The sequence below is a fragment of the Hyaena hyaena genome, unplaced genomic scaffold, assembly GCF_003009895.1.
Source record: "Hyaena hyaena isolate Hyena2069 unplaced genomic scaffold, ASM300989v1 scaffold_50, whole genome shotgun sequence".
NCBI lineage: Eukaryota > Metazoa > Chordata > Mammalia > Carnivora > Hyaenidae > Hyaena > Hyaena hyaena.
The window spans coordinates 601,403-666,395 of NW_024080682.1; the positions used below are offsets into that span (position 1 = coordinate 601,403).

The window sequence follows — 64,993 nt, forward strand, 5'->3', positions numbered from 1 at the left end:
GAGAGAGAGAGAGTGTAAACAGGGGAGGGTCAGAGAGAGAGGGAGTCACAGACTGAAACAGGCTCCAGGCTCCGAGCTGGCAGTCAGCACAGAGCCCGACGCGGGGCTCGAACCCACGAACCGCGAGATCATGACCTAAGCGAAAGTTGGACGCTTAACCGACTAAGCCACCCAGGCGCCCCTATATTTATTTATTTTTAAGAGAGAGACAGAATGTGAACAAGGGAGGGGCAGAGAGAGAGAGAGAGAGAGAGAGAGGAGACACAGAATCAGAAGCAGGCTCCAGGCTCTGAGCTGTCAGCACAGAGCCCGACGCAGGGCTCGAACTCACAAACCATGAGATCATGACCTGAGCTGAAGTTGGACACAACCGAGTGAGCCCCCCAGGTGCCCCTAAAAAGTCAATTTTTATTAGAAATGCCCCTTTTAATGAGGTGAATGAGGCTGTTTGTATTTTCCAATCTGCTGGAATAAGACATTGCTAATAAAATACACTTTTCATGTTTCCACTGCTGGGAACGGAGCTTGGGCTCTGTGGCGAAGAACACTGGTGTGAGGGTCGCCAACGCGGAGATGCTGATTAAAGCCTGGATGAAAGCCTCTGAGCAATGTCCCCTGAGGGCACGAATTCGGTTACATTGTCTACAGGTGAGAGCACACTACAATGACATTTTCAAGCGGGTAAAACTTGACTTGCTCCTTCCTCCTTCATCTAGGTGGTCGTCAATCACCGTAAATTATGTTAGTGTTTGCAACCATTTCTTTCTCACCGTTAACTGCCTTTAGCCAGGTGTGTACCTCTTTCTACCTGAAGCAGGCTTCATGCTCCGTGGCCGAGCCCACCTTGGGGCTTGATCGCATGCCCCTGGGATCATGACCTAAGCTGAGACCAAGAGTCAGATGTTCAACCGACTGAGCCCCCTCCCCCCCGCCCCGACACCCCACTACTCTGCTCTTTCCAATGGCTGCTATTGTGTTCTATGGTAGGAACATGCTCTCATTTATTTCTCCTTGCCTTCTACTGAGGAACATTTGGTTTAGTTTTAACTTTTCCTTATTAGAGTTACACTGTATCCAAAATTGTGCAAAGTCAGCCATATATGGCTTGCAAACAACAAAACACACACAGAAACAATGAAGCAATAAAAACAATGAGTAAGCATCAGTAGTTAAGAATGTAAACACTGGGGGGCGCCTGGGTGGCTCAGTCCCTTAAGCGTCTGTCTGACTTTGGCTCAGGTCATGGTCTCACGGTTCGTGGGTTCGAGCCCTGCATCGGGCTCTGTGCTGACAGCTCAGAGCCTGGAGCCTGTTTCAGATTCTGTGTCTCCCTCTCTCTCTGACCCTCCCCTGCTCATGCTGCCTCTCTCTCTCTCTCTCTCAGAAATTAATAAAACATTAAAAAAAATTGTTTTTTTAGAAAAGAATGTAAACTCTGGAAGCAGACTTCTTGGGTTCAAACCCTCATCTGCCACTTACTAGCTGTGTGATCTTGGGCAAGTTCCTTATCGTCTCAGACTCACTTTCTTCATATAGAAGATGGAGATTATAACGGTGTTGATCTCATCAGGTTCTAATGTGGATTAAATGAGCTAACGCATGAAAGATGTTTACAATAGTTCTTGGCACATAGTGAGTCCTTAATAAATGTTAACTATTAATCTATTATTATTATCATTAAGATATATGTAGTAGGGGGCACCTTGCTGGTTCAGTTGGTAGAGCATGCAACTCTCGATCTTGGGGCTGTTAAGTTCAAGCCCCAAGTTGGGTGTAGAGATTACTTACAAACAAAATCTTAGAGAGAGAGAGAGAGAGAGAGAGAGATACAGAGTAGAAGAGACATAGGAAAACTTATTAAATATAGGTGCAATTCACAAACAGTTTGCCATTATTTTTAAGTTATTTTGGATAAAAGAAGGGGAGGGGATTCATCTATATTATTCCATTTGCAGCTCAAGAGACAATGCACAGTCTGGCAGAGACCACAGTAGACCCTGTTCCCTTTACTCATTTTATTCTTATTTGATTTTTCTTTTTTAGCTTACGCAATGCAAACTTATTCACAGAAAACAGTAATTTGAGGAGTCCCGTTCACAGAGACAATGGCAACCTCCCTTCCTGCAGGTTCGAGGGGATGTGGGTGACATTCTCAATCTGCCCAATCTTTATTCCTGAGCGGGCTAGGATTCACCTCTCACCCCATGTCCAAGGTCTTGGCCCAAATCCCGCTGTGGCCACATCCTGGGCAACTAACATGGCGGCATACGGAGAGGACTCATCTCCGTCAGCCTTCACCTTCATCCCACCAGTCTCCTGGCAGATGGTCTCCTTGCCAGAAGGATTGGCGACACGAACAAAAGCATCACTGAAGGATGAAAAGATGTGGTGGACACCAAATACGTTTTCTCGTTCGGCCCCCTGAGGTCCAAGGCTGATGACCTGTTCTTCCTTTCCTTCCCCTTGGCAGGTGCTGTTTCCACCCATCTTCTCCAGACTCTGCCCCTGGAAAAAGCCCCTGTTTCCTTTTCTTTTTGACTTAGCTTTGGCACCAGGCAATGGTATGATGACAAATAACCTGAACAGTCCCTCTGAATCGTGAGATTTGTGATGTAACAAAACTTAAAGGCATCTTTGTGGATGTGCTTTAATGGACCCAGAGACGTAGAGCTAAGCCTGTCTAGTGGTCTGGGTCTCCCTGGTAACAGTGCCGATTAGGCCAGGCGTGCACCCACCGATTCCGGGGAAGCGTGCTCTTCCCCACGAGGCTGAAGTGGTTAGCCAGTAGAACAACCTGGAAAAGCAGGAACAGACTCTGTCGCTAAAGGGGCAGTAAATCCATCAGCTCTTGGGGCCACTGCACAGTCCTCTAGTCCAGCTTCTATAAGGTCCACGAGACCAGTGGTGATGATGAGGGAAACAAAGGCAAGAAATGTGGTTTAAACTAATTTCCCTTCGCCTCCAGCCCGCTACTCTATGCCAGAGACTTGCAGTGTATAATTTTCCGCAAGAAGTTTATGGCTGCCTAATGCCTTAATTTCCTTAGAAATTAAAAGCAACCTCTTCTTGACGATAGCTAAATCTTCGGGGTCCTGTGAGACCCTGCTTTCAGCATCCAGAAGTTCTTTGCAGACCCATATTATCTATACCTCCCCTCCCTCCACAAACTCAAAATATACAAGAAGTCCCTCCCACATCTGCAGCTGCAGCTCTTTTGCCCACGGGTCATGTCCTGGTGCTTTAATAAAACCACCTTTTTACACCAACCTCCCCGGCCCCCCAAAAAGTCTCCAGAATTCCTTCTTAGCCGTTTGCTCACAAACCCCACTTCAGATTCCATCTGTGTCATCAGAACAGTGTGAGGCTGAAGCTTCCATTGTTCCTATTCTCATATGAAACATGACAATAAATCCTCATATTTGAGATTCCCGTGTGAGTCTCATCCTTGGCCCCAAAGGGTCTAACTCAGACATAAACAAACTGTTTTATAAGAAATGTATGTAAATAGGGGTGCCTGGGTGGCTCAGTCAGTTGGGCATCTGACTTCCACCCAGGTCATGATCTCCAGGCTCATGTGTTCGATTGAGCCCCACATTGGGCTCTGAGCTCACAGCTCAGAGCCTGGAGCCTGCTTCAGATTGTGTCTCCCTCTCTGCCCCTTCCCTGCTCACTCTCTACCTCTCAAATGTAAATAAGCATTAAAAAAATATATATGTAAATGACCATTAAGCAAACATGGGAAGGCATTCACCCCACTGGCATGAAACATAATGAACATCATAAGAACTACAAAATATCTTTCTCCCTCCTCCTCATCTCTCCTCTTTCCCCTCTTCTTTTCCCTTGAAAACGGCAAATTAAAGCAAGTATAATATCTAATTCTGTTGAAAAGGTAAAGAGCTAAGTTTATCAGTAACTCTAGGAAGTCTAGGATTTGTACCTTTGACGGGAGTAATCTATGGGAGTATCACTGAACAAAACAAAACAGAATTACTAACAACCACAACAGAACACCCTAAATATAGAAAAAGCTTTCCATCAGAGATGACCTTCACCGTTACAAATAATGAATAATTAGAAACAACCTTGCGACTAGTCTTCCGAGTCAGTATCTACTTCTTCTTTCTCTCTGCTTGTGACGGAATCCTTCCCTGAGTACATGGTGCCTGGCTATCCAGATTGAGTTCTACATTTCCCAGTCTCCTTCACAGCAGTACAACCATGAGAACAAGTGCTGGCCAATGGAGATGTAAGGCGGAGAGCACATGACTTCTGAATGACACCCGCTTCACCTTTTCCCTTCTCTCTGCCTAGAATGTGAACATAGTAATGAGCGACCAGGTGCTCTGCAGAGGTGAGCAAGACCCTGCAGATGACAGAGATGGAAAAAGCCTGTGTCGCTGTACCATGAAGCCACCATATCAGCTCTGGGCTGTTAGACAAGCAAACAAAATTTCAATCTCCCCCGAGTCTGCTGGCGAAAGGCAAGTCTGTATCCTAACACAAATGCAAATGACCAACAATAGGCGATGGTGGGCTGATCTATTGTATTTCTACTTGGTGAGATATTAGGTAGCTGTTGAAATTATATTTATGAAGGTATGAAATAATAACTAAAACTCTTGAGATATATTAATTTTTTAGATTACGATTAAACATTGCATACCTGGGATTTTTTTTTGTATATTGAGGAAAAGCTCTTATTAAGTGAAAGATGCTGAGAGCGCCTGGGTGGCTCATTCTGTTAAACATCAGACTTCATTCAGCTCAGGTCATGATCTCACGGTTCATGGTTTGAGCCCCGCATCAGGCTCTGTGCTGACAGCTCAGACCCTGGAACCTGCTTTGGATTCTGTGTCTCCCTCTCTCTCTCTACCCTTCCCCTGCTCATGCTCTCTCTCTCTCTCTCTCTCTCTCTCTCTCTCTCAAAAATAAATAAGCATTAAAAAAAAGACACTGGTAATTTTTACATCGAAATGTCAATAATGGTTACAGTTTAGGTAATGAAACATCGGGAGATTTATACCTATTCTTCTCTCATTTTGTTATTTAAAAATTTTTAATGAGAAAAATAAAAAAATTTTTGTTACATAGTATTCCTAAACTATTCAGCAAATCTTTTCTCTTGGGAATGGCTGCTTTCCAGACTTGGCTTTTGTGCAGGTAATATAGACATCAAGAGATGGAGCAGGGAACAAGGGGAGGGGCTCCTCTCTCCTGACTCCCCCTCCCAGGCTCCTTTGCAAGATTATCCCTGATTACAGCCATTCCATTACTAACATCTCTTGGCTATTAAGCTCTACGGCTGCTATTCAGTCCTTCTTTGGGGTACCACACTGAGTATCTGATGCATCAGGATGAATCGCTTAGGCTGATGCAGCTTCGTAATTAGTGCTCGCGAGGAGGTGGGCATGGGTGGAGGTGTGGAGGTAGGAGGGCGAAGGAGGGGCGAGTAGGGAACAGCAAGAGGTAGGTATCATCAACCCAGAGCTTTGCCTAAATGAGTTGTTGAGCCAGACACTGCTGACTGTCTCTTCAACATCCACTCTCCTCTTTTTCCTCATAGATTACCATTTTTTTAATTTGAGGGGTGAGCAATGGTTTCCCAAGATGCCTTGCAAGTAGTGGCTAGAAGCCTAAGGACTGTTTTTTAAAAAAGATTTTTTTAATGTTTATTTTTCTTTTGGGGGGGCAGGGGAAAGGGGAGAAAGAGAGGGAGACACAGGATTTGAAGCAGGCTCCAGGCTCTGAGCTGCACAGAGCCCGACGCGGGGCTCCATCCCACAAACCATGAGATTGTGACCTGAGCCAAAGTCAGCCACTTAACCGACGACTGAGGTACCCAGGTGCCCCAAGTCTAATGACTTCCTAGTGACACTGTCTCCCTTCAAGTCAGAAACTGAAGGGGTGGGGCTTCTGGAAAAGCTATTGTTTTCCTAATTAAAAAAGACTTAGTTGGCACATGCTTTTCCTTCCTTGCCCCACCCCCTCTTCTTGTCTGGACCACAGACCCAATGTCTGGAGGCGCAGCGGCCATCTTTGTCCAGGGCATAACAAGTGGTAGAAGGTAAGTTTCCGGATAAGAGTAAAATCACGATCCACACACACAGACATAAAAATGAATTTGTGTTAAAGACTTTGTTGGACTCATGAGGGAACAAGGCAGATGTTAAACCAGCTCAAAGGAGGAGCCAAGAAGCACACACTCCTATGAAATAAAAGAAGGTGAAAGTGAATGGAAAATGGAGGCGAAACTGTCTGTCCACAGGGTGGGAGGAGAGACAGTTCTCCTTCCACCTGAAAGGGTAGAATTTGCTTAATTACAGACAAGAAGTTCGCAATGCTATTCGTTACCTTTGAAGAGCCAAAAAGTAAGTCCTCCATTAAGAGCAACCTCGGGCTGCACGTATCCCCAGTCCCAGTTCCAAGAAAAGCCTCAGAATGTTAAAGGCTAAAGCCATCCTCGGACCGCCCTCAGGTCAGCTAATCAAAAAGAAAAAAGAAACACTCCTATGGTCTGAATCAAGGCTGGGAACTGCAGATACAAACTAGCCAATTTCTCACCACTTGCCTGAACCCCACGTGGGCCCTTTGAACTCACTTCACAATCGGTCATTTTCAAAGGATTCTCAAAAGTCATGATTGGGTCCCACCGAAAGTAATGAACACCTCACAGATACTGAATGGTCAAAGCTGTTATCAGGGGTGCTGTACAATTGTAATTGGTGCTTATGTGATGATGCTACGTGTACTGTAACACCCCCATCCCTTACTCCTTAAAATCCCTGTTTGCTATTGTTCTTGGCTTCACCTTGCTGCCACGACACTGGTAGGCTGGTGAGCCCCTGCTCGAGCTTGTAATAAAAACCCTTTTGTATTTGCATCGGTGCCGGCTCCTTGGAGGTCTCTGGGACTCACGATTTGGGCACAACACCTTCAGTTACAGCTGGGAAGGAGCTGCATAGAATGAGTCTTGTTGGGTGGAAGGCTGTGCTATGGGTAGCGCAGTCTTCCATCAGAGCGCCTGTGTTTTTCCTCGAGTGGCATCAGCTCTGGACTACAGACCTCTGGACTTTTTTTTTTTTTTTTTTAGTGTCTATTTATTTTTGAGAGAGGGAGAGACAGAGCACAAGCAGGGGAGAGGCAGAGAGAGAGGGAGACACGAGAATCTGAAGCAGGCTCCAGGTTCTGAGCTGTCAGCACAGAGTCCGATGCTGGGCTTGAACCCGAGAACTGCCAGACCATGACCTGAGCTAAAGTCTGATGCTCAACCAACTGAGCCACCCAGGCGCCCCTGGACTCCTTCTAAGGGAGAAAAACAAATCCCTATTTGCTTAAGTGACAGTTGGTTTCTGCTCAATGCACCTGGCCATGGTCCTGACAGATTCAGCTGAATTGAACACAAATGCAATTACTAGTAAAATGTCAAGAAGTCTAAGCTGGGGGGGTGGGGGGGGGGAAAGGAAGTCTAAGCCCTGGGAAGCTACAGGGGATATGAAATAATTGCAGCAAGGTAGAGGGATGACAAAGACGGTCTTTTTGGATGCAACAGTATTTCTGAGGGCTTTCTCGGAGGTGAATAACAACAATACTTAGTTTTGCCTTCCTTTCTTATTTCACCAGGAGTCCATCAACAGCTGGAATGCCTGCTCTCGGGTGTGATGGAGCGACTTGCAGCAGATCAAGGTTTCCACCACCAACAACTAGGAAAGCCAGATGGAAATGACAGACCAGATTGTCATCAGATCATCAGCTGACTTCAGAAACAAGCCAGAAGATAATGGAAGGGCATCTTTTTTTTAATGTTTTTTAAAATTTATTTCTAGGAGAGAGAGAGAGAGAGAGACAGCGTGAGCAGGGGAGGGTCAGAGAGAGAGGGAGTCACAGACTGAAACAGGCTCCAGGCTCCGAGCTGGCAGTCAGCACAGAGCCCGACGCGGGGCTCGAACCCACGAACCGCGAGATCATGACCCAAGCGAAAGTCGGACGCTTAACCGACTAAGCCACCCAGGCGCCCCTGGAAGGGCATCTTTAATGTGCTGAAAGAAAATACACCTGTTGGATTAAAAATTCCCCAAAGTTTTAGACAACAGGCTTTATTTAGGAAACAGGATGGTAGAGAGTTCCGATTTTACCTTTTTAACTGCCACACATACTACCGATTTGCAATTATTTTCTGGAATCAAGTAAAAAAAATCACTTAGCATTCCATAGAAGTTTCTCAAACCATAAGCCTACAGCAATGACTACCTACTCCCCTGTCATCATATGCACTTTTAGTTTTCATTCACCCTTGGGCTTAAAATCACAAAACTAATACTGTATATCAAATTCTTTTTAATATTAAAAGTAGGTTAAACGATAAAACACAGATCATTCTGAACTCAGTTCAACAGTATTACTACCATGGTCTGATTTACGTCATCATCTCTGCCTTTCCTTCTTTATCGTTTCAGAGTTGGAACATCATCTACCCACCTCTTGGGATGATCAGAGGTACTTGGGTTAAACAACTGGGAGCAGAACATGCCAGAAGCTTGAAACCAGGATGCAAAACTTGAGGACTACATGCTTTCAGAGTGATTCTCCCTGAGTCGGGCGAGCAGCCAACCCCTTTCTGACAGTGCCTGAGCTCCAGCCTCCACATTTCCTGGGGAATCAGAGTAACTCTCCGATCTGATATTTTCAAAACTTCTTTCATTTTCTATCATCTTTCAGGGGGATTGAAATTACGTATTCCCAATCAGCTGGGAACAAATCTCCCTCACCACCTACTTGGTTTGTCTTTCCATGTTTTTCTCATCCAGCTAGGATGCTAAATAAAATGACCACATCTCCAAATAAGGTTATCAGCAATTGAAAAGCTGCCAGACCGAAAGCGTGAGTCATCATTCAAATCCCCTGAAAATTCCTGTTTATAACCACTTCCCTCAAATTCTCATTTATAAATAGAAAGATCAAGAGTGAAGTGGTTTTCTTTTTAAATCCACTTCCTCATCTATAAAAAATTAGTTTGCTGCACAACTTAACATACGTATGTATATTGTTCTGATTGGAGCAATTCTAAATAAAGATGAACCGCTGAATCTTCCTGTTACTTTTTACTTTTCTAGCGAAAGTTGATAACACTCAGCATGAAATTTCATGGTCATATTAAGGGTGTTTGAGGGCTTTCTGATTCCACTACAGCAGAAGTAAAATCATTTACGCAGAAGTTGCTTGATTCCTTGTTACTATGAAACCCGTAGCAACAAAAACACAAACACAAATTAGGAAGAATTCTTCGTCCCACGACATTGCAGTTGAAGCCACTAAATGTCAGCGTTAGGAATAACAGAAAGGAGGTAGGTTAATAAAATACAACAAGAATGATGAAGTTGAATTATTGGGTAAAAGAGAATATGCATTTTGATTTTGATAGATTCTGCCACACTGCCCTTGAACGCCGTCCGAAGGGGCCTATTCCCACACAGCCTCGCCATCAACTGCGATCACGGTGTTTTCCAGTCTGATAGGCACAAGGTGGTTTCTTGGTGTAGTTTTAATTTGTATTCATCTCATCGTGAGTGAGGTTAAGGAATTTGTCATACGGTTATGAGCCATTTGTATTTCCTCTTCAGGAAACCATATTGTCAGAGCCTTTGCCCAGTTTTCTATTTTGGTCCTTTTCCTGTTGAATTGTAAGAGCTCTTTATATATCAAAGAGATTTGTCTTTGTAAGCTCTCAAGCCCCACTCGATCCCAGTGCCAGAGCAAGTCCTAGGATAGTTTTGGGGTTCGGACAGGAAGGGTCAGCAGCCTCGTCCCCGAGCAAACTTTCCGCGGTCTGAGATGGGCTCCTTCTACCTTCCATTTCCCGGTTCTCCTACCAAAGGCTCATCCACCCATCACTCAGCGCTCCGTCGGAACCTGTGCACATCCACCTGGGTTCTGCCCATGTTCCCCGGGCATTTCACAAGTTGCCGTCAATTTTTATGCACACTTGTCTTATTTTCTCACCTAGACATGCGGACGGAACCCAGACCATAGAATTATTTGTATTTACGACATTGCTGAGAAGAGAGCGGCTCTCCATCGACCCCCGCGGTTGCTAGTGCGAGGGGTACCTGGTGAGCAGGGCGTCAGGGGGAAGCCCCAGGGCAACGGGAAGTTCAGGTGAAGCAACCGAATTTCACCCTGGGGGGGAGGCCCGAGGGAGACCGGGAGGAAGGGAAACCTGCTTAGGCTGGCCTCGACCGAGGGGGTAAAGGGTTCTCGCCGCAAGGTCCGCTGGCCTTTTTCAAGGCTTTTGGTGAAAGGAAGCCAGGCGCAATTTCCCCGAGCAAACGGGGCCGAGCCTGCGGTCCCGCCGGGGACACCGGCTCCAACGACACTAACACCAACCCGGGACTCCAAGGGCTGAAACGTCCTACAGGCCCGGCCTCGCGACCTACTATAGGCCCCGCCCCCGCCCCGCCCCTCAGCCCCGCCCTCCCCTCAGCCCCGCCCCGTCCTCGCCCTGCCCCACCCACCCGGCCCGCACCCCACCCGCATTAGCCCCTCCCACAGGCAATACCAGCCCCGCCCCCAAGCTAGCTCCGCCCACAAGCCTACCCGACCGTCCCGGTAACCCCGCCCACACCCCCCCTCCTTCCGGGCCTCGAGAGGGTGGCGCGGCGGCCGCGGCGGCGGGGGCGGGGCCCGCCTCACCCGGAATGAAAACAAACGGCGGCCGCCGCCGCATCCGGGCACTTGGCGGGTCGCGGCGGGCGCGGTGGTGGCGCAGGTGAGGAGGCGGCGGCCGAGCGTCCGGTCCCCGACCCGGGTCTCAGCGGCGCTGTCCCGCGGCGCCGGTTCCCGGCAGCACCCCGACGCACCCCCAGGTCGGCGGGGGCGCGGCCACAGCGGCGGGCGGCGGGCGCCCTGCGCGGAGGGCGGCCGGGGCTTCGGGACCCGACGGTTCGCGCGGCCCTAGGTCTGCGCTGGGCTGGGCCGGGATGGGGGGGGTGTTTAAAAATATGTGGAGTATTGGTGGGGGGGCAGAGAAAGAAATGTATACATTAAAAATAATCTAATTAGCCAGGCGACAAGCTTGAGTCATAACACTGTTAGTCCAAATACGCCGTTTGGGCTGGGTTTGCAGTCAAAGCTAGATTTTCTTTGCTCTTTAATGAGAAAACATGGTTGAATCTGCATTTCTCTGACGACCTGGTTCTGCGTTTCTCACCTCCTTCCCTTACTCTTATTTTTTAATACAAGAATCTTTCACTGTTCCATCTAAGAGCAAATGTATTTTGAAGATGCGTGTGCCTATGCGTATTTGAAAAGCTCTGGGAAAAGGTAGCGCAGATTGGTTCCTGGCAAAAGTGAAAGTGAAAATGTTAAAGGTGTGGTGTAAAACGTTTCACTTTCAGTTTGGAGCAGTGATAATGAATTTCTTGGCTTCCCTCCCCCGTTTTATTGGGAAATAATTGAATTACACCATTGCTTTTTTTTTTTTTTTGGATATAATGTGAAACACTGTATGGCACGCGTGAAACTTTCAGTTCTCCAGTTAAAACTGAAACTGGTTTATTAAACTTTTTTTCCCTTTGCTTTGATTTAAAGTACATATCTTTGATCCTGTTGTCTATAACTGGAATTTATGTAAATTTCAAAACAGCAGATTATTTTTTTTTAATTTTTAACATGTATTTATTTTTGAGAGACACAGAGAGAGTGCTAGCAGGGTAGGGGGAGACACACACACACACACACACACACACACACACAGAATCCAAAGCAGTCTCCAGGCTCTGAGCTGTCATTACAGAGGCTGACACAGGGCTCAAACCCATGAACTTTGAGATCATGACCTGAGCTGAAATCAGCCGCTCAACCTACCAAGCCACCCAGGAGCCCCTAGATTATTTTTTTTAACATTAAGTCTTGTGCCTGTAGATCTCCATCTGTCGATTTGCTCAGTGGGTAGAGTGTGGGACACACACTACATTTGTGAAACCTTTTGGGCCTTTAGTCAGGCAGAGGCTAGGATGGGCCACGGAGGGCTGTGCACTTGGCCTTACAAACAGCTTGCCTCTCCATAAGCAGCCCATGAAATGATCACTCCCCACCCCCCATCCATTGATATTTTATTCAGAATGCCTGAAGATTTGAGTAGGGAACTAGATATAGTGGTTGTGTGAGTAATTTCTGCTTGAAAAGCTAATGCTCATAAGTACTCATGCTTTTCTGTGTGAGAAGTGGTTAATGCATAAAAATGCATAAAAATCCAGGTTTCTCCCGTGGGTCACCTGAATGCACAAGCCCTTCCTTGATGTGTTTATTCTTTACTCCCTTTCCTTTTCCGTATCCTGATTACCCTCTTTCTTCCCCCTTGCTGATATAAAATAGATTTGCACTTTAAGCTATTTATTTATGGAATACACTTAAGTTAACACAGTTGATTTAAGAATTAGGTGAATTGAGTTTTAGGGGTGTGTGGAATACCGGCCGTATATATAAAAAAGAGAAAGTTACTTATCAAGATTATATTAACCCTTATATATGAATTTTTTACTCTATGGAACTTGTCTTCATCATTCAGAAGCTAATTACCTTTTTACTTTTCTTACTCCTTGTCTAATTTGTGTGGTTGACATCTCTAGCAGACTTATCCACCCCTTCAAATTGCTGTGCTAATGAAAGATGAGTGGACCGCTCCATTGCTGGCAGGTGCTTCTTCGGGGGAGACTAGTTACATACACAGGACAGATAAGCAGCGAAGGACTGCGTGCCAAAATGCAGAGTCCAATGTCGTAGGCAGAAATCCCAGTGCTAGCCATGGTGCTCCCTAACTTTATGACCTTAGCCAAGTCACTGTACAGACTTGGGGCCTGGGTGTTTTCGGCTGTAAAAGGATGACCTAGCCGGTATTAGATTTGAATAGCGTACACAGATCTGTTGTTGTGTGCTTGTCATAAAATAGGTACAATTTTTCTAGTGAAACTTTTTTATTTAAAACATTCAGATACAGGGCATCACAGTTCAGGCTAGCTTTTATGTTTGCCCTTCCCAGGTGGTTGGTCTCTGTGTGAAACTCACCAAAATACAAATACAAGAGAATGTATAAGCTCTATGTTGAATCGTTTATGAACGTTAACAGCCTTAGGGATTCGCCTTTGCCTCATTTTATCTTTTCGCTTAGATCAGAGAATAATATATTAAGAAATAGGGAAGTATCAGAAAGCTTGCTACGTCTTAGCAACTTAGAAATGCATACTTTATGTAACAGTAACTTGCGATTGTATATACATTGTGTACTTTAGCATAGGTATAAAATATACATATTAGAGAAGTCTAGAGCTAGTTGAAGCCTAGTCTAAAAGTAGCTTAGGTTAAACAGGAAGGGAGAGGAGTGGAGGGGAGCTCTTCTTTCCACAGAGGTAAGTTATCAAATGCCTTGAATATGGTACGGAGTTTCCTTCATATACTGTTTTGCTTTCAAGAATGGCGCAAAAGAAATATCTCCAAGCAAAATTGACCCAGTTTTTAAGGGAAGACCGAATTCAGCTTTGGAAACCTCCATACACAGATGAAAATAAAGAAGTTGGCTTGGCACTGAAGGTATTTTCTGTTAAGACCTAAGTAAATAGTGGTGTTGTAAGTCTCCTTGGTGAATAAGATTCTGAAGCCACCAGAAATTGCCAGGAATCACCATGTAACTTCTGGCCTAACCAGAAGCTTTAGCAATAGGCAGGTGCCCACTTTTTACTAGGAGTTGACAAGCTCATTTTTGTTTACTAAGATTTTACTCATAGGAAAATGTTTTCTAAATTTCCCAGGCACACACACTATTTTTAATACCTTCACAGTGTTACGTAACAGTGGTAATTGGGGAATTATTTTGACCTGCCCACGAGACGGTACTGATGCCTGTATTGTGTGTTCAGAGGGAGCTGCTGGCTTTGTTCTCAGTTCTCCTTGCTCACGTGGTTCACTATAAGACAGTGACTCCCTTCCGCCAGCTTCTCTTAGGCCATGGCTGTCTGTTCATTTGTCCAAAATATACCTTTCTAAGAATTACATCTCAGGTTTTATGGCATTGCTTTACATGAGGTTCCTAGACATTAAAAACAAAACATTAATCGTTTACTTTGTATTTCTTTAAAGTGGATGTATTTATTAGAGAAGGACAGTGCCGGTGGGGGAGGGGCAGAGAGAGAGAGAGAGGGAGAGAGAGAATCCCAAGCAGGCTGCGTCCAGAACCCAGTGCGGGGCTCAACCCCATGAAGCCATGAGGTGATGACCTGCGCCGAAATGGAGAGTTGGACACTTAACCAGCTGAGCCACCCAGGCGCCCCCGTCAATCATTTTTTTTTTATATGGAAATGTGTCATATTGCAGTATAGCGTGTCCTGCTTTGCTTTCTCAGTCTGAGTATCCTGAGACAAATAGCGTAAATGTTTCTTGGGGACCCAGGACTGTCACAAGGGCATCCTGTTGTCCCGTGTGTGACCCAGGGATGTGCTTGGGAGGAAAGAGTTTTCCTGTTTTTCCTGTTCCTGACAGACCCCACTTTTTTTTTACAACCCATCTTCTGACCTTTTTTCTGGATTCGCTTGTTACAGTCTCTTGGCTCAGAAGCTAGGGATGGCAGAATACGAAAGCTGCCTGGTCTTTGCCCGCAGGACGTGACGCAGAGTTCCTAAAACCCCCGGAGTGTCCCCAGTGGTCAGGGCGCTAGGAGCATCATTTGTCCCAGTGAGGCAGGTGTTCGGCAGGTATTGCTAATACCTTCAGGAGGGGGCTGCGGCCCAAAAGACCAAACTCGGATTAGAAGCTTCGATTCTCAGCCCAGTTTCCAACCTCAGAGAGGGGAGAGGGCTGGAGAGTGAGTTCATTACCAAAGGCCAATGATGCACTCAGCCAGGCCTTCCTAAGGGACCCCCATAAAGCTTCCAGATGGGCTGACCTGTCCCTGTGCTATGAGGGGGCCATGCCCCACCTCCTCAGGGACAGAGGTGCCTGCACTGGGGACCCCTCCACACTCGGCCTTCTGTGCCCCTTCACCTAAATACTCATTCGTAGCCCTTATACTCAACCATGACCACGAGCACAGTGTTCTTCTGAGTTCTGTTGAGTCATTCTAGCAAATTATGATTTGACAACCAGTACCAGTGACTCAGAATTTTCTGTTAAGTAAGTTATTTTAGTTTAACCTGACTTGTTCTCACAAGTCAGAAAAATGGGAATGTTTTCTATGTGTGTGTGTGTGTGTGTGTACGCACGCGTGCGCTTCTTTCTGTCCCCTCCAATGGAACTGACCACTTCACCGTTCCTTAAAGTAACTTATAATGTATTACAGGCAATGTAAGTCGTGGCCCCCCTTTCTTTTAGCCCAGGATAATCCCCGCTATTTTCACTTCTTCTGTTTGGTCCGTTTTCCTATCCTTTGTTTTGTTTTATTTTGTTTTTTTAACTGTTATTTTAATGTTTTTTCATTTTTGAGAGAGAGTGAGTAGGGGAGGGGCAAAGAGAGAGGGAGAACAGAATCCAAAGCAGGCTCCAGGCTCTGAGCTGTCCGCACAGAGCCCGACGTGGGGCTCAAAGTCACAAATCGCAAGATCATGACCTGAGCCTAAGTCGGACGCTCAACTGACTGAGCCGCCCAGGTGCCCCATCCTATTCTTTGTTTTTATTGCACTTTATTTTTGCCTCCACCCTTCCTAGCCTCTCTCCCTCTCATGATGCTGAGCCCGTCTGGGTTTCTCTCTGGTGGGCTGACCGCCACTCAGCAGAGCCCTACACGCGCCCTCCTGTACTGTGACCCTTCTCTGGAGTGGGCACTACATTGACCTGCTTGCTGATCTGGCTTCACAGGACCTTGCCAAGAAGTACTCTGACAAGCTAGAATGTTGTGAAAATGAAGTGGAAAAGATAATAGAAGAAATACGTTGCAAAGCAATTGAGCGTGGCACGGGAAATGAAAATTATAAAACAACAGGAATTGCTACAATCGAGATATTTTTACCTCCCCGACTAAGAAAAGTGAGTAATTTCCCCAAACGAGCACATAGGTACCGTTGCTTTGTTAACTCAGTGATAAATTGTGATTTTTAATTTTTTTTAATGTTTTATTTATTTCTGAGAGAGAGAGAGAGAGGCAGCGTGAGCAGGGGAGGGTGAGAGAGAGAGGGAGACACAGAATCTGAAGCAGGCTCCAGGCTCCGAGCTGGCAGTCAGCACAGAGCCCGACGCAGGGCCCGAACCCACGAACCGTGAGATTGTGACCTGAGCCGAAGTTGGATGCTTAACCGACTGAGCCACCTGGGCGCCCCAAATTGTGATTTAAAAAAAAAAAATGTTTATTTATTTATTTTGAGAGAGCGAGCGAGCAGGGGAGGAACAGTGAGAGAGGGAGAGAGAATCCCAAGCAGGCTCCACACTGTCAGCATGAGCCCGATAAGGGGCTCGAACTCCCAAACCGTGAGATCATGCAGCGCTGGAGGCGCCGGGCTGGGCCCTTGTGTCACATGGGCAGCTCCCTTGAGTAGAGACACGTTACCAACCTCTCTGAACGTCTGCCTTCCCAGCAGAGGCTGAGCACTCGTGGGGCGTCCGCCACCACCCCTTGGAGGGCGGCTCGGTCTCGGGGTCAGCATGTCCCGTAGCGTCTCCGCCAGGCAGGCATCCTTTCAGGCCTGAGCGCCGTCTCATACCAGCCTTCCTGATTTTGTAGACAGAGTCATAGCACCAAACAGTGTCACATTGAAGTACATTTTCCTTTATTTGCCTTTTCTAAAATAGGAGCGGAAGAACCTGCTGGAGACCCGACTGCACATCAGTGGCCAAGAACTGAGGTCAAAGTAAGTGTGTGTCTGCCCGGTGCCCCGGCCGCGCTCCACCCTGTGACGCTGGCTCGTCTGATCCTTCGTGACGAGTCCAGGAGAGAGACAGGCCACGTGTTCCTTCTCACCTAGCGGAAGGGAAAGCCGAGAACTCGAGCAGGCTCACACTGACAGTTCAGGGCAAAGCAGGAACGCAGGACGGGCACCCCTGGCCTTCATTTCCTGGTCGAACTCGAGGTCCCGGGGTCACTGTGCCTGCCACCTGACGGGTGCTTGCTACCCTGTTCTAATCTATGAACGGGTGGCGCAAATAACCTGATATTCACCAGATCGCTAGCTCTGACTTTTATTTCTTCGCGCGCTAACGACTTGCTGTGACGTTCTGTGAGGTGTGCCAGCCCATTCCAGGCTGGTGGCCTCTCTATAAGAAGAAAAAATACCCACCACAGGCCAGTGAAATTTACCTTTTGAGACCTGGTTGGTGGGGTCGTCCGCGTCCCGATTTTTAAGTGGTGTCTTGACCACCTGCAGAGAGCTGGCCAGTCCCTGTTTGTGGAGCTGAGTTTTCTCATTGTCTTTGGTCTGTGTCACGGCTGGTAGGGATGGATTCAGGAAGCATCATTCATGCAACACACATGAGCAGCAGATTGCTGGGAACACCCCTCTGTGATGGGCTCCTCCAAGGAGACCACGGGAGGTGCGGAGAACGGATTTGGTCCTGACATACAGCCAGCCTCCCCCCTCCCCCCCAGCTTCAGTGGGTCTTCCGCCTGAGTGCTCTCCCCATCGTGGGGAAAGAGATAGTTTAAAAAAGGACACTGTCTCTTACACAGTCTCAGGTAACCACCTAGGAAGCTGGCTCTGCCATGGAGTGACGTTTGTGAGTCCATAAATCGAAACGCCCAAGCTTCTGAGTGAGACATATGACGCAGCTGTCATGATTACACTCTGCTTAGCAGCTGATGACAAGTTGTTGACCTGTTCGTGTACTGGTTTATTTTACAGAATAGCCGAGACCTTTGGATTCCAAGAAAATTATATCAAAATCGTCATCAACAAGAAACAGCTTCAACTAGGTATGGCGTGGCCCAATTTGGGGCCGAATTTCAAATCGAGTTAATGTAACAACTCTCCGTCATTTTTTCTCTCTCTTTTTCAACTCACAAATTTCTAGTGGCTTTCTCGCATGTAGAGTCTAAGAGAGATCAGTGCAGTGGTTATTAAAATAAAAACGTAAAGCAGAAAGCACCTTTTCTAGTCAACAGTGACTGTCTGTTTTGTGCTGACCAGAAGGCAGACACTCACCCTGGGTCTGAGGAAATGTTACAGAATGGGGATGTAGGTGTATGAAGAGTCAAGTGGGAGTTCTGGTAAGTTCTCCCCATGGCAGAAGTGCTAAGGCTAAATGGGGACACTTAGAGGTGTTCCCGACTGAGAGCCTCCCATTGGAGCCTCCAACGTGAATTTGAGCCATTGAGAAAAGTCCAGTATGGCTGAGGCTAGGAAGTGCGGGGAGGGAGTGCTTTTTTTTTTTATAAAATTTTTTTTAATGTTTTATTTATTTCTGAGAGAGAGAGAAGAGAGCGTGAGCAGGGGAAGGTCAGAGAGGGAGGGAAACACAGAATCTGAAGCAGGCTCCAGGCTCTGAGCTGCCAGCACAGAGCCCGATGCAGGGTTCGAACCCACGAACTGTGAGATCATGACCTGAGTCGAAGTCGGAGGCTTAACCGACTGAGCCGCCCAGGCGCCCCAGGGAGGGAGTGCCTTTTAAGGATGGAGGGCCAGGCAGAGGCCACAGTGAGAAGGCGACAGCAGTGGTTCTCAAGCGCAGGGGTGACTTTGCCACCCAGAGGAAAATCCACAGTGCCTGTTCTGGTTGCCGTGACTTGGTTGTGGGGTGCGGGTGGGGGCGTGTGCTCCTGTCACGTGGGGAGTAGCAGCCAGGGACGCTGCTGGACCCGACACAGGGCACGGGACAGCTCCCGCAACAGACTCACGTGGCCCGCGATGTCGGGCGTGCTGCTGGGGGACCCTGGGCCCTGTGAGCTTGTGCGTGTTGGGGTGTCCTTCCTAACAGGCAGGAAGCCATGGATACTGGGGGGCACGACACACTGGGGTTCAGAGGTCCCTTTGGCTGCCCTCGGGGGTGGGCCCGAAGGAGGCGTGAGTGGACCCGAAGGAGGCGTGGGTGGACTCGGGGGGCCGGTTCGCCGCTGCAGCAGTTGGGGCGGGCACTGCGGTCTGCTCCCCGGACATCCTCGGGGCTTAGAGTCAGGTTCACATCCTCGCTCCATGGAACGCAGCCACCTACATGCAGCCCTGGCCCTCCTTTCCGGCGCCCTCGAGAGCCACTTCCCCTGGTCTCTTCCGGCTGTCATAGGCAGCTTTGCGCCCTCACCTCTGTGACAGCACCGCTGCTGGTGGTCGTCATGGGGCAGAAACCCTGGATTTTGTTCTCAGACCCATCAACTTTCACCTTAGCATTTGTGTTTCACTAGGTTATTTCCCCGCCCCAGGGCCACGCAGTTCCCTATGTTTTCTTGTAGTGGCTTCATCTGCACGAGGTCGGTAACTGTCCCAAGTCTCTCTTTATATTTAAAGGCTAAAGCTGGAGCTTACCTTGCCCTTGCCGCTCTGCTCTTTGGCGCCCCCTTTAACTGACTGAGCCACCCAGGCGCCCCCTGGCGCCCCCTTTATGAGAGCTCTGTTTCTGCACTTCCTGTTCTTCCATTTACCTGTAGGTTTTCTTCCAGACCAGAACCACGGAGGTTTTTTGTTGGGGTGTAACTGACATGTAACATTATGTGAGTCCCAACTGTACAATGAAGGATTCAGTGTTTGTGTATATTGTGGAACGAGCACAATCACCTGTCACCTCACATAATTAATTTTGTGTGTGTGTGTGTGAGGAGGACTTTTAAGATCTATTCTCTGAGTCACATTGAAATATAAAACACGGTGTTATTCATTGTGGTCAGCAGGCGCACATTACAGCCCAGGACGGACTTACTTTGTAACTGAAGTTTCTACCTTTTGACCGCCTTCACCCGTAGACTTCTCTTACCGTGGCTTTGTTGTAGTTTTAAAATCTAGTTAGTAAAAGGAGTCCCCTTCTTGGCTCTTTTGTTTGTTTTACATTTACTTATTATTGACCAGGGGAGGGGCAGAGAGAGAGGGACAGAGGATCTAAAGCAGGCTCTGTGCTGACAGCCTGATGTGGGGCTCAAACCCACAGATCGTGAGATCATCACCTGAGCCGAAGTCAGATGCTTAGCCGACTGAGCCACCCAGGCGCCCCTTGGCTCTTCTTTATCAAGGTGACTTGACCATTGGCATATCTTTATTTTCCTACATTTCAATGGTTGCCAAGTTTCTTGAGGAAAAAATCCAACTGGAGTTTTCTAAAAAAAAGTATTCAAAAGTTTAGGTTTATAGCTCATAATATTTCGTTATTTTAAAATCTCTACGTATGTGTGTTTATTCTTCTTCATTTTTGTGGTGATTTATTTTCATCTTTGACTTAGTTTTTCTGAGGTTTGTATATTTGATTACTTTTTAATGGAACCAGGTTTGGTTTGGTTAATAAGCTCCTTCATCCCGGTTCATTGATTTCTGCCACTTTTTTTTTTTAAACGTTTATTTATTTATTTTGAAAGAGAGAGAGAGAGAGAGAGCGCAAGCAGGGGAGGGGCAGGGAGGGAGACTGAGTATCCCAAGCAGGCCCTGTACTGCCAGTGTGGAGCCGGACGTGGGGTTTGAACTCACCAGATCATTGACCTGAGCTGAAACCGAGAGTCAGACACTTAAGCGACTGAGCCACCCAGGCGCCCTCTGCTGGTATCTTTATTTCCATCTTACGTATGTGGAAACTGGGTCCTAGGAAATAAACACTTTTCTCCGGGCCACGGAGCTAAAAAGGGGTAGAACCCAAGAGGCTTGCTGTTAACCGCCTCGGTAGAGCGCCTCTCACCATGCCCCCTGGCACCGGGGCTTCTCGCCTGCTCCTGCGAACCGGGGTTATGGTTTCTCCGGCCAGAGGGGAGGAAAATTCACCGGTTGCTCTTACCACCTCCCCTCCCCCACCTCGCCTAGCAGTAGCTGAAGCCCGTGTGTTGTCGCCCAGGACGCGGCGGCTCGCGGGTACTCGTGCAGGGTTAGGAGCTCACGTAGGGGCGCCTGGGTGGCTCCGTCAGCTAAGCGTCTGATTTCAGCTCAGGTCATGATCTCGTGGTTCCCAGGTTCGGGCCCCCCGTTGGGCTCTGTGCTGACAGCTCAGAGCCTGGAGCTGCTTTGGATTCTGTGTCTCCCTCTCTCTCTGACCCTCCCCTGCTCACTCTCTGTCTTTCTCTCTCAGAAATAAATAAAACATTAAAAAAAAAGCTCACGTAGAGTCATGGAGAACGGACTGCTCTGCAGCACCTCCGGCGGCTCGTCTCGTAATGAGCGTCTCCCGTTTGTGCAGGGAAAACTCTCGAAGAACAAGGAGTGACGCACAACGTGAAAGCGATGGTGCTCGAACTGAAACAGTCCGAGGAGGACGTGAGGAAAAACTTCCAGGTGGAAGAAGAAGAGCAAAATGAAGCCGAGCTAAAAGAAAAGAGAATTCAGAGGACCAAGAGAGGCCTGGAGATCTTGGCGGAGAGAGGTGCGCGGGGCCCTGGGCTCTTTTTCTCACTAGGGGTCTCTTACAGGCGGCGGCAGATGGGACCGGGGCGGCGGGTGGGGGGCCCTTGTCCCCCGCGATCTCGCAGTTCGGGGTCCCCATCGCTGCGTTTCAGCGAACTTCCGCCCGGTTCCATTGCAGCGGAGATGGTGGTGGACCCGGAAAGCACGCCGTACTTGGACATAGCGAACCAGACGGGCAGGTCCATCCGAATCCCCCCGTCGGAGAGAAAAGTAAGGACCGGAGAAGTGTCTGGCTCGCGCTTTGATTTGCTGTCCAGAGTGGAAGCGGTTTTCTAGGTCTTCTATCTTGGACTGTTAGAAAGGACTAGAAATGGCTCTCTGGGTGAGCAGGGGATGTCCCTGTATGGGGGGCCCCTGCGTTCGGCGGACTCAGCCGGTGAGTCTGGGCGCAGCGGAACGGAGCGGCACGACCGCGCCGTCCCGCAGCAGGGACTCGGAGCGTTCCGGAGCGAGCCATGTGACGCACCGCCTTCAGAATAAGTGGCTTCCCGTGGCAATGGTAGTTTTGATGTGGTTTTTTTCCCTAGAGGGCCCCGCCCCCTCGGGGATGGATCAGAGTAGGGACCGGGGTGGGGGCAGGGTGGGGAGGCTGTGCCACTTGGGAAGAGTCTGACAGGCGATTCCGCCATCTCAGCCCGGGCTCCCCACTCCCGCATCCCTTTTCGCTGGCTTGGAAGAGGCAGGAGATGGTGTCACCGTGGGACACATCCGGGGGCATCTTTGTGCCTCCTCCTTTAGCGGCGCCCCGAGATGAGGGGGCGGCGGGAGTCCAGGGAGCCGTCGAGACTGTGGGCCAAGTCCGTTTTAATTGTCTTTATTATTTTAAATGTTCATTTTTGGGAGGAAGCCAAGCAAGGGAGGGACAGAGAAAGGAAGACAGAGCGAGGGAGATAGGATCAGGCAGCGCCCAGACTGAGGCGGGCTCCATCTCCCCAACCCTGAGATCGTGACCTGGGCCAAGGTCGGAGCTTAACCAACTGAGCCACCCAGGTGCCCCTAATTTTTCTGTCTTTAAAAGACAAATTTGAGTAGGTCTCGCGATACGAATTACTCCCTTTAAGATGAAGGACTGAAGTTAAGTTTTTGAGAAAATAACTTTGTAGCCATCAGCAGATTGATTGATGTTTGTTTTTAAATGTTGGTAATTATTTATTTGCCCACAGCTCTCTCACATTAAAAGAGGATATCTAGATCTTTCTTGGAAAACATTTACAAGACTGATTCATACAAGTACAAATCTAAATATCAATGAGCTTAAAAAATTTTTTGGATTACCTTTTTTTTTTTTTTTTTTTTTTTTAAAGTAAGCACTTTGCCCAAGCATGGGGTTTGAACTCCTGGCTCCAAGATCAAGAGTCACCTGCTCTGCCACCTGAACCAGGCAGGTGCCCCTTGATTGCCTTTTTAAAAAATCGTTTTAGAGGGGCATTTGGGTGGCTCAGTCATTTGAGTGTCTGACTTTAGCTCAGGTCAAAATCTTGTGATTCGTGACCTTGAGCCCCACGTTGAGCTCTCTGCTATCAGCCTATCGGGGAGAGCCTACTTCAGATCCTCTGTCGCCCTCTCTCTGTCCCTCCCCTGCTTGCACTCCCCCAAAAATAAATAAATATTTTTTAAAAATAAGTAAATAAAAATTATTTTAGAAATAAAGAGTTGACAGCTTAGAAAACACTTCGTTAAGACAACAAAGTGAAATGAATATATTTTTTAAAAAGGATACAAGCAAGTGTCGCTGGCTACTTTTTTTACGTGTTCAGTCTTCTCAAGTACTAGAAGTAGATCTAAATCATTGAGATACTAAAATAAACTGATGGAAACCCAGGGGCAGGTACTGGCTAGAACCGTATCAGCCGCATTAAACTGAGTGCTTGATCTCACCATTTCAGTGAAATGAAAGCGTTGCTTATATTTTTCTTAATTTTGGCTTTTAGATTTCGTTGTGATCTTGTTTTTTTAAATCTCTATTTGATTTCTTTAGATTTAATATGCTTTTTAATATAATTTGTTTTATTATGGTTTAAAGTGATGCTTTTTTAAAATCCATATTTTTTTCTAGGCCCTTATGTTAGCTATGGGATATCACGAGAAGGGCAGAGCTTTCCTGAAAAGAAAAGAATATGGAATAGCCTTGCCATGTCTGTTGGATGCCGACAAATATTTCTGGTAGGCACTCTTGTATTTGGTGGATACCAGTTTTAAGGAAGATCTCCCAGTTCAGGAAGATCTTCTGGTTTTAAGGAAGGTCTTCCGCGTGAAAGATTTTATAAACATGCGCACTTACTGTTCTTACAGCAAGCACGTGGGACATAGGTCTGGTTTTTGGGATACGTCGGCAGCCTGCCCCATCCGTCTTGAATAATGGCCAGAACTTTTCCCAGTTTGATGAAAACCTGTAAGCCCCCGGGTAAAAGGACCTTAATGAATCCCAAGTAAAAGAAATATGGAAAAAACTAGACTGGGGCATACCATAATCTAGTTCCTTAACACCAGTGATTTAAAAAGACTTCTTAGGGGCGCCTGGGTGGCTCAGTCGGTTAAGCGTCTGACTTCGGCTCAGGTCATGATCTCACGGTTTGTGAGTTCGAGCCCCGCGTCGGTCTCTGTGCTGACAGCTGGGAGCCTGGAGCTGCTTCAGATTCTGTGTCTCCCTCTCTCTCTGCCCTTCCCCTGCTTGTGCTCTGTCTCTCACTGTCTGTCAATAATAAGTAAATGTTAAAAAAAATTTTTTTAAAGACTTTTGAGCCAGCCTTCCCTGAAAGAAAACAGGTATGTAGGCTTAGCTTATGTTTCTTGAAACTAATAGCTTTATTTTATATGAAAATTTTGAGCTCCTAAGGCAAATAGAGTAAGTTTCTGTTAAGTCACTGACTTCAGCCCAAATGGGATTTAATTTTTCTAAAGGTAGGCTCAGTAGGCCTTATTTAAATAAATGTTGCTCATTTATTTACTTTAATGTTTTTAACATGAAAACTTTTTGACTGTTGATTGTGAAAGCCACTCAAACCATAAGCCAAAGCAGCGTTTATAAAAATATATTCTATGGTGCAATTTGATACCAGGCTTTGAAATTTTTTTCTTTTCCCCTGAGTGACCTGATCAAGTTCAAATAAGGGCTCTAAGAGTTTCAAAATTACTACATATAAGTGATGATGATCTTGTGGTCTCCCTTACAGGCCTCTCTGTGAATAGAAAGTGTCCTTTTTGAAACTAAAAGAACGAAATGTATTTCTCAGCTGTGAGATGGGTGTTTGTTTTCATGTTGCACAGGCTCCGTTGGGGCTTGAACTTGGATGCTGGATTTTATGTTTACCCGAAATGAGGCAGTTCCTGCCCTTGCTCTTCGTGCTTATTAAACACAAATGAGCCTGTGCACACATGTAAGACATTGAAAGTGATGGCAGAATGTCCCCTGCTTTCTTACGAACAGCACGATAGTCTGTCACAGAGACAGAAGGAGTCTAGAATGTAGGATCACCTTGAACGTAAGGCCCTTCCTCTTCCTCAAAGGCGAGTTCTCAGGCTGAGCAGGCAATTCCGAGAACGTGCAGCTGCCCAGCCAGGTGCCTGCGCGTGGGCGTCTGTGCAAGCGTGAGTGTGTGTGTTGCAGTGCCCTCACAAAGAGGTGTGTGTGTCTCCTGAATGCCAGTAGGTTGTCCCCTGCGCACCCCTGAGGCCTGACATTCCACTCAGGAGACTCCTTCTCTACAGTGTAAAAGACGCGGTCACATTTCTTTGCTTTTTCTTTTTTCCTTCCAGGCAGCTGGTGGTAGGCAAGGTGGGGGCCAGAGGGTGTGTGGATTCTGTAGTTTGATACAAGAGCAGCCTTATTTTTAATAGAATACCCATGAAAACAAACAGGCAAGACCTTTCTCTTTTTAAAAAAATTATTTTCAATGTTTATTTTTGAGAGAGAGAGAGAGAGAGACCGTGTGAGCAGGGAGGGGCAGAGAGAGGGAGACGCAGAATCCCAAGCAGGCTCCAGGCTCCGAGCTGTCAGCACAGAGCCCGACGCGGGGCTCGAACTCACAAACTGTGGGATCATGACCTGAGCCGAAGTCGGACGCCCAGCCAACCGAGCCCCCCAGGCGCCCTTCAGTTTTGTCCAGGTGTCACACACGATTCCAAATATTTTCCTTCTTTGTTGATGAGGAGATTCAGATTTCAGGTCTGGATTTGCACTATGATTTTCTAAAAATCACATTTTAAAATAAAAATGATCTTGATGTCTCTCTTTGTCAACATATCATCATCTTGTCTTCTCCTTTCTCTGGACTTCGGTTTAGCCCTGCTGCCGCAGCTACAGAGTAGCATTTAGCCTGTACCTGGGCCCCCCTATCCTAGGATTTAGAGCCTGGCATTTTCTGGATCGTTTTTCCTCCCCAGCTTGCCTATGATTGCACATGAATACCTTGTTTTCACCAGTTGGGGTATTCCCAGTAAGTAGGGAATTTTTTTTTTTTTTTTTTTTGGTGTGTTTTTAAAGCATTGGTTCTTAGCTTTGACTGTATGTTAGAATCACCCAGGGAGATTTTCCACCGACAGCCTCCAGGTCCTGTCTCCAGATATTTCTTTACAACTTGATGTAGATGGCATCTCGGCATCAGTGTTCACCAAAATAAAAAAAAAGAAATCCCTCACTTCCAGGTGATTCTGATTTGAAGTCAGGGTTGGAAATCTTGGCTTGAACTCATGGTCTCCTCCTGTTTGCTTGGGGGTATTGACACGGTGACCCCGATTTCCACTTCCTGCTGCACCTCTTTCCTGGCATAGCAAGAATGTGTGTGTGTGCGTGCATGGGTACGTGCGCGTGCCCTGGGTGGATGGTACTAGACCATTCTTCCTGGGCCGTGACTGCTTTTTCCCCATTGGGAGGATCCAGCTTATAAATACAGCTCCCTTCGCAAACACGGGTCCATGCTGTAGACCAGCCAGTCTTCGGAAGCACAGCGAGACCCGGAGAAGACTGGCAGAAATGCACAAGAAGGCGGTTAATGCTCCTGCTGTGTCCCCCCCCCCCCCCCCCCCCCCCCCTCAGTGAGTGTTGCAGGGAGCTGCTGGACACGGTGGATAACTACGCGGTGCTCCAGCTGGACATAGTGTGGTGTTACTTCCGCCTGGAGCAGCTGGAATGCCTTGACGATGCAGAAAAAAAGCTCAACTTGGCTCAGAAATGCTTCAAAAATTGTTACGGAGAAAACCACCAGAGGCTGGTCCACATAAAAGTATGTTACCGTACTCTGCTTTGTGTCTCATTGAGCCCATTTCTAGCACTCGAGCTCATTCCTGTTAAAATGTAGGCGGCTGCCGAACAGTGATCGGATGGTTGCCTGCCTGGTGCTCTTACTTTAGGCCCCTTTTCAGCTGGGTCGTTAAACGTTTTACAGGCTGGGCCGTTCCTGTGGGCTGCCCAGCGTGTAGCCAGAGGGGACACATTTCCCAGCCACACGACCCTGACCGAGAGAGCCGGTGACTGAGTTCCGTAGAGTCTTGTGGGAGATTTAAGTGCGGGAAAAATAGACAATTTGAATGGTAACAGTTCACGTGAGTGAGTCCCAGCTCGAGAGCTATGATTTGAGTAAGGATTCTTCTAAGGCGATTTCCACAGGCCATCAGAGTTCTGCTCGGAAGCCTCAGGCAGCACAGATCAGCCCTGGCGTGGGTTTTGTGCACCTCCTTGCAGCCCGGAAGGAATCAACATCTTAGTTATGCTCTTTTGCCCCGTGGAGATGAAGGGAATTATGGGTGTAAACGTTACACATCTGCAATTAGAAATAAGATCATTTTATCCTTTTTTCTTCCCAATAACTTTAGGGGAACTGTGGGAAAGAGAAGGTACTATTTTTAAGACTTTACTTGCTTCAAGGTATCCGAAATTACCACAGTGGAAATGGTGAAGAGGCTCGTGAGTATCTCAACAAGGTAAGAAAGTGGATGCCCCAAAGGGTAACCATTTTCACCTTTTTTTTTTTTTTCCATCCTGAAAAGTTGTCTTTCGTGAACTCAGCCGTTTGTGACTGTGAGGGACATGCATCTGTCTCCCGTGCTCTCTGCCCCATGTGTACCGTAAACGGCATACTTGTATCTGCTAGGGAATAGGTGAGATGCTGTAAGAAGGAAACCTCAGGACAGTGGCTGTGATTGGCTAGAAGTTTCCATGCCTGTATTCTGGCAGCAGAGAGCTGAGCAGGCCAGGTCAGCAGAGCAGTTCCCCCAGCCTGTGTGCAGCAGGCAAGGACACGCCTGTCAGTCCCCTTCCAGCCAGCAGAGGGGGCGAGAGAGAGCGAGCGAGCAAGCAAGAGCGAGAGCACAGGCGCACCCAGGGCGGGCTGGGAAGGACCCAAAGTTGAGGCTGTCATGCCTGCTACCTGCCGCTGGCCTACACTTAACCACCTTGCTACACCCAGTTGCAGGAGAGGGTGAGAAATGCCGTGTGCACAGCTCAGATTCAGGGGATTTGATAAAAAAACGGGGGAGATGGTGGCTACCAGCCCCTCCCATCCTACTCCAAGGCCCGTTTCCTTCTGTTACCTCCGGTACATGACATGCGTAGAGTGAGATCTGTGTTCCACTCGAGCCAGGTGATAACAGGTGGAGTTCAGACACCCTCGTTCGCGTACGGTACGAGCATGTTTTCTTCAGGCTCCAGCTTTGTGTTCAGTTTCAGCGTTACGTTTAATGATTCGTGTGTTTTTTCCCTTGTCTGTAGGCACGTCAGCTCTTTAAAGAGCTGTATATCGATCCATCAAAAGTTCACAATCTGTTGCAGTTGGGATTTACCGCCCAGGAGGCCCGGCTCGGCCTGAGGGCGTGTGAGGGGAACGTGGACCACGCCGCTGCCCACATCACCAACCGCAGAGAGGTACCTTAACGCGGGCTCGGCGACACCGGGTCTTGGCTGTGGCACAGGCGTGAAACTTGAGGCGACAGTAAGCCTGCTTCCAAAACGCTGTCGCTCTTGGATTTGAAAGAAGGAAAAAAGATTGTTCCACAGTAGTCGTTAATACCAGGGGCTCTTTAGACTTCAGACAGAAAAGAAACAGGAGACACTTGTCCTATTTACTTGAATTAGTTTTCAGGCAGTGTGGGTTCCTCAGTTTCACTTTCTGCTGCTGTGGCTCATAAGTACATTGCCCAGGTAGCCTGTCTGTGCATGCGCGAGCATGAATGCACTCCCTCTCTCTCCTTTCCCATGGTAGATTTCTGGAAACCAGTTTAAAGGGGGCCTCTGTTTTCCCACAGAGCCGTTGCTGTAGTTGGGGATGGCGTTCTTAGCTAGAAACGTGAGTCAGGTTATAGGAGCAGTGAACATTATGAAAGCAAAGGTACAAAACTATAATCCTTTGAAACGACTCCAAGTCAATAGATCTCAAGATCAGTAGATGTTGGCATTGGAGGGCATGTTACTGTGTCTAATATGCTAGTTTAATAGTAAAAGAGCTGAGGTCCAGAGAGAGTTAATGATGAGATACTGAGAAGTAGGACCACTGTTTTTCTCTAAAATAAGAAGTCGGTACCGATTTTCTCACAGGTCCTTTCTAGCTGTAAACTCCAACCCTGGAAGTCTTTAGAAATCTTCTCATGTATGTAGTCTCTTTTCTTCTCTCTTTGCTGACCCACCAGAGTGGTCCTGAGGCGGGAAAGCCGCTTGAAAGGGTGTGTGGACGAGGTCAGGCAAGCTCTGTGTGGTCCCTGGCTGCCTGGTGCCAGAGCCAGAGCGCATCCGTGGGCCGCACGCAGCAGCCGGTCCGAAGGGCCGTTCGGGCTTCGGCGTTTAAGGCCCCAGTCGTTGGCTACCTTTCTGTCTGCCTGTCGGCCTGACGGCTCTCCTAATCGCAGGCCACTGGGTCTTGCCGTAGAAGTCAGTGAGTAGGTAAAGGCAGCGACTTGGAAAAGTGTTGTGTGTTTGCACTTTACGTAGTCTTAGTACTGGGGTGCAGCCCTTCCTGGGGCTCCTTGGGGCTGCTCCTGGGTACAGGCTGGTTTCCTGTGGGGCCGAAGAAGCAGAAGCCGAGGTGGCCGCGGTGTTGAGGGGCTGGGAGAGGCGGACATCCCCGGTCCCTGGGGCCCGCTCCCCCTTCAGGCTGGCCGGGACAGCCACCAGAGGAAGCAGTGCTCAGTGCTCGCTGTCCTGTGGTCGGTCCCCTTTACCTCTCCCGTTTCTAGTATAGAGAGAAACGTCAGGAAAAATGCTTTCCCTCTTGTGTGTCAACATGAATAGAAGCTGGTATAGACATTTCTAATTAAAGAAATGGAAGTCTTTGGGGCTCCCACTTTGTGTCAGATCCGGGTGCCACGAGCCCTGTGTCTGCCACTGGTAGCATCTTGCTCTGGGTTTCAATGTCATACACGTTTCATTTTTTTTATTTTTTTAATTTTTTAATTTTTTTAATGTTTTATTTATTTTTAGGAGAGAGAGAGGAAGAGAGACAGCGTGAGCAGGGGAGGGTCAGAGAGAGAGGGAGTCACAGACTGAAACAGGCTCCAGGCTCTGAGCTGGCAGTCAGCACAGAGCCCGACGCGGGGCTCGAACCCATGAACCGCGAGATCATGACCTAAGCGAAAGTCGGACACTTAACCAACTAAGCCACCCAGGCGCCCCACGTTTCATTTTTTTAAGCATTTATTTTTTAGACAGAGACAGTGTGAGCAGAGGAGGGGCAGAGAGAGACACAGAATCAGAAGCAGGTTGCAGGCTCTGAGCTGTCAGCACAGAGCCCAACGCGGGGCTTGAACTCATGACCTGTGAGATCACGACCTGAGCTAAAGTTGGACGCCCAACCGACTGAGCCACCCAGGTGCCCCTGCACATTTCTTAGCCCTTTGAAACACGAGTAGAAGTAGTGGAAATCGGAGGCGGAGGAGGGGGCAGGGTAAAGGCAGTTAGGTGGCAGGCAGGTGCAAACAGAGGCCGAAGCATGAGTGCTGCGGAGCCCCTTTGCCAGCTTGTGTGCTTGTATGGATGGGGGGGGGTTGCAGCTTGGAGACGCAGGGCTGGGGTGCGGAGGAAGGGGCACCTGGTCGGGTGAGGTTCAGAGGAGGGGTGAGTGAAAAGGCCCAGCCTCTGCCTGTGCAGGGACTGAGGGGCAGTGCTGGGGAGGGTTTGGTTCTGGATGAACAGAAGTTGGGGGGGGTGGCCCTGCCGCGCAGGATGCTCACCAGCGTGTGGGGTTTGAAGCAGGAATTTAGCCTAAGGATGCCTTCTTCGCTGGGCGTGTCCCAGGCAGTCCCTCCCCAGATTCAGACCCCTTTCTTCCTGAGATGAGGTCACGCCCCCCCCCACCCCCCACCATGTGCAAGAAGATGGGGGGTGCTTGTTGCTTGGGGTGAGCCACAGAGGTAGGAACAGACCCAACAGAGGAGGAAAAGCCGTTTTCTCTGCTGTTCTCTCTGCGTCGGGTGAGAACCGACCACGTCCAGGACCGTGCAGAAGCAGCCCCATCCCAGCTGTGAGGTCAGCCGTGACCCTGGCCCGCAGGCCGCTTAACTCTCTTTATAGGTTTTCTGTCTTCTCATTGGCAAAATGATGAGGTTGGATTAGATTAGTGCTTTTCAAAGTTGTTTTGGCTTGTTTGGTTTTCTGTCAGCAAAATCCCTTTTTTAAAAATTACATTTGTTTTTAAAACAAATTCTGAACTCTTGAGATCGGGGCTGGGATGGGAGAGACGAGGCTACACCTCCCCACAGCCCTTCTCAGACTCTTGCAGCGACAGGAGGCACTTCTGAGACTCAGGGTCAGGAACTGTGGGATTAGCTGACCTTTGTCACCTGACACTGAACATTCTGGAGGTTCTGAAGAGGCTACTAGGCCCCAGGAGGCAGCTGAGTCCCTGCTGCCGGGAGTGGGGAGCGCAGGTCTGCAGTTTGCGGTCACCCGGGACCCTGCCCCCAGCCCCCATTCAGAGTCCACCGTTTTAACAAGATCCCCAGGGATCAATCGGGCCAGGACCGCATCCCCCCCACCCCCGGGGGTCTGCCCGCTTCTCTGGCCTAGCGGCCAGCTGCTCCCTGGCCCTGAGTGGCCTCTTTTAGTCAGGGTGCTGGTGACTGAGAGCGTTACCTTCTGGCCCAGTCGGAGGTGTCCTGCCCCCACGGGCCCTGCCCCGGGGCACCGCGTGGCCTCTGACCTGAGGCCCTCATGCTCTTGATGGGGTGGGGATTGCAGAGAGCGGTTCCCTCCCCTTCGCTGCACACTCGCCTCCACCCCAGGAAGAGCGTCCTGAGCGGTCTCCCTGCAGACCCCAGCCCCCAACTTGGTGACTTTGCTGTTTTCCTAAAGGAACTGGCCCAAATCAGGAAAGAGGAAAAAGAGAAGAAAAGACGCCGGCTGGAGAACATAAACTCGTTGAAAGGAATGGGCTACTCCACTCACGCGGCCAAGCAGGCCCTGCACCAGGCCAGCGGGAACCTGGACGAAGCCCTGAAGGTGGGTGACCCTGGGCCTCTCGGCCTGCCCCGCCCTCCCCTGACCTCCTCTCAGCATCCTCCCCCAGTGCCCCGTCCTCCCCGACCTCCCCTCCCCCGTCCTCCCCTCCCCCGTCCTCCCGCATGGAGCCCTCCTCCCAGTCCTGAGAGGTGTGGTGCTCAGGGTCCGTTCTCATTCTCACCGGGCCAGAATGACAGACCCCACCACAGTGTCTGTCACTGTTCGGCAGAGCCCCCGGGCGGGACTCCGCATAAGGTTTCTGTTTGCGGCACCGTGAGTTGGCACTGACGGGCAGGAAGGGGCCTGTGATGAAAGCCTCAGTGTGGTTTTGTTTTCATTAAAACCTTTTATCTGAATATCGTCTTATTTCTTGGTTTAGTCAGTGCACACTGACCTCCGGGAGTCACGGCGTACTGGGAGACGGAACACAGTAGAGTCCAGGCCCCGGGTGCCAGCACAGCCATGGGGGGCAGGGCTGCAGCCGCCTCGCGGGGGATCACGCCCACGGGGGCACCTCTCCGGCAGATGAGGGGCGCCTTGAGGGGAGCAGGAGCCCCGGGGAGCTGCCGGGGTTGCGCTCACTGGAGGCGGGGGCGGTGGGGCCAGGCGTCACCTTGTTGGCCCTGCGGAGGAGTTCGTGCTGGGCGGAGCGGGCGGGGGGTGGCCGCCTGCCCTTGCCTTCCGCTCTCAAGACCTGTCCGTCCCGCAGCAGGCTGCACGAGTAGATGTTTACGTGTAGAAATCTCTAAATGAACGTGAGCATCCAGTTTGGCTTCCTGTGTCGGAGAGAGAGAAGAGGGGACTTTCCCGAGGTGCACAGGACTGATGGGCCACAGTGCGGCGAATGCCCCACCCTGCACGGGCATGTGCCGCCAGCCCGGAACATTCCCAGGGGGGTTTAAGGTTAAGAGTGAGCACTGACATGAAAACCAGGGGTCAAAACTGTGCTATTCTCCTTGACGTTGGAAATCTAGCTCATGACAGTTTCCAAAGAGAAATGACGCCGGTCAGCCGCGAACTGCCTGAGGAGCGCTGGTGTGCGGAGCCCAGCACAGCGGCTGTGTCTTCCCACCCGCTCTCCCGTCCCTTCCCGCCTCCTCATCAGGGACCTCCTGCCCGGCTAGTCCTGCTCATCTTTCCCGATGTTCCTTCAGCAGGAAGCCTTTGATCCCCAGCAGCCCCGCCCCGCGTCCGGGCCCCCTTTCCCTGCTTCCTCGGCAGCTTGGCGGGGTCCCACCGCTGGTCCCACGGCAGTGCCCCGGCCTCGTGTGCTGGCGTGTCCTCTGGCCGTGTCTGCCCAGCGCACAACAGGGGCTTAGTCTGCCTACGCGAGCAGGCGTCAGTGACGAATACGGGGTGTCCCTGTGCTTTCAGATTCTTCTCAGCAATCCTCACATGTGGTGGTTGAACGATTTAGATCCTGAAACCAACAACCATCGGGAAAGTCCTTCCCAGGAACACATCGACCAAGTGAGTGAGAACGTAGCTGCGCCCCTCCGGCTGCACAGCCCTGCAGGGGGCTCCTTGGGGGCACGGGGCTCGAGGTGCGACGCAGGCCCACCCCGGGAGGCCGGCCAGGCGGCGGCAGTTGCAGTGGGTGGAGTTGGGAGCAGAGGGCATTTCCTCCGAGGGTAGGCTTTTCTCCCCGCGCGCGAGTATGGTACTTCACACACCGACTACGCCGCCTTCAGCCCGTTTCTCTGCCTGTGACCTGAACAGATGGTCCCGCCTTTCTGAGGCGCCTGCGCACTGGTGCGTTTGCCCCAGGTCTTCCTCGGTCCCTTCCAGCCGGCCTCGTGTGCACACTGGTGCTGAGGAGGGGCGCGCACAGTAGGGCCAGTGCCGTGCGCGCTGTGGGTTTAGACCGGTGTTCCCTCTCAGGCTGTCCTAGCTGGGCGGGGGGCCAGGCAGGAGCATCGGGCGGGTGTCGGCTCCGTGAGGCCCAGACCGGCGGCCACCACCTCCCCCGCGCTCTCCCTTAGCTTGTCTACATGGGCTTTGATGCGGTGGCAGCCGACACAGCGCTGAGGGTGTTCAGGGGGAACGTCCAGCTGGCGGCTCAGACCCTTGCCCACAACGGAGGAAGCCTCCCTCCCGACCTGCAGCTCGCGGCCGAAGACTCCTCGCCGACACCGTCCACGTCCCCTTCGGATTCCGCAGGTAGGTCTGAGGTCTCCCATGACCACTTGGGTGCGGCCTGCTAACCGGAACCTGATGGGGGAGGGGTGTGCGGGGGCTGATGTGACCCCCACAGCCCCCCTCCCAGGGCACAGGCCCTGGTCCCTCTGTGGGCTGCCTGGAGGGCACGGCCAGGCTTGGTGGAGGTTGCCGTGGGTCCCATCCAGCCTTCTGTGGCATTTTCTTCTCTTTCTGTTCTCTCCCTCACCTCGCTTCACCTCACCCATCCCTGCACCCCTCCGCTGCCCCTCACCTCGCCCATCCCTGTACCCCTCCATCACCCCTCACCTCACCCATCCCTGCACCCCTCTCCTTGCCCATCCCCTCTCCCTCCCCCGCCCCTCACCCCGCCCATCCCCGCTCCCTCCACTGCAGGTGCCTCTAGTGCCTCAACAGATGAAGATATGGAGACAGAGGCTGTCAATGAGATACTGGAAGATATTCCAGAACACGAAGAAGATTATCTTGACTCAACTCTGGAAGATGAAGAAATTATTATTGCAGAGTACTTATCCTATGTAGAAAATATAAAGTCGGCAACAAAAGCGGAATAATGGGCAGAAACAAGCACTGAGTTTCTGCTTATAAATTCTATCATTATGAAAAGTCGAATGCAGGCCTTCTTTTTTTTCCTTATTTTCATCTGATTTTGCTCCAAGAGTGCTTCCTACTTGGGCAGAGGAGGGGCGGGGGCCGGGAAGGGCCAGCCGTGAAGGTGAGAGGACACTGGGGGGTGGGGAGGGGGCGGGGCGCTGGTCCCCAGGGCTGATCTCGGGGAAGGAGCAGCCTCTGGCCCAAGCTTGTGCTTCCCGCTGCCCTCACATTCTGCAGCCCTGACACTGTCTTGCCTGCTCGGTTTCTTTTTACCCGGAGGTGGGAAGGGCACTTAGTTCCGGAGAACAGGGTGGCCCCTGGGAAGGTCTCCAGGAAGAGCTAACGGGAGGGAAAGCGTCCAGAGCCATCTCCATTTTGCCCGGCCCTCCTGCCCTCCTCAGCTCCCCGCTGATCCGTCTCCCCGTCCGTCCGTCTCCCCGTCGGGCGGCTCTGCTTTCCAGCTTCAGCCTCAGCGCCCCTTCCCCAAAACGTCCTTCAAATCTTCATTCCCAGCGCCCTGGGGGCCTAGAGAGGAGGCCGCAACACAGTAGCAGCCGCAACACAGTAGCAGCCACACCGGATTGTGGCAGATGGAAATCCGCACTCTGCTCTTAGTTTAGTAAAATGCGCACTTGCAGTTCAAGGTTGAAGTTGAGAATTTATAGATGGACACAATTCTTCTTTATAAAAATAAAATCTTTTATTAAACGGGAAAGTCTTTAAATGCTGACCAAAGCAACTTGTTTGTAATTAGCATTTTCAGATGCTGTGCGTCACGTTAACCTCGCTGCTGGCTGAGATGCCTGTCAGAGACTGTTAGGGTCTCTTTTCTCCAGGGTGGTGGGTTTCGTTGGTAGATCTGCGACACAGGACTGTTTCTGAAGATGCGTAGTTGGCGTCTCACTGCGCCGCGCATTCGCCGGTAGTCGTGGAGGAGAGGAAAAGCTGGTCCAGCACCAGGATGCAGCCGGCAGCAGCCATGCGCCGACTCACATGCCACGTGTGCTCCTACCCCTCTCCTGCCCCTCCGGAAGTCTCTGGAAACGCCTGTGACCGTGGACAGACGGGTCACCTCACCGCCATCGACGGGCTGGTGGAACTGCTGCTTCTTCACCAATCACATTCGCAAAGCTCGGACAGCCGTCCAGGTTGGGTGGGTGGGAATCTTTTGTGTCATTCTTTTCAAACGGATGGTACACATGGAAATAAAAGGTGAAAACGTATTCAAAACTTGTCGGCCTAACTTTGCAATAAGTTGCTCAAACTCCCCCCTAAACTGCCCTACGTGCTGCAGACGTCTGGGCGGCTGGAGCTTCCCTGAGATTCGAGGTGTTTGCCGCCACTTAGGTCTGAAGAAATCAAAAGCAACATCGATGTCTTCTAAAAGATGGACCTGTCCAGAGCAGGGCTGGGGCTGGCGGTGGGGAAGACGAAGCAGGAGGGAGGGGGGCTTGTGCTGTCTGCGTCGAGTGGCCGACAGCCGAGATGGGGGGGGTCTCTCGCCCTCGATTGTGACCATGTCTTACCCGGATTTTGGGTCTGAATTGTGGCTTTTGGCCAACTGGTTACCGTCCTGGCCTTGGCCACACATGGCTTCTAGCTTCCCAGATGCTCTTTCAATGGTCAGAAACAGGCCAGGGAAGCAGAGCCACGCTGACAGGGCTGGGACCTGGCTTCACTTTCTCACGAAGAGATGCAGAAAAGCCAGTTCTCGAGTGAGGGGCCGTCCTGGGTACACACCACGTAAGGAGGGTGGCCCATCTGGAACTGGGGGGCAGGGTCTGGTCCTGGCTCTGCCTCCAGCTGGTATGTGAAACTAGACCGACAGTGCCTGAGTGCCACTCCCTGCTCTGGAGCGCAAGAGAAGCAGCCAAGGGCATCTGTGATAAAAATTTGTCCCCAAGTCGCCAGGAGTGTGGTGAGGCTGGCAGAGCCACAGAAGAGGTGGGCTTTGGAGGGGCTCTCCTGGGAGAGTCAGAGAAGGGAGAACATTCTAGACCTGGGATGAGTGAGGAGGTAGCACAGGCCAAGTGTGCCATATTCATGAGGTCACAGCCATTCTAGACCCACCAGAGGGTGGACTGGTAGCAGAGAACGAGGTTGGAAGCGCCCTGAACGGCAGGCAGGGGGCCGAGATTTGAGGGGTCGGATACCCAGGCCATTAGAGGTTCGAGGACTCCGGGCAGGAGCGGGTTGCAGGCGCACGTAAGGTAAACGCACTGCGCTCACCACATCCCGCTCATCCTTCTGTGAAATTCCACCTGCCCTTGGCTTTGGTGATCCCTCCGTGTCCTGTCCCTGTGTCCTGCCCCTGTGTCCCTGAGTACTTCCGTCCTTCCTCCCCTATCCAACATTATTTATCAAAGGCAGAGAATACCTGGTTATCTGGTCTTTACATCCTCAACATCTAGCCAAACTGTGATGGAGAAACACAAATTCCTCAAGTATATTCCACGACGTAAATCCAAGCCGGCCGCGTTCCACTCCCTGCTCTGTCCCGGAGAGGCGGGCGGGAGAACAAAACCGCAGCCGCTCCTGTTTTCCAGTCTGCACCCAGGGGCAGTTTCTCTGCGGATATCACAGCTTGTGTGCTTCAGTCTCTGTTACAGATGGACAGGACGGGGGAGCGTGGGATGGGACCCGAGACGACGCAGGAGCGAAAGCTGTAGACACGGGAACACAGCACCGGCTGTGTGCATCGCGGGTGACTCGAGCCGCCTCTCCGTCAGCAGCGTAGGGACACTGGCACAGGCGCCGGAGGTGGTTCCCCTGCCCTCCCTGAAATGCACCTCAGCTCCCTGGGAGGCTCCCGTGGCGGGCATGCCCCGCAGCCACAGCTGTGGGCACCAGAGGACTGCTACGGAGTGAGGGCCAGACTCAGAGGGCGGCAGGCGCAGAGCCCACGCTCCTACTGTGGGCTCTGAGTCCCACCCACAGAACACCCAACGCTGCTGCATGTTCTCAAGGGCAAGGCTGTTTTCCTGCGGAGCCGCCTGGGCTCCCAGGGCTTGGGGGTGTGGCCTAGAGCATAATCATAAAGGTAGGGGCCCTTCCTCCTGCACACCCACGCACGGGACCCGGACCTGGACGCCCTGGGGAGCATGCATCCTGTGTCCTGCAGCACATCTTGCTGATAATACACCTCTTGCATTAACACGACGGAGTGCCCGCACCTCTGCGTGGAGGGATGCCGCTGCATGAAGGCGGCTTCTGTCCCCCGGCGAGAGGTTGAGCTCTCAACCACAGACACCGCCAGGCAGCATGTGCTGCACCAGGGACCCGCCAGGGCCCGGAACAGCGAGCACTGTGGACGCGGAGAGCAGGCACCAGCCACAGGCTGGCACAGCGGCCCCTTCAGGTGATGAGAAGGGCGGCTGGGGGCAGCGCCCCTCAGAGCCTGGGCCGCCACTCTTCCCCTTACACCCCTCCAGCCCTCACCATGCAGAGCAGTGAGCGGCTCCCACCTCAGGCTTTCTACTCCAGACCGGAGGGAAGAGGCCCTCCTCCATTCAGGCAGAGTTGGGAGCTCCAAAGCAGGGGTGACGCAGCCCCGTTGCCACCTGCACAGGCCAAAGGGCCGGGTCCTTGCTCCCTGGCCTCTCCCCTCACAAGTGACCCCGTAGGGGCCATCAGGCCGCAGCCCCTCACTTCGCCCCGAGGAGGGGCAGGCCCAGGCCGGCTGAGCCCCCCTGGCTCTGGGAACCCCCTCCTCCCTCTGAGAGGCAGCTGAGAGCCTGGAGAACAAAAGACACATTCCCGGGCACTTTGAAAGACATATATTTCGGTTTTTCACTAGTGCCAAGACTAATTTGCCAAACTAATGACAACTGCGGCTCAATGGCTTTTTGAAGAAATCCCCGTCTCCTCCCAGGAAAGGCTTGGCTTCTAGGGACCTCTGCGGGGCCGCAAACCCTGGGTCGGGAGGGTCCCCCGGGCCAGAGGCGCAGACCTGAGTGCGGGGGGCCACTCGGCCGCGGGGGGCGCGGTGAGGGTCAGGCCGGAGGGGGTGGGGACGGAGCCTCTGTGCCCGAGGACGAGCACGGTCCCCCTCCACGGGACGGGGCTTCACAAATCCACGGACACAGAGGACGGGCAGCGCCCACTGCCCGGGTCGCGGGCGGGGGTCCGTTGGTCCGCCGGCGGGGGGGCCTCAGGCCGGCTGCAGGGGAGCGGCGGCGCAGCCCACTTTGTTGCTGAAGAGGCGGGAGCGGCCGCGCGCGGGGGCGGCGGCGCGCGGCGGCGGCGGCGCGCACGGGAGGCCGCGCACGTCCCAGAGGCGCAGCGCGCCGTCGTGCGAGGCCGTGTAGAGCACCTGGCCGTGCACCTGCGGGCGCGGGGCGGCGCGTGGGAGGCGCTGCGGGGGGCGCCGGGCCCGCCCTCCCGCCGCGGCCCCAAACGGCACCGACCTCGCCAGGGGAGCCCGGCCCTCGGGGCGCCAGGGTCGGGGTGTGGAGGGGAAGGGGCGGCCTCCCCTCCCCACCGAGCCAGCCAGCCGGGCACGCCCTGGCTCAAAGCCCGGGAGGGAGCCTGGCGGCAGCGCCTACCTGGATGCAGTTGATGACGAAGGCGTGACCGCGGAACACCCTCTGCAGCGCTCCGGACTCGGCATCGAAGGCGCGCGCGCGGGCGTCCCCGCTGCCCGTGAACACTGCGAACACAGGGCCACGCTGCCTCCAACCCCGCCGGGCGCCGCCGGGAGGGGCGGGGCCAGCGACGCCCATCCGCCCGCCTTTCAGGGATGCCCTAGGTTCAAATAGGAACTAGCAGAAACCCCTCGAAAGGAGGGCACCTTCATTACCCTACTGCGTGCCTGGGAATTCAGGGTGGCCACGAGCACCACACCCCCTCCTCGCTTCGGAGCCAGATCCGCAGGACCGCGGCTGCTGAACCTTCCTTGGGCTTCAGGGCCTGCCTGCGCCGCCGTCTCAGGGGCTCCTACTCCGCCTGAGTACCTAACACCTCTCAGGCCATTTGGTGGAAGCCTTTTAAGTCTTCAGTGAGGCTTGGCTTCCCAGCTCTAAGCCCCTGCCTCGGGGTGGGGGCGGTCATCCACCCTGAGCAGCCTCCCCTTCCTCAGTGATGTCTCTTTGTCCTGTCTCTCTCTCCAAAATAACCCTGATTAATCCTGGAAGCAATATCCCAAATAAGAAATTTTATTATTCAGTCCTTCCTGCAGCTGTGGTCAAGGAGGTATAGGCAGAGACTTTGGGTAGGGCTTCCAAGAGAGATCTTTTCTTTTAATGTTTATTTTTGAGAGAGAGAGGGAGACACAGAATCGGAAGCAGGCTCCAGGTTCTAAGCTGTCAGCACGAAGCCCAATGCGGGGCTCGAACTCACAAACTCCTATATCATGACCTGAGCTGAAGTTGGCTGCTTAACCACCCAGGTGGCCCTAAGAAAGATCTTTAAAGCGACCTACTCAGCTGGAGCACCTGGGTGGCTCAGTCGGTTAAGCATCTGACTCTTGACTTTTGGCTCAGGTCATGATCTCACGTTTCGTGGGTTTGAGCCCCTTGTTGGGCTCACACTGACAATGAGGAGTCTGCTTGGGATTCTCTCTTCCTCTGTCTCTCTGCCCCTCCCCTGCTCATGCACGCACACTCTCTGTCTCTCTCAAAATAAATAAACTTTAAAAAAGAAAAAAGGACCTACTCAGCTAAGAGATGCATCCTTCTGCCCTTCCCCCTTCTTCCTGTCTGCCTAAAACATAACATGATGGCTGGAGCTCCAGCAGCTATCTTAAACCATGAGGCCCCCTAAAGGATAGAAGATACATGCTAAGGGTGATGTGCAAAGTGATGAAAGGAAACTGGGTGCCTGATTAACTTTGTGGAACTGTCAATCCCCCTCTACACTGCCAGCCTCTGAAATTGTACCTGAGAAAAATAAACCACTATTTCATTTAAAGCACTGTTATCTGGGCTCTTGTCTGTAGTCAAAGGTGACCTAATGCCAGGTGACCCCAAATGCACGTGGCCCTCACGTCTGGCTGAAGTAAGGAGTGTCTGTCTCATTTCGGGAATTAGAATGTGTCCATGAGGCAGTGCTCTTAACCCCGGGACTTCCGAACATTCCGGCTGCTGCACCTTCTTGTGGGGGGCAGGTGGGGAGGGATCCCCATGCCCTGGTTTGGACCTCCTTTGAAAATAACACCGTTGGCAGTGTACATGGAGGCGGGGCTGCTGGACTGGCCGCTGAGGCTCAAGAGAACAGTTGAGTAAGAAGTAGAGAAGCAGAGAGGCCCTGAGTGAGGATTTGGTAGGGGCGAGGAGTGGAGGGCACAGGCGGGTTGCGGCCGCGTGGGGACAGCCGGGACAAGAGTCACTTACAGGTGCCTGCGTGGTATTTGAGGGCGCTCACGCTGTGTCCGTGGGCTGCAAACGTGCGCACACGCTCCCCCGTGTCTGCCAGCCAGCACTTGACCGTCCTGTCCGCGCTGCCCGAGTACACGTGCCGGTTCACGAGCTGGGGTTGGGGAGGAAGGGAGGGCGACTCAGCGGCCCCCTCCGAATCGCTCTGGGTAACGGGGGAGGGGTATGTGCGGGCCTCACCGGAAACAGGATGGGCAGGAAGTGGCCCAGCCTGTGGGACCCACCCCACCGCCCACTCCAGCGCCCAAGAATCTTGTCACTTTGCCCTGGGCCAAGTCACTGGCTCGCACCAGGACCACGAACTGTTCGCAACGTTGTTATTCCGGCTACAGCCGTTCCCTACGGAGGAGCAGGTAAGGGCCTGGGAAGGTCAGCGTGAATCCACCTGCAGCCCCAGGTGTTCCCGGCCCGGAACGGGCTCCGGGGGCAGGGCTCTCACTCTGCACATTTGCACGCAGAAATGCAAAAAGAGAAAGGTCTAGAAGTAACTTGACTGGCCACAGTGTGTCCGAGGTAGATCTTTGCTAGGACCAGAGCTGGACACCCAGGGGCCGTCACTGGGTCCTGACTTCCTGCCCCTGGGGCCGCCCTGGAGGGGAGGGAGGAGGCCCTGGAGACAGGCTTCCCCACTTCCCGGTGCCCCAGCTCTCACTGGAGTGGCGTTCACGGCCCTGCTTGGTGTGGTGGGAGGTACGGAAAGGGCCTGGGACAGAAGAGAAGGGGCTTGGGGGGGCCCCCTCACAGGAGCAACCCTTTGCCAAGATGGCGTCCTGTCCCGAGAGAAGTGCAGACTGTTCAGATAATCATGCAGGTTCCGGGGGCGCCTGGGTAGCTTAGTCGGTTAAGCGTCCGACTTTCGCTTAGGTCATGATCTCGCGGTTCGTGGGTTCGAGCCCTGCGTCGGGCTCTGTGCTACCAGCTCAGAGCCTGGAGCCTGTTTCAGAGTCTGTCACTCCCTCTCTCTCTGACCCTCCCCTGTTCACGCTGTCTCTCTCTCTCTCTCTCTCTCTCCTAGAAATAACTAAAACATTAAAAAAAATCAATTAGGGGCACCTGGGTGGCTTAGTCGGTTAAGCGTCCGACTTTCGCTTAGGTCATGATCTCGCGGTTCGTGGGTTCGAGCCCCGCGTCGGGCTCTGTGCTGACTGCCAGCTCAGAGCCTGGAGCCTGTTTCAGTCTGTGACTCCCTCTCTCTCTGACCCTCCCCTGCTCACGCTGTCTCTCCCTCTCTCTCTCCTAGAAATAAATAAAACATTAAAAAAAAAAAATCATGCAGGTTCCATGAGGCGCGGCGATGCGAGGAGGGCAGGCGCTAAGCCCCAGGGAGAGCTAGCTGTTCGTGGCCGTGCTGGGGGGCCCAGAGACCCCCGGAAGCTTAGGAAAGATGAGGCCCTTCTCCCGGGGCAGCAGGCAGCCGGCTGGAGCACGGGCGGGCTGGCCACCAGCATCCTCCGGGTGCCCCGCGCCCTCCTCCTGGCCACACCTGCCCGGGACCGCCACACTCTGGGCCGCCTCCCACTCCGGTTCCCACGGCTGACCCGCTTTCCGCGTCTCATCCCCTGGTTTAAATTGGAGGACAAGACTCTCGAGACTCTCGCTAGGCCAGGTCATAGCTCCGTCCGCAGCCACGGCGCCGGTCACACCTGTCTTCGGGCCATTGCTGCGGCCCGGGCGGTGGGGGGGTGGGGGTGGGGGCTGCAGCTGCTTTCCGGAGGACGCAAGTGGGAGACAGACATGCGGTCCTGCCTCGGCCCTGCCTTCCGGTCCTAACGGTTTACGACTGGCCCCGGCCACCGAGCCTGACTCCTGGCCTCTCTTATTGGTGGTCATCACTCGGTCTTTTCCCATCCGCAGCCCCACCTCCAGGGGCCCGGGGCCCGCCCATCCACAAGGGCGGGGACAGGAAAGAGGGTCTTCCCAAGCCTGCCTGGTTCCCCCGGCCTGAGGCCGGAGCCCATGGGCACCCGGTGCTCACTGTCCCCCCGAGGGCCCTAGGCACATGCCACCTGCCCCAAGTCCTCTCTGCCCTAAAAGCGCCCCAGCGCCGATCCGTCCTCTTCCTCTGCGGCCAGGCCGCCCCCACGGTGCCTGCACCCTGCCTGGTGTTTCCCCACCGCCCCCAGCACCTGTCACTCCAGGGGCAGCCCCAGGCCCACCGCGGGTCGCTGAGACCCCGTGCCGCCAGGGCAGGGGGAGGACACCTCCTGCTCCCCACGGAGGGTCCCCAACAACGCAGGGCCTGGCGCACTGGGTTTAAACGTGACCACGTGGCGCAAGTTCAAGGCACACACTGGAGGCCAAGGAAATGCTCTGAGCGTGTTGTCCTTGGCTGCCTGGGGCCTCGCTGTTCCCTTCGGCCGCTTCCCGAGGGGACGCCCCGCCGGTAACAGCAGGCCAGCGTGGGGAGGCCGGGGAGGCCCGAGGCAGGTGGGGGGGCGGCACACAGACCCTGACAGGGGCCTCTCACAAAGGACGGGTCCTGCAAGACTTCCCTCAGCCGAGGAGGCTCTGAGGGGACGGGGCCCCACGGGCTGCATCCCTGCCACGTGACCCGCCCAAAAGACGGCAGGGTGAGGCGTGGGGCCCAGGACTCTGCCGTGGAGGCCCCGGGAGGGTGCACACCTCCCCCCCACCCCCCAGCTCACAGCAGCAGGTGCGCAGGGGAAGAGGAGCCGCCGGGCCAGGCTGCAGGGCGCAGCTCGGGAAAAGTGCCAGAAGGGGCTACCCGACTCCACCCCGGTTCAGGCCCCATCACACCTTTATAAGCTGCCGATCACAAGTACAGGTGACGTGCTCAGTCCCAGGTACCGATCCACCTCGGCCCCTTACCAGCTGTGAGGTGTCAGGCAAGGTGCCGACCTTCTCTGAGCCTCTGCCCTCTCATGTGCGCAAAGAGAATATATAAGCTCAGGCAGCATGTCTGTGAGATGAACAGGCAGCAGCTGTAGGATGACCGGAGAGGCGCCCAGAACAATCTATGCAGCGGGCACTGTGCCGAGTCTGCCGCTAACCATCAGATCCTCCCCGCCACCGGGGGTGGGCACGACTTCATACGCAGAAGCCCTGAGCCAAAATGTTGGGGCGGGATGGGTTTCAGGAGCTTTCGGATTTTAGCAACTCGCTCCTGTCTACAGCAGAAAGGAGGCATATGGCCAGGAAGGGGGAAAAGTGAATCGCAAGTAGCCTCTTAGCCGTCCAGGCTTTGCCGCCAAGTACATTTTGATGCCGAGCCTAAACTTTTAAAGAAGCCTTCATGTTTTGGAACTTTCGGATTTAGGGATTATGGGCCGGGGCTTGTGGGTTTGTGGACATAATCCTCACTTAACATGTAAACCCTAGTATCTGTGAACGTGATTGTATCTGGGGACACAGTCTTGAAGGAGGTGAAAATGAATTCATTAGGGTGGGAATCTCATCTGGAAGGACTGGCATCCTTATAAGAAGAGGAATTCTGGGGGAGCCTGAGTGGCTCAGTCAGTTAGGCATCCGACTTTGGGTCAGGTCATGATCTCACGGTTCGTGGGTTCCAGCCCTAAGTCGGGCTCTGTGCTGATAGCTCAGAGCCTGGAGCCTGTTTTGGATTCTGTGTCTCCCTCTCTCTCTCTGACCCTCCCCTGCTCTCACTGTCTTTCTCTCTCAGAAATAAAGTATATTTTTTAAAATTAAAAAAAAAAAAAGAAGAAGAATTCTGGGGGGTTCTGGAGGGGCTCAGTTGGTTAAGCATCCAACTTCAGCTCAGGTCATGATCTCACAGTTCATGGGTTCAAGCCCTGCATCAGGCTCTGTGCTGACAGCTCAGAGCCTGGAACCTGCTTCGGATTCTGTGTCTCCCTCTTTCTCTCTGCTCCTCCCCTGCTCATGCTCCGTCTCTCTCTCAAAAATAAATAAATGTTAAAAACAAACAAAAAAAAAATAGAGGGATTCTGGATGCAGAGGGAAGACTGTGAGAGGACACAGGGAGACGTCTGACGACAATCCGCACCTTGATCTTGGACTTGAGCCTCCAGGACCGTGAGACAATCAGTCTCTGTTGTCTAAGCCCCCCAGTCCGTGGTACTTTGTTACGCGGGCCACACTGACTACTACACCAGGCCAGGGCAGCAGCGTGGCGTGCGCTGGGCGGAGGCCCCCCCACCCCGGCCCCACCCCTCCTGACAGCCAGGCAAGGGCCCGGCGGCTCTCACCTCCAGACAGATGACAGAGCCCTGGTGCTCCCTGAACACCCGCAGCTGCTCCCCGCTCAGGATGTCCCAGGCGCGGATGGTGGCGTCGGTGCTGCCGGTGAAGGCCGTGTGGCCGGGCGCGTCCAGCACCAGGCAGAGCACGGCGCCCGTGTGGCCCTGCAGCGTCTGCTGGCAGCGGCCACTGGCCGCCTGCCACACCCGGGCCGTGCCGTCCGTGCTGCCCGTCACCAGCAGCCCCCCGGCCTCCTCGGCGCAGGGAGCCCCGGGCAGGTCCCAGGGGGCCGAGTAGGCGAGGGTCAGCACGCAGTTGCGGTGGCCCCTGAACTCCTGGGACACCTTCCCTGCGGCCACGCTCCAGGCTCGCGCCGTCCGGTCGTAGGAGCTGCTGAACAGCTGGTCATTGGCCACCAGGATTCTGGTGGGAAGAGGGAAAGGTGGGCGTCAGGGGTCAGGCCGCGCAGGGCGCCCCGCAGCCCGTCACGGGGACCCTCCCGCCGGTGTCCTACGTGTGCAGGGAGCCCAGGGAGCCTCGTGGGGGAGAGCGGAGTTCACCCCCGCGCAGGACAAAAGGCCTGCCAAGCAGGAAACGGTCCCGATGCGCGGTCTCATTCTGATGAATGTACACGTCTGCACAAGGTCAGAGGCCCTGAGCCCGCCCAGGGGAGCCGCTGCGGCGGCAGCTGGAACGCCGTGTGGCCAGCGTGGGGGCATCGCGGTCGGGACCCCGCACCTCACCGTCAGAGGCACCTCGCAACCCCCCTCTGCCGCCGAGCCTGGCGCGGGTAGGGGGAGAGCCGGACCTCAAGGAGAGCCCACCTCCCGCCTGCGCACGGCCCCCGTCGCTCTCCTCTGGGCGGTTCATATGCTCTGGGGGCCCAGGTCTAGCCCGGTCGGGCCCGGCACGAGAAGGCAGGGACCCCGGGCCTGGTCGGTGCCCCCCCAAATGCACACACCTGGCCTGGCTATGGAAACACGGGAAGAAGTGAATTCCACATCATGGCCTCAGGGACACTGCATGTTTGTGAGCACTTACTTAGGAATACAGTTACTAAGCCTTAGCATCTACCCACAACTACCAGTTTGTTTTTAAGTTTATTTCTTTACTTCGAGAGAGAGAGAGAGAGAAAGAGAGAGAGAGATCAGGGGAGGGGCAGAGGAGAGGAAGGGAGAGAGAGAGAGAGAGAGAGAGAGAGAGAGAGGGAGAGAATCCCAAGCAGGCTCCACACTGTCAGCACAGAGCCTGTCGTGGGTCTCGACCCCACGAACCGTGAGATCATGACCTGGGCTTAAACCAAGAGTCCGACGTTTAACCGACTGAGCCCCCCAGGCGCCCGCAGACCTATTAGTGTAGAAGAGCAACCTGTCAGAAGTGGTGTGTGTGTATGTGCGTTTGTGCGTGAGCACACACGTGCATGTGCTTGCGTGTGCGTGAACACGTGTGTGTTGAGTGTGTGCTCAGGAGAGTCTACGCCTGGCAGACCATCATTTCTAGCCTGGTTTGCTGTTGAGGAGCAGCTACAACCTGAGGGCAAGCCACCCACCCGCCCAGGGCCCCAGCAGGAGAGTCCGCTCTTTTCCTCAGTCACTACCTTCTGGAAATGGAAGAGCTTCTGGAAATGGCCAGCAGGAGGCGTGACCCCCTCGGCCACCTGTGTCGTCTGGGGCCCTGTTCCTCAGTGTCTGGACCTCGCTTGCTCTAGCTAAAGAGGCAGGGGAATAGAAGCCCAGAGTCTGCGGGCGCCCGGTGGCTCAGTCGGCACAGCGTCCGACTTCAGCTCAGATCATGAAATCAGTGCGTGGGTTTGAGCCCCACGTCGGGCTCTGTGCTGACCGTGCCGAGCCTGCTTCGGATTCTGTGTGTGTGTGTGTGTGTGTGTGTGTGTGAGAGAGAGAGAGAGAGAGAGAGAGAGAGAGAGAGAGAGAGAGAGAGACCTGGCTCCTGCCCCGTTGGCACAGCTGGTACTCCAGCCAGTTAATGGTCAGTCTGGCCCCCTTCCCTCCCACCGAGCCCTAAACCACTGGGCCAGCTTCTCACCCTGACCCAGCAGCCTGTGAAAAGCTCACACTGGCAGCTTGTGGCTGAGAGCAGCCCTCCGCCTCCACTGGCCCCCGCCCAGCCCCTGACCCCTTTCCCTGACTCAGCACACCTCCCCCCAGGAACCTCCCACCCCCACCAGCGAGGCCTCAACGGCTTGCAGGCCTGCAGGAGGGTGCCCATCCCCCTGGTTATGCCGGCACTCCCTCCGGAGTTTAAAACAGCCACTACAAGTTACATAAATAGTGTCAAATTGATCTGATCAGCACAGGAATTTTCATGGCTCAGCTCAGACCCAAATTCAATAAGGAAAAATTCAGACCTCCTTGAGAAGGAGGGGGGCGGATATTTCAACAACAACACGGAAAGGAGAGGTTTAAAAACACGCTGGGCTCCATCCTCCAACAATCCCCATCTTGGCCCCAAGCAAGCCCCCGGTCCACCCTCAGGGACCCACCGAGCCATTTCCTTGGGAAGCCGTTCCCATCAGGAGGGGCCGTGGCCTCCAGGGCCTTTCCCGTGCCAGGCCGTGCAGCATGCCCGCCGGGGCCCCCACGTGGGGCGGCCCTTCCCCGACGTCCACCTCCTGATCCCCCACGTGCAGCCCCGGGGACATCCGTCCTGAGCCTCCCACAGCCACGTGCTCCCGACCTCCGCACACGTCCAGGGCAGGCAGGCTCCCCCAGGGAAGTCAGTTCCTCCAGGGCGGGGCCCCGGCCGCGCTGACCTGTTCACGATGGACGTGTGCCCTCGAAACACCTGCAGGCACTGCCCGGTCTGCACGTCCCACTTCCGGATGGTACAGTCCGCGCTGCACGTGAAGGCGGCCTCGTCTTCCAGCTGGCAGAAGGTCACGTAGCTCTCGTGGCCTGCGGGCGAGGGAGACACGTGAGCATCCCAGGCCGTGGCCACTCGCGCCTCCCTTCTGGGAGGAGAGCGGGGAGGGGGAGGGGGGCGCAGGGGGAGTTTCAGGCGGGTCCAGAGTGACTGGCCTTTTGCAGGGACGACTCCAGGCTGGGAGTTTCAGGAGCGATGGGGCACCACAAGACCAGAGGGCACTGTCCCTGCCCCCCGATCTTTTTAAAAATATTTATTTTGAGAGAGCGCGCAGGGGAGGGGCAGAGAGAGGAGAGAGAATATCCAGCAGGCTTCGCACGGTCAGCACAGAGCCTGAGGCAGGGCTCGAAGCCACAAACTGCGATCACGACCTGAGATCAAGAGTTGTCACCAACTGAGCCCCCCAGGCGCCCCCACCCCCGCCTTCTGTTCCCTCCTCTTCCTCTCTCTTCTCTCCCCCTTCCTCACTGGCTCCTTTCAGTCTTCAAACTTTGTAGGCCTTTAAATTCACTCAGTCACTGAACAAACCCAGTGTCCCAGAGGCAGGCAGAAGAGAGGCCCAGGGCACACCTGGCCTGCGGGGCCGGAGCGCCCGGCTTAGCTCCCGGCGCAGGCTCGGTCTTAGCCCTCCGCACCCCCTTTTCCTCATGTGCCCTGGGGACAGTTAACAGTGCCCACCTCACGGGTCCATGACGGTGGCTGTTCCTGCGTTTGGGAAGAGACACTGGTCCCAAAGGAGTCAGGCCCTGATTCTTGGAAACTAGATTTGTCACCTTACTTGGGGGGGGGAGGGAAAAAAAAAGACGCCTTTGCAGATGTATGAAGGATTCTGCGATGGGGATTATCAAGGTGGCCAGAAATGTCACCACAAGTGTCCCTGTAAGAAGGGGCAGAGGGAGATGTGAGGAACCGAGAGAGGAGACACTGTGGAGACAGAGCAGAGTGACAGCAAGGTGCCCTGCACACACGGCCGATGCTGCACGAGCCAGGGGCACCCGCGGCCGCCAGAAACTGGCAGGGGGAACCAGCTGTCCCCTGCAGGGTCCGGAGGGGCAGCGACCCTGCGACACCTCGATCTTGGCCCGGCGACGCCGGTTTTGGATTGCTGGCTTCCAGAACTGAGCCAGAATGAACTTGTGTTTCAGGGCGCCCGGTGGTCAGAGCAGCCATAGGAGACTAACACGTGATTAGTTACAAACAGAGACAACTAGGGCTCCTTCCCTGCCTTCGAAGAGAGCACTGGCCCCGGAGGGGACACAGTCAGCGACAGGACACAGGCTGGACAGGGCACGACGGCGCAACAGGGCTGAAGCCTGGGTGATGCAGAGCAGGAAGGGTCTACGCGGTGCCGTGTGGGGAGGGAGAGAAGATGTCACACACCAAAGCGGGGGGACCCGAGGCCAGAACTTAGGTGCTAGGCAGAAGTGGTGGATCCGGCACCGATCCAGAGAGGGTGGAGGTCTAGGCCAGAGGGAGGGCCACACGGAGCCTGGGGTCTCGGCCAAGTGCACCTGCCCGTCTGTCTGCTTAGTGTAATCATCAGTCTTCTGTCACCCTGGCTGTGGGATTGAGGCTAACCAAGTAGACGTCAGGTGTCCGGTCCCAGGAGGCTTGTCCTTCAGGTCAACACGTTTCCAGCTCGGACAACCACTCTCAATAGCAAACGGAAGCAGGGTGTATTTTTAGGACGATCCAGGGACCGGAACATCAACAGAATCAAAGGAATGTCAGACCTAAGATCCATTTCACAGAGGAGGAAACTGAGGAATTCAAATACCTACACGTGTGGGCCATGTTAATTACAGGAGGCTCAGTCGGTTGAACATCCAACTCTTGATTTTGGCTCAGGTCGTGATCCCAGGGTTGTGGGCTCGAGCCCTGTGTCAGGCTCCGTGCTAAGCACGGAGCCTGCTTGAGATTCTCTCTCTCTCCTTCTCTCTCTCTTACACACACAAATAAATAAAGTGGTATCAGACAGGAATTTAGAATCTCCTGGGCAGTTTCAAGCTGATCTGCACTTTTCGGGGGGGCCTGGGTTTTAGTTCAGTTGCTCTTGGACCTCCCTGAGTCTAGGAAACATAATTTAAAAAACAAAAGGAAGGAAGACATGTTACCCTGTCTTCTTGGATAGCATATCCCAGGCCTCTGAGAGAATAACGTTTGTGTGAATTAAGTAAACACTTGAAGAGGGTGCAGATTATGTTTCCCTTAAAACACACGTCAGTTTAAATGTCGAGGGCAAAATGTGTTTGGCAAAACACGGCCCAGCTCTTTCGCCAACCCCCAGAATGTTTATAAAATATTTTACGATTGTCAACAAGCTCTCCCTGAAACCAGAGCTGCCGTGGGGACAGGGGTGGGGCGGGGGCGCTCAGCGCAGTCTAAGGGGCCACCTGGCCTGCCCAGCCTGGCGGGAAGGCAGCCCGGTGTCCCCAGGGCGGCCGGTGCGGGCACGCCCCGTGGTCCTCCTCCACGACCCTGTGCGGCCCGGGGCCAACCAAGCCCAGAGTCGCTTCCGCACGGGCGTCAGCCCCATTCTGGCTTTTTCTGTCCCATCTCAACAGCATCTGACAGCAGGAAGGCAAAGTGCCAAGGGCCCGTGAAGCCAAGAAAAGCACCGAGAACCAGTGTGGCAAGTAAACCATGGAGCCTGCGCTCAATGAAGCCACAGCCACTGGCCCAGGGATGAGAAGGCCGTGAGATGGGGGACCCATGATACGACCTGCAGAAGTAACAGCAACAGATATATGCAATAAAAATATAAACAGCTAGAAACAAAGACTTGACGAAGAAAAGAGTCAGTAATGAAAAGAATTTTTTCAGTGTAAAAAAAAAAATCTCATGTCTGAAGCTGGGCCGGGCTGACCCCCTGCTCTCCCGGGCGCCTGGCCCTGGGCTGGCTTGAGGCTCCCAGCAGCGGTCAAGGCCCTCCCGGGGACAAGCCCCTCCCTGCACGCCAGGCACCTCCTGAAAACCTGCACTGAACGAGCCCCAGCTCCGAGCCCTGCCCACAGACTGTATGACACGGTCCACCGCCCATGGCCTGCAGGGTCACCCAGGGAGGGGGGGAGGGGAAGCTGGGGGGAAGGAGGGTCCATCAAGTCTCCAGGGACCCCAGTGCCGCTGCCACCGCCGCCACGAGCTGTTGGAATTGTGTAGCATAAGCAAAATAAAGCCCAGCTAAAAATAAACATTTTTGAAGGGATAAAGAACGCAGGTACGATGCAGCTATTCTGTTCAAAAGGACACGCTGAGGCTCGGGGTTTTCTGTTTCTGCCGGCGTCGCCGGCCCTCCCCGCCTCCCTGGCAGTGTCCCCCAGACTCGCAGGAGGTTCAGAGTCAAAGCGGCCCCCCCACTGGCCGCCCAGGGTCCGCGGTGGTGGAGGTGGGCTGGCGCAGGCACCACCCGACCTGGAACCCACATTTGACTAACTCGGCTTGAAAAGCGGGTCCTCCCTGCCCTCTGTGTCCCTGCAAGTCTTAGGTCTACCCCTGTGGGTCTTCAGGCTGCTCAGTGCGACTCCCCTACGCCTTTGGGGCTCCCTGGCCTCCCAGTGGTCCCCAGGGGTCAGACGGCTGGCGGCCCCGCAGGAGGCTCTGGGGCAGGGTGTTGGCCTGGAGCCATCACACCCTCCCTGGAGGGGCGGTGAGCTTCCCATCGTTCAGTCTAGGAGCGATGATGGCCCTGCTGGTACAGCCACAGGCCCGGCGGCCCCCCTCTACGTGCCCACACTGGGCAAGTGTCTCTTCGTTAAATACTCCCCTCGAGCTACCATCTTGGGGGTACCATTTTGTGTCTTGCAGGACCCGCCTCGTGGAGCCGCCTGGTGACGTGTCCCAGCAAGTCAGAGCAGTGACCCCAGAGCATGGAAGGGGTGGCTGAAGTGCACAGTGTCTGACAAAACCAGCAAAGACCCCGCCTCGGGTTACCTGCCCTGAGCTCCCAGCCAGGGCCACCACTGCCGCCACAGGGGCTGTCCTGCCAGCCTCTCAGCCCACACCCTCCACCAAGCTGCCTCCATCGGTGAGCTCCTCCATCTGCACCCTCCGCACCCGCAGGGAGCTCCCCGCCCCCCAGGCAGTGATCTCCCAAGAGCTGAAGAATGAATTACCAGCCCGGGCTTCCTTCTCATCCACCCCTAAAACAAACTGCATTTCGATGGAATTCTTCCTTGATGGGGAAAAAGTCACTAAAGATTTATGTCTGGGAGCCTTCCCTGTGCCCTCTCCCCCCCCCCCCCGCCCCATGCTTCTTTAAAAACATGTAGGAGATGATTCAGGAAGCCCACTTCTGGGGATCTACACAAAGGGTCCAGAAGAGATGTTTGCACGCCCAAGTTCACGGCAGCACTGCTCACGATAGTCAAGTGAGAGCAACCCAAGGGTCCGCTGATGGATGAATGGGCCAAAAAGTGTGCACAACAGAACAGTTCGCAGCCTGCAAAAGGAAGGAAATCCCGACACCTGACTCAGCATGGGGGCGACCTCGAGGACATCCTGCTAAGTGAGCACAAAAAAGAGAAGCAATGTATGACTGCACTTGTACGGGGTCCCCGGGGCAGTCAGAGCCACAGAGGCAGAGCAGAATGCATGCGGGGGGCAGGGAATGCCAAAGGCTGGGCGGGGAGAGAAATGGGGTTATTGTTCAAAGAAGACTCCGTTTCAGTTTTACAAGATGAAAAAGTTCTGGAGACAGATAGTGGCAACGGCAGTAGGTTAGGAAAGTTTAATTCTCTTCGAACTGCATGTTTAAAAATGGTAAAGACGGTAAATTTGATGCTACATGTTTTCTATTATAGTTAAAAATTGGGGCGCCTGGGTGACAGTCGGCTAAGCATCCACTTTCGGCTCAGATCGTGATCTCTCGGCTCCTGAGTTCAAGCCTGATGACAAGCTCTCTGCTTTCTCTGCCTGCTTCAGATCCTCTCCCTCTTAGCGTCCCTCCCCTGCTCTCTCTCTCTGTCTCTCGCAGAAATAAATGAACATTAAAAAAACTGGGTGGCTGTCAGTTAAGCGTCGGACTTTGGCTCAGGGTCATGATCTCGTGGTTTGTGGGTTCAACCCCTGCGTCGGGCTCTGTGCTAACAGTTCAGAGCCTGGAGGCTGTTTTGGATTCTGGGTCTCTCTCTCTCTCCGCCTCTCCTCCACTTGTGTTCTGTCTCTCTCTCTCAAAAATAAATAAAACATTAAAAAATAAATAAACATAAAAAAATAAAGATAAATAAAATTGTCCAGGCCTCCCTGGGCCCGGAGGTGAGCCCTAACTACACAAGCTCATGGACTTCCTGCTCATCTGAAGTTCAAGTGCACAAAGCGGGTTTAGCAATCCAACCTTCAAGTTCCCTGGGGCAGCACCGCCCAATCGAACACAGCACAGTCAAGGGAGGGGTGCAGGCTCCAGCCAAGGCCACCTTGGGTGTGTCAACGCGGAAGCACCGGCTAGCCCTTGGGAGCCTCAGTCTCCTCATCCACTAATGGGGATAATGAGGCTGTGAGAAGCAAATGAGGAAGAGCTTTGGAGCTGGTCAGGTACAGGGCCAGCGAGACGCTTGTATTTGGTTCGGGCGTGTTGGTGTGGGCACGGGGGACTAATAGGAATCAGGAACTATCTATTTATTCAGCGTTTTAATCCCCTCCCCCCTACACAACTTCATAAGGCTACATGACTCTTTCATCACCCCCAATTCACAGAAAAAGAAACTGAGGCACGAGAAGTTAAGTAATGAGATGCCAGCGGGAGCAGCCCAGCTCCAGAGCCCCTTCTATTAACGGTCCCTCCCACTCCCTGGTGGCGAGTAGGGGTCGCCCAGATGGGCACCCACCAAGGCTTCCAGTAATTAGGAGTGTGCAGTGTGTTGACATGGAATTAAAAGCAAAGAGCACCCCTACCGTGGTAGAAGATGCTGTTAGAAGCCAAGGAGGCAACCACAGCGGCTTGGCACCTTCCAGCTGGGTCCCTTCCCACGCAGGAACAGACCAGGGCAGGGACTGCCATTTTGGGAAATGCTGCTTATCCCATTGAGCCAATGAAGTGCCCCAAATGAGTAGGTACTGGGGGCGCCTGGGTGGCTCAGTCGGTTAAGCGTCCACCTTGGGCTCAGGTCACGATCTTACAGTCGGTGGGTTCGAGCCCCGCGTCAGGCTCTGTGCTGACAGCTCAGAGCCCAGAGCCTGTTTCTGATTCTGTGTCTCCCTCTCTCTCTGTCCCTCCCCCGATCACTCTCTGTCTCTCAAAATAAAATAAAGACATAAAAGAAAATTTTTTTAAATGAGTAGGTACACAATGGATAAAAGAAAAAGAGGGGGAAAGAATAATTAATAACTACATTAAATGCAATTCTTCCCCTTACAGAATAATTGACAGTTAAGCTTGCTTTTTTCATCGAGAACTCACCAACTACATTTGAAAGCCAGTTCCATTTTCTTTGAAAAAAAATTTTTTTAATGTTTATTTCTGAGAGAGAGAGAGAGAGAGTGCAGGCAGGGGAGGGGCAGAGAGAGAGGGAGACACAGAATCTGAAGCAGCTCCAGGCTCTGAACTGTCAGCACAGAGCCCGAGGTGGGGCCCCAACCCAGGAACGGCAAGATCATGACCTGAGCCAAAGTCGGAGCTTAACCCACTGAGCGACCCAGATGCTCTCAGTTCCATTTTCTGAAAAAGCAGAGCGGCTGCGAGGAGACAGGGCCGCTGCACACCCCAACTGACTCTTTTCTAAGTTACTATTAGAACTTCATGACTTAACGATAAGGCAAGATTATTCTGTCCCTTGTGTGCATGAAAATTCTTGACGCGCCAATCTGTACAGGAGAGGAAACAAATCGGGCAGAGATGGGGAGCAGTTGCTCAGTTGGATGGAGGGTTCATGTTCGGGGGGATGGCTCTCGGCCAGGGCACAGAGCGTCAGGCAGAGCGGGTGTTAGTGTCCTCAGCAGACAAGCCACCAGGAGGGCCACAAAGTGGGTGTCTGGGCTGCCAGGCTGGATGGTGAGGACAGGGTAGAGCTGGGCGGGAGGGCGGGTCCTGGGGGCTCAGTCCACGCTCTGGAGGGGCCCTGAGTGCCGAGTCACATGCCCACCAGCCCACAACCACCCTGGGAAGGCCTGGAGCTCAACTGGGGAGGAAACCCACCTACGAACCGGAGGGGCACCAGGCCCGAGGGCTCCCTGGGTCACTGTGAGTCAGATCCACCCACAAGCTTGTTAGAAGTGCAAATTCTAGAGCCCTCCACCATGGGCCCACTGACTGCGAGCTGGGAATGTACGTGTCTGAAATCCCACCAGACAAGTCTGATGTTTGAGGAGCAAGGCAGCGAGATTTTCAATTTTGAACAGATCCGGGGCGCCCCGGGGGGCTCACTCGGTTAAGCGTCGGGCTTCGGCTCAGGTCATGATCTCGAGGTTTGTGACTTTGATTCCCGCACCAGGCTCTGTGCTGACAGCTCGGAGCCCGGAGCCTGCTTTGGATTCTCTGTCTCCTTCTCTCTCTGCCCTCCCATGCTCATGCTCTGTCTCTCTCCATCTCTCAAAAATGCATAAACACTAAAAACATTTTTTCTTAAATACATTTTGAACAGGGGGTGCCTCAGTGAGTTAAGCGTCCGACTTCGGCTCAGGTCATGATCTCCCAGTTCGTGGGTTCGAGCCCCGCGGCGGGCTCTGTGCTGACAGCTCAGAGCCTGGAGCCTGCTTTGGGTTCTGTGTCTCCCTCGCTCTCTGCCCCTCCCCCTGCAAGCACTCTGTCTCTCTCAAAAAAAAAAAAAGTAAATAAAATAAATTTTGAGCAAACTCAGGTCAGTGCCCGTCCATCTGTGTGACTTCGTGGGGGGAGGGGTGGCAGGAACAATGTGTGTTAGTTTGTAACAGAATTACCCTTATCCACGCCCACTGCCAAGTAACAGACAATCCACAATTCATTTCTCCCAGGCTTCGAAATATCTACCATAACTGCTTTTATTGAAAACCAATAGGGTCAATACCCACCAGTAACGAGGCTCTCTGTGCGGACATGGGCTGGAAGACCCCGGGGGAGGCCACCCAGAATTTGCTGAGTATTAGTAACCACAGCGCGAGAGCCGTGTGCTTCAAGAGGGTTACTACCTGCTCTCAGCAGCGAGGGAGAGGGACCTCGCAGCCCCGCAGTGTGGACAGGTCACAGGGACCCAGGGTAAGAAATGCATCCATCCGCCTCCAGTGTGACCAAGTACACGTATATAAACCAATACGTACGTATTTGTGAATCTTTCATAAAACAACCGGTACGCGTACTACGTGTGCCCCCTGCCATTGCATAGTGTTTCCAAGCATGCTAACCCCCTCCCACCTTTCGGGAAACTTTGATCCGTCCCCCTCCCACACCCCTTCATTTACCAGCAGAAGAAGCGAAGCTGCAGAGAGAGCAGGGCAGGAAGGGCGGTCAGATGGGGAAGGGAGGGGCTTCAAATTTCAACGCTACCCTCCCCTCCACAGGCTGCGCGACCCCGGGCAGCTTACTTCCGGAATGCCTCAGTTTCCCTGTCTGCACGAGTGGGATAACAGGAGCATGAGGACTGCACACCGCAGAGCTCAGCGCCGCGGGGTGGGGGTGGGGGGTGGGGACTCAGCAAGCCCGGGTGGTGACCACAATGGCTCCGAGAGGAAACGTCCCGGCCAAAGGCCGCAGGGACCTCGAGACCCGGGAAGGCGCTGCCCGGCCGCAGGAGTGCGCCGAGGTGCGGTTCCCGGAGGTGTTAGGGCCGCGGGAACGGAAATGAGTTCCTGCAAGGGGCTGACAGGTGACCGAAGCCCCACGCAGGGGGTGCCCCTCGGCCCGCGGGTCGGGGTCGCGGCCCGGCTGGGCACCTCACCCCGGGCGCGCTCAGCGGGCGGCACGCTGGGCCCCGGGCGGGAGCGGGGGCTGCGCCTTGGGGAGGGGGGGGTGTCTGCGGGCCGTGGGTCCGAGGTCAGAGGCGGGCGAGCGGGCGGAGAGGACAGGGCGGGAGGGCGCGGCGGGTCTACCTTGCAGGAGGGCGCAGCACCGGCCGTCCGCGGTGCTCCAGAGCCGGGCCGTGCCGTCCTCGCTGCCCGTCAGCAGGCGCTGCCCGTCCGGGCTCAGGCTGAGCCAGTTGATGCCCCCGCGGTGGTCGGCGCAGACCCTCAGGGCCGATCCCCCGCCGCCCATGCCGCCGGCCCCGCGGGAGCCCGGGAGGCGGCGCCCCGCTACGGAGGGGCGCCCCGGCATCCGCGCGCCGGCTCCCTGCGGCCGAGCCCCGCGGCCATGGCCCCACGGGGCTCGGGGTGCGGACGAAGGGAGGCGGGGGCTCCGGCTCCCGCGCCGCCCACCCGGCTTCCGGGCCCGCGGACCCAGCGGCGGTGGGGGGCGGGGGGAGCTGCACCGCGGGGGGGTGGGGAGGGCGGCCCGCCGGCACTTCCCGGGCCCCCGTCGGCGCCCGCTGCCTCCCCTCCCCGCGCCCCACCTGAGCAGGCCCCTCCCTCCGGGGACCCCCCCGGGCGGAGGCGTCTCGGGCCGCGCGGGCAGGCTCGAGCCTCTTAGGGGTTCCGCGGCAGGGGGAGCCCGGGAAGCCGAGCGCCCCGCGCCCCGCGCGCCCTCCCCGGCCGGCGCCGCGCGCTCGGGGCGGTGAGTGTGGAACAATGCGGTCGGGCCTGGCTCCTCCTCAGAGACCACCCCCCAAACCTGTCCCCTCCCACTTCTCCGGCCGGCGCCCCAGCCCCCACGCCGCCTCCCCGCCCTCCGGACCCACCGCCCCACGTGCGACTCCCCGCGGCTGCCCGGGGCGGGGGCCGAAGGCTGGGCGGAGGCAGGAGGAGGTGGACGCGCGGGTCCGGTGGGGTGGGAGCGCACTCCCCGGCGGGTCTGCCCCCTCCCTGCTCCCAGCCCTAAGGACCCTCCCCGACCGAGGAGCTCTCCGTGGGGGGGGGGCGGGGGGGTCAGGAGGGGTTAGGACAGTCCCCTTGTTGGAGAGGGCCCCTAGCCCGCCCTCGCTGGGAAATGACACACACGCCCCGATTCTAAACAAGTTCCGCAAGCGAGGTGGCGACGGGTGAGCCAGGGGGGAGCGGCGCGATGGGGTTTTCCGGAGAGGTCAGGTTCACCCGCTCGTGGGGCCGCGGGGTCCGAGGCGCCGGGCTTCCGCCGTCGTCGTGCTGGGGGTGTGGGGCCCCCACCCACGGATCCATCGTTTGGCATCCACTCCCATCCCGCCCACCCCAGTGCCTCCGACGGCTCACTGAGGTCTCTGCGGGAATCCCACGGCCCAGGAGGGGAGCCCTCCCGGAACGCCGGCTGGTTCCCATTAGAGCCGTTCCGGTGCCTGCTTCGCTGGGGGCGGGGAGGGGTGACCGCCCCCACCCCCCAGCGCCCCGCCTCGGATCCTCCAGGTCCTAAAGGCAGCAGGGTTTCCCGAGGGGCGGGGGAGGGGAGCCAGGTAGCTTCGAAAGCCAGCCCAGCCGGACCTTCTCGCAATGGCTGACCTTGCCCAGACACCAAAAGAAAGCTCCATAACGGGGTCCCAAAGCACACTGGCCGATGTATCCTCCAAGCGGCTTAACCAGAGAAACCAATCTTTCTCTGATCTTGTGAGTCAGTTTACAGTTGAGCTTAAGGAGCTGCCCCCAGTGAAGGGTTTAGGGGTGGGGGGCAGTGGAATTTGGAGTTGCGGGAAGACGCAGGTAGAGGTGGGCTGAAAGGAGGTGGATCCGTTAGGAGAGAGGAAGACAGACACCCTGAAGTGTCCTAGAGATGGACTCCTGCGAGACTGGCTGCTTGCAGGGAGGGAGGGAGGCCCCGGGGAGTCTCTGTTACTCTAAGGCTGGGTAGATGGGTTCAGAGATGCTCCTGCAGGCGGATCCGAAGTTCATTTTAGTACTTGCGGACTTCACGATGCCACTGCAGCATCAGGTATGAATGGGCAGCTGGCCGCACAGGTGCTCAGAAAAAAACCAGAGGAGACAGAAGACCCTTCCCTGGGCTGCTGCTTCCCTCCGGTCCTGGTCTGATTTCTTTTACCCTCTCTGCCCTCTGCACAGGGTCCCTCCATACCTGACACAGGAATGCCACACAGTTCCCAAAGTGGACTTGCTGAGCTACCATTTGCTTTAAAAAAAAAAGAAAAGAAAAGAAAAGCAAAGGAAAAAGAAAGCTTTTTTTCCCCTTACATTCCAGATTTCAGGCTTTACGAGGCGGAGGGAGGGATATTTGGGACAGAGAGACCTTCCCAAGCCTCCTGACCTTTCACTCAACAGGCAACGGCCATCTCTGGTTTATGGTTTCGGGCCAGCTCTGCTAACGCCTCTTACCAAGAATTTCCTGAAACTACCCCACCCAGTCGCCCGCCTCAACAGCATCTTGCCTACATCAGACAACCAAGAGGTGAAACCAGGTCCCCGTATTTGCCACCACCATCAGACGGGAAAGTAATGATCTCCAAGGCCGGCAGAAATCTTTCCTACAAACTTTATCCTCCCCCAGCCATTAAACAAACAAACAAACAAAATCCTACGCTATTGGAATGTTTACGTTATTTCACTCGAATCAAGTGACCCGTGACATGCAGGCACAATTACACATCGTGTAATAACTCCTAACTTCCATAACAACTCCTCGAGACAAATATTATCATTCTGATTTTGCTGCTGAGGACAGAGAGGCCTATAGAGGGTAAGAAGACAAAGTCACGCAGTGAGTGGGAGATTCAGGTCTGTTAGGCTCATGTTTAGATGTTCTGTCTACATCGTGCAAGTCAATCAGTGGCTTAAAAGGAGAAAGCCCATCCCTCATGGTAATTCCTTTCCCTCCGACGTCTCTGAATTTTCCTGGAGAGAAATCTCAGGCAAAGGTCTGGCAAGAGTGTCTTTCCCTGAATCTTCCAACAAGGATCTGTGGGCACCTCACTAAGCGCATTTCTCTGTGGATGGAGACAAGCAAGCCCACAGCCCGTCCTTGGTGCCCGATACACTTCTGCCTCCTGCAGAGAGCTCAGACGTGCTGCCTGTGGGCATGGTGGTTAGAGTGTGTGTGCATGCGTGCCTGTTCGTGTGTGTGTGTGTGTGTGTGTGTGTGTGTGACTAGAAGGGACAAAGAGAGAGGCTGGTTCAGCAGCATTTGTTTTCACTCATTCCAGAAGATTTCTAGCTGCCCACAAAATGATGCATTTGCTTGTTCTCCGTGTGGATCCCAAAGCCAAGTTTAATTTGTACTGGAGCTGTTAATCCTACTATGTGTATTTTACATAAGGTCCCTGCCTTTCTGATCGGAAGCCAGAGTCCGTTGAGCCACTGACTCTACACCTGCCCTTACTTTGCCGGGCGTGGAGGAGGGGAAAAAGCTGGTGTCCGTCAAGGACTCTTTGCTTGTGGTGGGAGAAACTGGGTTCACCCAGTGGAAGGGCATTTGTCAGAAGGCTATCTGGTGAAGGAAGAGAAGAGCATCCAAATTAAAGAAAGGTAAGAACTAGGGAAATACCTTAGCACCAGATCTTGAGGCATTTGTCTCCAGGAGGCTGTTGTGAGTTAACTTGGCTCCAGCCTTCTCTCTCGGTGCGATCTGGCACCAGACTTAATTTCCAAGGAGTGGGAATTTAATTGCCCTCCCTTGAGTTTAATTTGGTTGGGAGCAGGACCCAGTAGCCCCTGCTTCATCCGCGTTGGCCACTTGTGGGGGTCCCATAAGTCACTGCCGCCCGCCCTTTGGCTGCCTGGCACTTACACCCAAACACCCTTCTGGCCACGGTCACCAGTCCCTAACACCCTGCTTTACAGTGACCACCCCATGCGAACCCCACACGCACGGCCCTGTTCCCAACGCCTACCCAGTTTACATGCTCTGAAGTGATGTGAAACGGTGGCTGCTGTCCGAGTTCAAGAACTCGGAGTATGATCCTTTCCCAACCACATACCATCTTAACAGCCAACAGCCTGTGGACTGAATAAAATCAGACACTGAAAACCTACGCAACCTATAAAAAGAAGAACATTGTAAAGACGTACATGACACAACAAGCAAGGAATACAGGGCAGAGGCTGCCATTCTTATTTCTAGAGCTGACATATGTGTCGTCTGCCCCCGTGACCCGTTGCTGCTCCCCTAGCTTCCGGGTCCCCTCTCTGTCTCTTTGTGGAGACCCAAACCTTAATTCCTGAGAGGCCTGAGTCTTTGGTGGCCCTGCCTGTGTAGTTGTCTCTGTGTTCCGGTAATCTTCAATGCTGAGTATGACAATCAGAATAATAACAGTAATATTTATTGAACACTTCGAATACGCTAGAACATGTTACAAGTGCTTTACAGGTCTTATTTCATTATCCTCACAGTAACATTTTTTTATTTTTATTTTTTAAAGTCTACTTATTTTGAGAGAGAGAGAGAAAGAATGAGCATGGGAGGGGCAGGGTAAGGGGACAGAGGATCTGAAGCAGGTTCCGCGATGACAGCAGAGAGCCAATATGGGACTCAAACCCACGAACTGTGAGATCATGACCCATAGCTGAAGTTTAACACCCAACAACCCGAGTCACCGAAGCACCCCACGATAACATTTTTAAAGATGTTGATTTGTTTATTTACTTATTTAGAGAGAGAGCATGCACATGAGCAGGGGAGGGACAGAGAGAGAGAACCCCCAAGCAGGCTCCGTGATGTCAGGGCAGAGCTGGACGTGGGGCTCAATCTCAAGAACTGTGAGATCGTGACCTGAGCCAAAATCAAGAGTCAGATACTTCACCTACTGAGCTACCCAGGCACCCCCTCCCCCTCCAATAACATTTTTAAGTAATCTCCATGCTCAACATGGGGCTCGAACTCATGATGTCAAGATCAAGAGTCTCATGTTCTACCAGGTGCCCCTTCATAATAACCTTTTGAAGAAGTATTGTTAATATCCCATCTTACTGTAGGGAAACCGAGATATAGAGGGACGTTAACTCTTGTGGGCTCACACAGCTAGCAAGAGGGGAGGCTGGACTGGAGTCTGGGCACTGTCCATGGGTCACCTGCATACTCCTCCAGGCCACCGCTCCGTGGGGGTCACATTGCCCCTGGAAGTCAGCCAGACCCTTTTGTCACTACTATAGCTCCCCCACACTCTGCTGGTCGTCCTTTACCTTCCCCATGCATCTCTGTCTCAGGAAATGGCCCAAGGTCTAACTTTACAAAACTATGAAGAAGTCACCGGAGGCACCTGTCACATCCTGGCAGGCATCTTCCAAAGGATCAGGCCCAGGAATTGTGCAGATCCATCACACACTGCCTCCAAAGGGGCCTCTCTTCACCTTCCTGATTCTGCAGATCAACGGAGACCTCAGTGGACTGCTCAGAGTTAACTCTGGGAGATTCCCCTAAATCACCCGGAGCCTGAGGCCTTGGAAGGTGATGCGGCTCCCTGAGACCCAAGCTCTGCGCCTGCCTTACACTCAGAGGCCGGACCCACCGTACCTCCCAGCAGATGCTCGTCCACTCCTCAGAGACCAGATGTTTCTTCACAGCCCCTCCTGTCGGCATTCCCTGAGAGACAGCCTTTTTAAAGATTCTGGAACTTCTGTCAGCGATTTATTCCTTGTGGCCAGGGTGGAGTTGAGGGGAAACCAACTGGGTGCCCTTGGGGTACCAGCCAAGGAGGGGTGAGGTGGGTACGTGTGAATGTGTCCGACTCAGCACTCCTGTCTCTCTCTCGGTTAGAACCAAGTCCTCTGTGTTACGCAAGGGCTCCTGGCCTTTCTGTGTCATTTCAGTGCCATCGAGTTGGCATCAGCCCGTCCAGTAAGTTGTTAGAACACAGACCACGGCCCCCAAGCCCGCGCGTCAAACACCACATTGTCTTCTCCATACCCTCAAATGGATCTGGAATCGTGTTCCTCCCCCTTGGCCAAGCACCCTCAAAACCTATCCCCACTTCCTCCAGATTTCTGATGATGAAATTCTTGGACCCCTGCAATTTTTCTAGGTAGTTCTTTCCTGGCCTTGTTTCTGCATCTCTGCCTCTAGTCTAAGCCATGCAAGCGACAACCTTGTCACTGGGGAAGTAACTATGAGGAGAACAGCGCCAAGAAAGCTGTCCGCTTCTCCTTCAAGGGAAAAGCATCTTCCTCAGGTGGGTGGGGAGGGTTCTCCAAGTCCCCCAAATCCCCCGACCGTCCCATTCCAATGGTTGAGGGTCTCATTCGTTTCTCATTAGTGCTTTAAGTTTCACATGAAAGACCTGGAAAGCTGGCGGATACAACTGGGGGTTCCATTTGGCAAAATACTGAATAGGTCTCCAAACTGTTTCCAGTGAGATTGTTAGCCTGTTCACGGAAAGCCTTGGCTGGGTTCCACTACACACTTTATGAGACGTGATCTTGGTGTGTATCCAAATACCTGGTGCTGTCGAAGCAACTATCCATCATGGCGTCTCCATTGTGCGTCCCTCTAAAAGTGTTTTATAACAGCAGCTGTGAGGTCCTTTGAAACTCTGCTCGTTACAATGGGCACCTGGTTCCCAGTTGGCCTCGGATGGTAACTTGGCTCATTGTTTTGTCACCCTCTACCAGGGGCACCTCTTTCCTTCCGCACCTGTTGCCTATGGCTGCCACAACAAAGTACCACAAACTGTGTGCCTTAGACGACAGGAAGGTTAGCAGATTGGAGTGCACCAGGCAAGGCGGTGGGAGGGGGGGGGGCGCACATACATGCTAAGTCACATATTTTCTCTCCCTTGCATACAGATATCACACTATTAGTGCGCTTCCTGCAAGGCAGAAAATATGTTCTGGAGAGTTCTAGAACTTCCGCGATCCCCATTGCCTTTATATGTCACTAATTTGGACAAACTGGAGAGAAGATGGTTCATTTGAATAGATGGACTGTTTGATGATAGATTGTTGATTGAAAAAACAACTGTCTCCATACTTCCAAGAGCAAGGTCTTTTTTTTTTTTTAATTTTATTTATTTAAGTAATCTTTACACCCAACGTGGGGCTCGAACTTACAAGCCCGAGATCAAGAGTCACATGCTCTACCGACTGAGCCAGCCAAGCACAACAGTCACCGGAGAGTGAGGCGCAGAACTAGGTACATATTAGGAACTGTTTGCTTGTTTGTTTGTTATCAGTTAGGAACGCTTTCAGATGTAAATAATAGAAAACCTAATACTGGCAAAATAACTAGGAGCTAATTTCTCTAACATAAACAAAAATGGATGCTGACCCAGATTTAGCAGCTTAACGATGGGCTGGAGCAGATTCTCTCTGCTTTGCTCTCATGATTACAAGAAGGCTGCCCGTGCTCCTGGCATAGCATCTTCACTCAAGGCAGGAAGCCAGGGGAATGGGGCTTTTTATCAAGACAGCAAAAGCTTTTCAGAAGTCCTTTGAATAATCTTTGGTTTTCATCTCATTGCCTGGAGCTTTTTCCCACGGCTGTGTCCCTGATCTGTGTCCATTCAAGGGGTGCAGGGAAAAGAGCAGTTGGCTTTCCCAGCTGTGTTGGTGAAGACAGGCAAGGGGAGTGGACTGGGGTTGGACTGGTCAGCCCACAAAGTCCGTCACATCTCCTTGGGTCTTTAATGAGTAGTGGGATTTTTTTTGTTTTTTGTTTTTTTTTATTTCTAGGAGAGAGAGAGAGACAGCGTGAGCAGGGGAGGGTCAGAGAGAGAGGAAGACACAGACTCCGAAACAGGCTCCAGGCTCTGAGCTGGCAGTCAGCACAGAGCCCGACGCGGGGCTCGAACCCACAAACCGCGAGATCATGACCTAAGTGAAAGCTGGACGCTTAACCGACTAAGCCACCCAGGTGCCCCAGAGTAGTGTTTTTCAAACTAGAGAATTGTGACCCACTCAGGGTTGTGAGATACATTGAGTTAGTGGTCCACCCACCTGTCTACCACAGCTCATGATCTCGCAGTTCGTGGGTT

The 64,993-nt window shown here is 53.3% G+C and overlaps 2 protein-coding genes across 6 annotated transcripts; one reads left to right on the top strand and one right to left on the bottom strand.

Annotated features, from left to right (window-relative positions):
- The first annotated feature begins 9,288 nt into the window (after positions 1-9,288).
- Positions 9,289-34,711, top strand: NUB1 (negative regulator of ubiquitin like proteins 1). Of its 4 annotated transcripts, none has more exons than XM_039230783.1 (15): positions 9,289-9,344; positions 13,467-13,584; positions 15,841-16,008; positions 16,768-16,826; positions 17,814-17,884; positions 21,271-21,453; positions 21,613-21,704; positions 23,551-23,657; positions 26,530-26,716; positions 27,306-27,413; positions 28,201-28,353; positions 31,771-31,917; positions 33,292-33,387; positions 33,900-34,077; positions 34,471-34,711. In XM_039230783.1, the coding sequence occupies exons 1-15, from the start codon at positions 9,316-9,318 to the stop codon at positions 34,647-34,649; spliced, it is 1,875 nt and encodes a 624-aa protein (XP_039086714.1). In that variant the 5' UTR covers positions 9,289-9,315; the 3' UTR covers positions 34,650-34,711. The 4 variants fall into 4 exon arrangements, with proteins under 4 accessions (XP_039086714.1, XP_039086713.1, XP_039086716.1 ...); XM_039230782.1 differs by lacking the exon at positions 9,289-9,344 and adding an exon at positions 10,686-10,765; XM_039230785.1 differs by lacking the exon at positions 9,289-9,344 and adding an exon at positions 10,778-10,862.
- A 756-nt stretch (positions 34,712-35,467) lies between these two features.
- WDR86 (WD repeat domain 86) lies at positions 35,468-57,775 on the bottom strand. 2 transcript variants are annotated; one of them, XR_005528221.1, is made up of 7 exons: positions 57,111-57,775; positions 48,007-48,148; positions 45,245-45,659; positions 41,019-41,154; positions 39,234-39,337; positions 37,067-37,352; positions 35,468-35,867 (listed from the first exon to the last, which is right to left on the bottom strand). XR_005528221.1 is itself a non-coding variant. In XM_039230786.1 (6 exons), the coding sequence occupies exons 1-6, from the start codon at positions 57,331-57,333 to the stop codon at positions 38,840-38,842; spliced, it is 1,194 nt and encodes a 397-aa protein (XP_039086717.1). In that variant the 5' UTR covers positions 57,334-57,773; the 3' UTR covers positions 38,751-38,839. The 2 variants fall into 2 exon arrangements, 1 of the variants encoding a protein (XP_039086717.1); XM_039230786.1 differs by lacking the exons at positions 35,468-35,867; positions 37,067-37,352 and adding an exon at positions 38,751-39,013 and having other exon boundaries at positions 57,111-57,773.
- Between the last annotated feature and the right edge of the window lie 7,218 nt (positions 57,776-64,993).

Excerpts from the sequence above, each read along its gene's own strand:
- WDR86 (XM_039230786.1), bottom strand. The coding sequence starts at position 57,333 with ATGCCGGGGCGCCCCTCCGTAGCGGGGCGCCGCCTCCCGGGCTCCCGC. Across the intron at positions 45,660-48,006 it reads CACACGTCCATCGTGAACAG|AATCCTGGTGGCCAATGACC; the intron begins GTCAGCGCGGCC and ends TCTTCCCACCAG. Across the intron at positions 39,338-41,018 it reads CAAATACCACGCAGGCACCT|TGTTCACGGGCAGCGGGGAC; the intron begins GTAAGTGACTCT and ends CTGTGTTCGCAG.
- NUB1 (XM_039230782.1), top strand. The coding sequence starts at position 10,695 with ATGAAAACAAACGGCGGCCGCCGCCGCATCCGGGCACTTGGCGGGTCG. Across the intron at positions 13,585-15,840 it reads AAGTTGGCTTGGCACTGAAG|GACCTTGCCAAGAAGTACTC; the intron begins GTATTTTCTGTT and ends CTGGCTTCACAG. Across the intron at positions 16,009-16,767 it reads TACCTCCCCGACTAAGAAAA|GAGCGGAAGAACCTGCTGGA; the intron begins GTGAGTAATTTC and ends TTTCTAAAATAG.